We start from the raw sequence: 70,310 nt of genomic DNA on the forward strand, positions 1-70,310 counted from the left end.
TACACAAGTTTTTTGCGTAGCTTACGTAACTCCCGTCGACTGCTGCCAAATCCTGGAGGTAAGTGTAGACAGGGTCTCAGAGTGCACTGTAAACTTTGTCCAGACAGATGGGTGAAATAGAACTCAGAATTTCTGAAGTGGGGAATGATTTCAAAAAGAACAAATTACAAGTTTAGAAGAACTGTAATGATACCAGGACTATTAAGATCAAGCTAATTGATCTAGAAAGTGTCTCATGACAATATAACATAAAAATTATGAGTGTCCTTGAAGGAACAGAGAAAGGTTAAACCCTCCAAATGTGTCCCTAAAACTGCTAGGTTGTTGGATCTGCCTGTAGATTTTTGTTTTGATATAGAATGGGCACACCAGGCCCATGCCCTCAAACCAGCTGCAAGAGGTCAGCCTAAAACACTGATTGTGAAGTTCCTAAAGCTTACCACTAAGGAGTTTATACTGCTGAAATCCAGAGGAAAGAAGTTGCTGCTTTGGGGAGAACCAGCAATTAAAATGCTGCTCTTTCAAGATTATGCTTGCAATGTACGTGCAATGAGGGCAGCTTTTAACCAAGTGACACAATTACCTAGGAAGATGGACTTGAAGTATTTTATATATTATATAATACCAGCAATGTTCCACATGAATAATGGCGAAAAGATAGCATCATTCAGTTCCCCTCACGAGGCAGAAAAATTCCTCAAAAGTTTGCAGACTCCTTCCTCGCAAGAGGAGACATCTATGGAATGATCCAACCATATGGAATTTATTAATTGCTCTCTGAGAGCTGATATGGCTGTTCTAAGCAAGTTGATGGGCACTAGTTGATATTGATAGTTTAGTTCCTTTTCTTTTCTTATTTTCTCTCTCCTTTGGGTTGAGGGGTTAAAGAGTTATTATCAATTTATTTCCTATTGCCTTAACTCATAGGAAAGGAGCACCAATGTAAAATCTATCATTTGATTAGTAATATATCATTGCTTTATTAGATGGTGCTTCATTATGAATTAATGTATCAAGGTTCTATTGGTAATAGGTGATTACTATAGTTGTAATTTTTGGGGCCACAGGGACTATGAACATCCCCTAGTCTCATCTACTCTGGCTGCCCCTGCTGGGTGACAAGTGTTTATTTTTGGACTGTTTAAACAGATTCGTCTTTTTGATTGGTTGGTATCATTGGTACCATTGATTGATGGTACTATATTAATGTGCATTTCTCTCTCCACTATCTTTTCTATTTGGTTTTTCATTTATTTAATTCTTCTGCCTCCTTCCAGTTACCCTCCCATGCTGGGAATTTCCTTCCCACTCGTGTACAATATGTACTGGGAAGCGACACCTTACCCCTGGATTATATGGTTTAGTTATGCAAGAACTATATGCTGCTCAGGAAAATTTGCAATTTTTCATTTATTCACAAAGTGACTTAATATTTTATCTGATAATTAAATATGTCTCCTGGAATATAAAAGGTTTTAATAACACTATTAAAAGAAAAAAATATATATTTAAAAGAAATATATATATATATACTCAATGCTTAAAAAAGAAGAATGCTGACATTGCCATGCTCCAGAAGACACATCTGACAGAACTTGAAGCTTGTAAATTGAATAGAGATTGGGTAGGCCTCTCAATTTCTCGTTGTTTTAATGTAAAGTGAAGGACATTGCTATACTCATACATAAAAAGTTGAATGTTAATATTCTGAGCACAAGATCTGACAGTGAGGGCAGATTTACTATCAAGGCTGATATTGGCAATTCTATAATCACCTTTGCCAGTCTCTATGGGCCAAACCAGGATGATCCCGAATTTTTTCATGAGTTTTTTTATGAATATAAATGACATGGGCCACATGACATTATAGCTGGAGATTTTAATGAAACTCTAGACCCAGTTCATGATGAATCTTCTCCATCTCCATCTAAAAGCACTAATACTCATCAGGAACTTCATAAATATATGGTTAATTTAGTTTTACAAAATGTGGGTAATCCTACAACCAGAGACTATAATTTATTTCTGTAGCTTGTTCAACATATTCAGGATTGGACTAGTTCTTAGTGTCACAAGACTTGATCAATTCTGTCACTGATTGTGGCTTTGGTACTACTGTAATATCAGATCATGTTCTTATTACAGGAGTGGGTGGGTGAGATTCTGTGGTCTGCAATGTGCAGGAGATCAGACTAGATGTTTCTGATGGTCCCTTCTGACCTTAAAGTCTATGAATCTATACGTATGTCTTTTAGGTCTCCAGGGTATGAACTCCCAACTGAGACATGGAGATTAAATACCTCTCTGCTGATTGATACATCATTTGTTAATTCTATCCAACAGGAGTTAGAACTTTTCTAAAACAAATGCTCCCATCACTTCATCAGCTGCCACACTTTGAAAAGCCTTAAAGCCTTCATGAGAGGTTGTATCATCTCTTATGCCATCTTTAAAAAGAAACGGGGAGGATATAGAATTGCGACCCCTTAGAAGTAAATCAAGGCATTGAATATAGACTATGCTTCTGCCTCCTCCCCAGAGAAACTCAGAACCCTCATCAATCTAAGATATGAAATAAACAGACTCCTGTCCCAAAGGGCTGAGTTTGTTTTATTCTGTTTGAAACAAAACTACTGAGAATTTGGGGGGAGCTGGCAAGCTGTTGGGAAAAGGCTAGCTGAAATAAGATTGCTGTTATTCACAATAGTAGCAATAAATTATATACAGCACAGTCAGATATTAATGAACAATTTCAAGTTTTATTCACAACTATATTTAGCTGAAGAGGGAATCAGTAAAGACACCCTAGATAATTTTTAATGGATTGTCTCTGCCACTGATCTTTGACTCTCAGAAGGAACTTTTAGATTCTCCCCGTAAAAATCATAGAACAGATTCAGGCTATAAAAGATATGAAGGTCAGAAAGACTTCTGGTGCAGATGGGCTCCCAATTGAATTTTACAAAAAGGTCTTTGAAACTTTAACACCTAGATTATTGATTATGTTTAATGAGGCCAAGAAAGAGCAAATTCACTCACATACTCTAAGGCTTGGTCTACACTAGAGAGTTTCGTCAACAAAAGTCAGCTTTTGTTGACAAAACAGTCCTGGTATATACACTGCAATGAACCTTTTGTCAACAAAATTGCCCCATTTTGTTGACTGAATAAAACCACCTTGAGGAGAGGCATAGAGCTTTTTTTGTGCAACTTCTGTCACAAAAGTGTCAGTGTAGACACTGATGTATGTTTATGTTGCAGTAACCGGCCTCCGGAAATGTCCCACAATGCCAATCCTGACCACTCTGGACATCCGTTTGCACTCCGCTGCTCTGCAGCCACCCTCCGCTCCCCCTGTAAAGTCGCGGGAAGTTTTGAAATTTTTATTCCACTTCCTGCTTGGTCAGTGTGGAGAACTTGCATCTCATCTTCAAAGCTGACCACGGTGGCTCCACGCAGCAAACACTCTCACGCTTGGAGCACACCGTGGTTGCTGGACCTGATCAGTATTTGGGGAGAATCAACTGTGCAGTTCCAGCTCCACTCTAGCCAAAGGAACTTTGATACCTACGACCAGATTTCTCATGGCATGGCAGAGAAGGGCTATGAGTGGGACACGCTGCAGTGCTGAGCAAAAATCAAGGACCTGTGGCAGAGCTACCAGAAGGCCGGGGAGGCAAAATGTCACTCTGATGTGCAGCCAATGAGATGCCACTTCTACAAAGAGCTGGAAGCCATCCTCAGTGGCAACCCCACATCCACCCTCAAGATTCCTGTAGACATCTCTGCAGCCTCGGGGCCACCAGACACTGAACTCAACCACCGACGAAGAGGACATCGAAAAGGAAGTGGAGCTAGAGGATGACCCGGAGCCAAGGACCAGTTTGGTTGATGAGGTTGGGAGTCAGGAGCTGTTCTCAACACAGAAGGTTACAACCAGCCCCAGCCCCTCGGCTCAGGTGCTCAGGATGCAGGCAAGGGGAGCTCTGTTAAGTATTTGGAAGCTGATGCTGCCTGTGTACAGGGGGCATGGGGATCCTTAGCTTGGCTAATACACACAGGTAGTTGAAGGGATAGAAATGCACAGGAGTAGCTGTGTTTGCATGTGCTTTCCCACTCCCTTGAGCATCTAAGCAGTACCACTGAGAAGCACATTAATGCACGCTGAGATTTCGCGAGTATCCTCCAATATGACTTCAAGGAAACTTTCTTGGAGGTACTCTCTGATTCTTTGCCTCAGATTCCTCGGCAGAGCAGCTGTTTTTCTTCCCCTATTGTAGGACACTTTCCCGTGCCAATTGGCAATCACTTGAGCGGGGACCAAAGCAGCATACAGTTGTGCAGCATAAGGACCCGATTTGAAACTATTCACGTGGAGGAAATGCATCCTAGCATCTTTGCTAACTCTAAGGAGTGAGATATCAGCTTCTATGGCCCCTGCCTATGGGGAATGGTGGCACGATTTGAAAATTGTTTTCCCTATGCACCTGCATTTATCCCCCAAGCAAGCACCCACCCACTCAGAACCCAGAACCTCGACCTACTTGGATGATCTTGCCCTCCCCAACTCACCATTCCCTGGCTGATCAAGAAGCTGTACTCTGCACAGGGGGACAGTGAGAATGAGGTGTATTTCATAATTATTCATGTGTGCTGTTAGGGCACTCACAATAATGCTTCTGTTCATTGTTTCTTGTTCTTACACAGATGTGACCTTTGCAGCCAACACTCCTACGCCAGCAGACAGCCTCTAACTGATAGGGAAGAGACCCCAGAGAAGCAAGGAGGAGATGTTCCAGGAACTCCTCCTGTCCTCTGAGCTGTCCAAAAGAGAGAAAGGGGCATGAAGACAATAAATGTCCGAATCTCAAAAGATGGAGAGACTAGAATGGAAGGAGAAGCAGGGAAGAATTTTGCGTGGGCATGACCACATGATCAAGGCCATGGAAGGAGCAAACTGAACTGCTAAAGACAATAGTGTCATTGCAGACACAGTCCATGCAAGTTTCCCCCCCTCCCCCTCCCAATAGCCGCAATAGAACTTCTTTTCCTGCACTCCATCAATTCCCCCTACATATTCCTACCAAACCCATGGACTGTCTCACTACCCCCTTCATTCCACCCCTTCAGATAGCTATGAGAATGACAACTGAACTTACACACAACTGTCATAGCTGGCACTGCTCCCCATTATTTTCTCCCCTCCAGGATTATTTTGTGTTTTGCGTTTTGTGTTTAATAATAAAAGCAAGCTCTGAGAAAAATAAGCACTCTTTATTTCTGTGTTGCAATGATATTGTCACCTGCCACCAACACATATCTAAAGCTGGATATCAGCCATAGAATGTCACAGTGCGGTTAAAAAACCCCAACCTTTATGGACTCTCATTGTCAAAGTGTATCCTCAATGCTTCCCTTATCCATATGGCCCCCTCTTGAGCCCCTATAATACCCCTGGCATCTGGCTGATCATATGCAGATGCAAAGCGATCTGCCTCTGCGGTCCACAAAGGGGCAAACTTTTCATCCTTAGCTTCACATAAACTATGGAGCAAACAGCAGGCAGGAATATTGTCCTTATTTAAGTTCAGCCTGCCATAAGGGTATCTCCAGCGCACCTTTAACCTGCTAAAAGCACATTCACCAGTCATTCGGCACCTGATCAACCTGTTATTGAAGCGTTCCTTGAAGCTATCCAGGTTGCCTGTGTATGGCTTCATGAACCATAGCATTAGTGGGTAGGCTGGGTCTCCCAGGATCACTATGGGCATCTCAAAATGCCCTATTGGAATCTTTTGGTCTGGAAAAAAATTCCCTGCTTGTAGCTTCCAGTACAGTCCAGAGTTCCTGAAGATACAGGCATCATGCACCTATCCTGACTAACATGCACTGATGTCAGTAAAATGCCCATGGTGACTCATAAGCACCTGCAGTACCATAGAGAAGTATCCCTATCTATTGATATACTCAGTCACAAGATGGTACGGGGCCAAAATTGGGATATGCATGCCATCTATTGCCCTGCCATAGTTAGGGAATCCCATTGCTGCGAATCCATCCACTATTTCATGCACATTGCCCAGAGTCACAGTCCTTCGCAGCAGAATGCAATTAATGGCCCTGCACACTTGCAATAACACAGCTCCAACAATGGACTTGCCGACGCCAAACTGATTAGCAACGACTGGTAGCAGTCTGGAGTTGACAGCTTCCAGATGGCGATTGCCACACCCTTCTCCACTGGTGTCCTTGCGCCTTAGGGCAGGGGCGAGCTCTGCACAGAGTTCCATGAATGTGGATTTGCGCATTCGAAAGTTCTGTAGCCACTGATTGTCATCCCAGACCTGCATAATGATGTGATCTCACCACTCAGTACTGTCTCATGTGCCCAGTAGCGGCAGTTCACCGTGTGCAGATGTTCCATGAATGACAACAGTAATGCGGTGCTGTTTATCTGCATGTCACTCAGCATGTCAGGATCCTCAGATTCCTGTGCCAATTTGGAACTCATGATATACTGTGCGACCAGCTGCGATGTGTTCAGAACGCTGAAAGCAACAGTGGTGAGTAATGCGGGATCTGTCTTTTCAGATAGAGATGATGAGTGCGCAGGAAACGGCGGGAAGCCATTGAAAAAATGGCATGAGTCTTTGCCAGCAACTCAATGAATGCTGGTGTGGAAATGCAGTGCACCATGAGACACTGAGCCAGAACCCAGGCTGCTCCGCGCTCCTCTCCCCCATCCCACAGTTCCTAGCGGCAGAAGGTGCCGAGTTGCATGGTGGGATAACTGCCCACGATGCAGTGCTCTCACTGTTGATACCACAGCACCAAGTGTGGACGTGTTTTGGCAACAAAATGAGTGCTGTGTGGACGGGCATGAGTGTTATAATTGCAGCATTTTTTTATCACCGATTTAACTACTGTTGACAAAACTTTCTAGTGTAGACCAGGCCTCAGAGAAGCTGTAAATTCAGTTATTCCTAAACCTGGGAAAGACCTTGGACTAATTACAGGCCAATTTTGTTAATCAATTGTAATGCTAAGTTTTAGCTAAAGTTCTTGCTATGGAATTGGACAAAATTCTCTTACACGTTATACACATAAATCAGGTAGTCTTGCTTTATAATAGACATGGCTCAGATAATGTGCATCAATTGACTGATATTATTGACGCTTTGAGAGATTTTAAAGAACCCTTAACTGTCATTTCTTTAGATGATTCTGCTGACTGCATGGCCTGGGACTAACCCTAATCCTAACCCTGAGAGATTATTTTTTTGAGTATGTTAGCAAAATTTGGATTTAGTAACCAATTTATTGTTTGGATTAGCTTTTATACTCTAATCTGACTTCCAGGATAGTTACCAATGGTATTATTTCTGCCCCATTTCCATTACAGAAAGGTTTGAGGCAGAGCTTCCCTCCTTTCTCCTCTTCTGTTTAACTTAACTCTAGAACCTTTATCTATTGCCATCTGAGAAAATCAACATATTCATGGTATCAGGGAGAGCCAAACAGAGCACAAAATTATGCTCTGTGTGGATGATGCTCTTGTATTTGTATCTAAACCAGAGGTTACCATTCCTAACCTTCTAACCACTATTAATAAGTTGGGCTCCTCTCAGGATATACATTTTATTGGAGCAAGTCAGAAATCTTAGTCATTAACAAATATGACCACAAAAGCCTTTTCTCAAATTTGGACTGCCAATGGCAATCCTTTTCTGTGAAATCTTTAGGAATTCCCAAAAATATTCAAACCATTGCTAGATAAATATAGAACCAATTATTGCTCAAGTGCCTAACGATTTGGGGAGATGGAGTTCACTAACCCTCAGAATTTTGCATGTCCTGAGGAATCTCCCTATTTCTATTCCTCAAACTCACTTTAAGAAATTGAGTAATATTTTCAGAATGTTCCTTTGGGGTGCAGGTAAAAAACCCAAACTGAGTCTGAACAAATTACAGCTCCCCCTATCTCCGGGAGGATTTTGTTTTCCCAACTTGGAAAATTATCATATCTCCTTTTTGTTAAGCCAAGCATCGTTGTGGCTATTAGATATAACCACAAAGACCCCACCTTGGCTTCAGATTGAATGAAAATTGGTATACCCTCTCCCCCTTTCAGGCACTGTAGGGTAAAATTATTATAGATTTGATGACCCCAAATCTCCCATAATAATGGCTGTAAGACAAGCTTGGTCAAACTTGGCTAGAAAGTTCTGCTTCCATCCATTCTTCTATGCAGAGGCAGTCCCTTGGAGGAATCTTATCCTTAAAATTGGTGGCAAAATCTTGATGTGGAGGGATTGGATGGACATAGGAATTATGACTGTGTCGCAATTTATTGATAATGATAAATGTTAACCATTTGTAGATCTTCAGCAACAATTTATCTTGCCCTGCTCCAGAACATGGAAATATCTCCAGTTAAAGCAGTTACTTATAAATGTATTTGGACTGGATACTTTGGGAGCTCCAGGACCTCCAGCACTTTTATTATTTTGGAGGAAACTTCCTGGATTTACTCAGCCAGTAGTATTCTTTTACAATTTTTGACCCAAAAAACTCTGCCAAAAATTGATCATTTGAAAGTTGCTCAGAATAGAGCTTTGGATACACAACTATCTCCAACCCAGTGGAAAATAATTGTATCTACTGTTTAAAAAACAGCTATAGACTTGAGACTGTGTGTTATTCTCTAAAAGACAGTCTTTTGAATATACTGGTCCCCATTCAGGCTAATGGAACCAGGCCTCATAAATGCTGACCACTGTTGGAAATGTAACTCCCTTAGTGCTACATTAATTCATATGTTTTGGGAGTGTGCATATATCAAGAATTGCTGGTACGAGGTGGGCCAAAGGATCAATTTGATATTGGATACTAAGATGGAGCCTCTCCCCTAAGTTTTGTTCTTGGAAATATTCCTGATACCTGGAGATTACCTAGTGACAAGGTGGCATGGTTCCAATATACAGCTTTAGTCAACTAAAAATTAATCCTGGAAAAATGGAAAAGTTGATCCTCACCAAATATTGATGCCTACCTCAGTGATATGGCTAACCTCACAGCTAACAATGACTGGCATTCTGTGGACAGGGAATGACTGAAAAATGTGAAGCAATTTGGGCTGACTTTTTAGAGGTCTATGATTAACATAGACCCTTGAGATGGATATGTCACTTCCCCTCCCTCCCTTTATCTTATCTCTCTTTATTTACCATGTGTATTATGATGAATCTGGTATTTTTGTATACTTGTAGGTTTGGCAAAAATTAATAAAAAATTATAAATTTTAAAAAAAAGACATGAGTTGAGTGGTAAACAGTATTAATTGGCTACCATGCATTTCGTATTGAGGAAATTATGGAAACAGGCAGTAGTCTCTTCAAATGAGAAACAGATTGCTTTGTTTGTTGAGCTGCTAGAGAAAAAGTACTGATTCTGGCTTAGTCCTTCAAAACCTTACTTCTGCAAATTGTCCCCAGGAACTTAAATATCATGAATAAACCTCAATGGACTCAATGTCATATTGTAATGAATAATAGCTTATCAGGACGTTTTTTGAGATGTTACAGGGTTAGAAAATTGTGTTTGAAAGAAATTATATGCAATGAGGAGAAAAGAGAGAAACTCTGCTTTCAGAAAAATGATTCATTTATATTATCATAGGACATAGGAACCCCTCAGTCATGGCTCAGGACCCCATTATGCAAGGTGCTGTACAAACAGAACAAAATGAGAATCACTACCCCCAAAGACAACCTTACCCCCAAAGAGTTGCACGTTAACGAACTCTGAGAACTGATAGTTAAGGTCCCATGGGAAGAAAATCTAAGGAAAAAAGGAGTTCAGGAGAGCAGGAAGTTTTTCAAAGAGACAATATTAAACGTGCAAGAGCAAACTATCCTAATGAGAAGAAAAGGTAGGATGGCAAGAGGCTAATATAACTCCACCCGGAGTTCTTTAATGACCTGAAAATCAGAATGGAATACTACAAAAAATGGAAACAGACAAATTTCTTTGCAGGCCCACTGCCAGGGGAGGGTGGGGCAAAGGGGGGTAATTGCCCAGGGGCCTGGCAGTTTAAAAGGGCCCTGGCAGATCTGTCCTCTATGAGTTGTCAAAGATAATTGCTAATGGTTCCAAGATTGCTTCAGCTAGTCCCTTAATTATTATAAAGAGAATGTTGTCAGGCCCTTCCAACTTCAATACATCAAAATCATTCAAATATTTTTTAACCTGTTCTTTCCCTATTTTGGCTTGAGTTCCTTCCCCCTTGTTGCTAATTTTAATTTTTAAAACTGCAGCCAGGAGAAAGGAATGTAAGTCAAAATAGGGGAAATAAAGGAACCAAGAGGATCTGGGGAATTATAGACCAGTCTCCCTAAATTGAATCCCTGGAAAGATACTGGAAGAAATTCTTTAACAATCAGTTTGTAAGTACCTAGAGGATAATAGGGTGATAAGTAATGGCAATATGGATTTGTGAAGAAAAAATCATGCCAAACCAACCTAATTTTCTTCTTTGACAGGGTTACTGGACTAGTAGATAAGAGGGAAGCTGTAGACATGATGTATCTTGATTTTAGTAAGGCTTTTGATACAGTCTCACATGACATTCTCATAAGCAGACAAGGGAAATGTAGTCTAGATGAAATTACTAGAAGATGGTTGCAAAACTGGTTGAAAGAACATACTCATAAGAGGACTTATCTTGTGGTGTCCCAAAATGTATCTTTAACATGTCCTAGTATTATTATATATTTTCATTAATGACTTGGATAATGGAGTGGAAAGTATGCTTATAAAATTTGCAGATGACATCAAGCTGGGAGGGACTGCTAGCACTTTGAAAGGCAGGATTAGAATTCAAAATGTCATTGACAAATTGGAGAATTGGTCTGAATTCAACAAGATGAAATTCAATAAAGACAGTGCAAAGTACTACACTTTGATAGAAAATAATCAATTGCACAAATACAAACTGATTAGGCATGTAGTACTGTTGAAAAAGATCTGGAGGTTATAGTGGATCACAAATTGAATATGAGTCAACAATGTGATACAGCTGCGAAAAAAGGCTAATGTCATTCTGGGATGTATTAACAGGAGTATCATATGTAAGACATGAGAGCTAATTGTTTTACTCTTTTCAGCATTGGTGAGGCCTCAGGTGGAGTACTGTGTCCAATTCTGGGTGCCGTACTTTACGAAAGATATGGACAAACTGGAAAGAGTCCAGAGGAGAGAAACAAAAATAATAAATGGTTTAGAAAACTTGACCTATGAGAAAAGGTTAGAAAAAGTGAACATGTTTAGTCTTGAGAAAAGATTGAGAACAGTCTTCAAATATGTTAAGGGCTGTTATAAAGAAGATGATGACCTATTGATCTCCATGTCCACTGAAGGCAGGACAAGGAATAATGGGCTTAATCTGCAGCAAGGGAGATTTAGCTTAGATATTAGGAAAAACTTTCTAACTATAAAGATAGTTGAGCACTGGAATAGGTGTCCAAGGGAGGTAGTGGAATCCCCGTCACTGGAGGTTTTTAACAACTGGTTAGACAAACGCTTGTCCATGACGATCTAGGTATACTTGGGCCTGCCTCAGTGCAGGGGGATGGACTGTATGATTTCTCAAGGTTCTTCCTGTCCTACAGGTCTATGATTTCATGCAAAAATAGTTATATTGGGTGCATCTTTAAAAAGACCCAAGATATTGGGTGCAACTAATAAAGATCCTTTTGTGCTACACACATGCCTATGCTCTTCTAAAATACATTTTATCATTTTATTAAATGACATTAAATAAAACTAAACTCCACTTTTCCAAATAAGCTTCCTTGTTAAAGCCTGAAGCATACAATTTTTCCCCCTAAACTGGCTGGAATGCTGCAATGCTTCACCAATGGCACAATGAAGCCTCAATCATTCCACTACACAAACATCCGTTTGACAGAATGATTATATCTATCTTGATCATTTGAAATAGCAGAGATTCACTCACTTAAAGAGCAAACTATTACAAAATCAATAGTTTGCACTTTGAAAAATAAGTGTTTTGCGCTATCTAGTAGTAGAAGACTATTATCCTCTGACATTTTCTGTCCCATTAATGATGTTTCATAAATACACAGAAACAAAAAATCAGGACTATTACAGTAAGTAGGTATGTATATATCTATATCAGACAACATCAGATAATACAAAATGTATCTTTAACCTGTTTTTGTTTTCTGGATTTCTCCAGGAAATTATGTTAAATTATGTAAACATAGGACTAAGTTCTGATGTGTGCTGGAACAGGCACCAGGCATAATGGTCATCTAACGCTCCACTGATGCAGTGCTAGGCTGGGTGGTTGAGTGCATACTAATACACCCAGCAGTGCTCCTTAGTGCATAGGGCGCATGACCAGACATGCAGCTTGAAGCATGGCCAAGGGTCTTGGCCCCTGTGCACAACTGCCAGTGTCTGCAAGAAGAAACGAGGTGTAATGCACAATTCTTTTTTGGACAAATGCCACTGAGCATGCTGCAGGGAGAAAGACTCATGGTGCCTTCACTCAACTGATCCAGCTCCTCTATATCCCTTTCCCACACTGTGCCTCTAGCAACAAAAGCCAGAATCTAGCCCAAAGACAGACAAAAATTCACATTAGTATGAGATAGCTTCACACCCTGGCTTGCCATGATCAAAACATTTATGTAGACAAACCTTGAGTGTGTACTCCCAGCTCTGCCATTAAGCTGTTGCGTGACCCTGGGCAAATTACTTCACTTTTCGGTGCCTCTATTTCCTCTTTGGTGCAAGGGCTGTCTCTTGCTGTGTGATTGTACAGTGCCTAGCACAAATGGGGCCCTGATCTAGGTTGGGTTTCATTAAAACCAATTGTAATACTGCACTAATAGTAATAGTGTTGATCTCTGCTGGTGAGACTTCTGTGGTATCTCAACCACAAATTAAAGCTTCCCTCCCCCACCTCAGCACACAGAAGAGGGAATGTCATTGCTGTCTCAATTTGCTGTTCCCTGCAAAAGTGATGGCAAATTGTTACCCCACCCCCACTCAATCGGCCTCTAGAAATATCTAGCATTGTATCTGAGAATGAGAGTCCCTGGCTACCATTAAATCTTATGTGTTACATACTTGTCTGAGCATTTGCTTAGATTTTTATTTTGTGCTTGTGTTCTGCTCATGAATTCTAATTGATGGTACTGTGCTCTGGAAGGGTGCTTGCACTAAGAGAGCGCTATCAAATGAAGTGCCTGACTAATTGAAAGAGCTATTGGAAATAGTGAGTCATTGGGTGCTTTTTTCACCTCTCTCTCAAACTGATTTCTCCAAACCAGAGAAAAACCTTTACATATTAGAGACTGCAACTACTTCAAGATTTCCAACTGCACAAATTAGTCGCTAATACAGCAATGACACTTCAGGTTCCCCCCAGTCTGCCATCCCACAATCAGCCACATCAAAGGGAAAACTTTTGTCTGCTGGGAATGACCTAAGCTCTCAAATCCCTTTTCTAATTATTGTGTCTGTTCTTCCTGACCTAAGAAGTATTGCAGGGAACTGGCAGACAGTCTTTAAACTCAAGCAGAATCTACAAGTTGGCTGCCAGCTGTTAGAGTCACAGTGCCAGCTTTCTAGTTTGTTTCCTTTTCATTAGATTTGGTATTGGCCTTTTAGGTTTTTGAACATTTCAAGATTGAGAATTCTTAACCTGTGTTAGGCATGTGTGAAATAATTGTCTGAATAATGAATATCTCCACCTCCCACTGTGATGGTTTTCAATGACCAAAAAAAAAAAAATCCTTAGCCTCTTCAACTTGGTTTTGATTAGCGCTAGTGCACAACTTCAAGTGGTATTCTAACCAAAGAGAATGCCTTTGCCAAGAGTAACTTGATGAAATGGTATATACATATGAAAAGTTATGCATATGATATGTAATAATAATGTTGTGCATTTCCACATCACCTGTCATCTGAGGACCACAAAGCACTTTACTATCTACATAAATCAGATTGCTAAGTAGAAGCCTTCTCCCAAGGTAAGAACAATGCACCTGATTCTGCTCTGATACCAGTGTTATTCTTCACTTACCTCAGCGAAACTGAGCAGAATTAGGCCTTTCTGACTCAACCATGTTAAATTCACTCATGACAAATTGTATTCTCTCATATTATATACTGTGCATAAAGGTGATGGCACCCGAGTACTGATTAATTATTGTTAGTCCAAGTCTGGTGCAAGTAGCAGCTTAGCAGAAGCAAGTATTTACTGGAGTAACACAAATGCTGTTCGTCTATTTCAATGATCACCAAGAGGCATTGAATTCTTACAAAAAGAATTATAAAAAGTAATCATGTGAATATGAGACCAGTCATGCTTTTTATCATTGCATCTCCTCCCCCTGTGTTTCCCATACTCACTCTCTTACCCTTCAGACATAAATCCAGACACTTCACGACTCTCTTAACTCACTCAAGCAAAGACAAATATCATACTCATGCACCAGAGGCCATAATCCAACAGAAATTCCAGCTCAAAGAAAACCTAGACTACAAACATTTCATAAGGAGCCATAGGGGAAAAATGAGAAGAAGCCCTTTTGGTAATACATACCACTGTTTTTCTTCAAATTTGAGAGGATGATCTAAAAAAAATTAATTAAAAATTTGATCATTTCTATGATTAATATGCAAAGAAAATGATGTTCTTCTCCTTTAAATGTCAGTATTCTTTAGAGAACAGGGAACCTAACTATTTCTAATTACTGCTAGCACCCAGAAGATTACCTGAGCTGCTAAGCAATAATATTCAGCTCCAGCCTGGTCCCTTACAAACATTAATTGATCAAACCACACCATGCTTTTGTGATACAAGCATTAATAAAGCTGGTCACATTTTTTTCATTTGAAACTTTTTTCAACTACATGGCTTTTGGGAAACATTTAAAAATGTTTCAGCTTTTTTCTTTGTTGAAAAATCTGAAAATGTTTTAAATTTTCCATGATAAATTTTGTCATAACTAAAAAAGTTTCACAGAACATACTTACAATTTTTCATCAAGCCTAACAAGTATTATTATCCCCATTACACAGGTGGGAAAACTGGGACACAGAGAGGTTAAATGACTTGCACTTGCTTACACCTATTTGATAGAACACTCAAAGCTAAATAATTTGCTTGATATGGACTATGTAAGCTAGGAGTTAATATGACAATTCGGGACTATCCAAGGGGTACAGAGTGAATTGCTACAGCCTGCTTATAAAACAAAAGAGCCTTGTCTGCCCATCAGGGGAAACTCACCCAGAACTACTGGCTTCTGGCAACACAATCATCCCCACTTTGGGGTCCACAAACCATCTGCAGGCTAGCAATTTGCACACCCCAGAACTTAGGCCCGTAAGTGAGTCCTTGGGACAGAGCAAATACAACAACCTGTGGCTAAATTTCTGGACACAGCTAGCCCCAGAGTTCTGCTCTGGCCCTGAGGCACAGGTCCCGCCAACCTATCAGTACACCCCCCTTCATCACACTCAAGTGCCAGTCCCTCAACTTCTGGACACTCGCAATGCATACAGATTTGTTGCCTCCATGGAAGCCGGTTCACTGACATCACCTCTGTTCAACCTTAGCACATGGCACTTAGTCGTATCTATAGTAAAACCAAAGTGAAATTTATTGGACAAAAGCTTAAGATAAAGATTCAAATAGAAGCAAGAATAGGGATTAGACACATGAAGAAAAATGTAACAATAAAAATATTAAATGCAATCCAGAGCCTCTGCTTACTAAAAAGTTAATTTTCTGTCTAATCCCTTTCCTGTCTAATCTATTTCTTACCCATAGTCAGTCTGAACAGCACTTGTCCAGTCGACAGAGCTAGGATCCACTTTTCAGGAAACTCTCAAACTGGCAGAGTGTCCTCTCTGTAATAGATGCCATCTTGACCCTTCTTTTCCTGTTATACGGTTCCGGACCTTTTGTCTCTTTTCATACCCAGGGCATTTGGTTAACTTCAGTTCATCCCTGCTGGTTCCCCATTCACGATCTTTTCCCTGGGATCTTTTGTACTTTGGGAAGGCACAAGCCTGCAACTTGTAGAGCTTGTCAACATTTGGCTGGGTGGGGTCAATAGATGTCAATTATTCTGACTTTTCAGTGAGTTAGCTCTGAGAACCACACTGCTCCAGGAGACCAGTTCAACTTCCAGCCGCTTTGGAACACAGCAATACACATATTACATAACTCTTAAAATATTTTCTGTGCATACATCCTGCAATAACCATAACAACCAGCAAGTTCTTAGCTTTTGGCAGTGGCCATACATGCCCCCCTTTGGTGGAATATCATGAAGATGGTGATCACAGGGGAAACATGCCACCAGACCACGTCCAGGCAAGTCCCTGTATGTAGACTTATGTGTATCCCTGGTCTGTGACTAAGACGGGGCACCTGGTTCACAGTTAGCATGAAGAAAATAATGCATTTTAGTGCCCTAGGTACCAGAGAAGAGTACACTCAGAATCGATGCGCACTGAATGAGCAAACTATATCTTTGTGTTCCATTGAAGTTCATTGTCGTATAGTGCAGGAAGAGATAATACCTCCTGTTCCTAAATTGTACACATTGTGCCAGGGCTCAGGTGCTTCTAGTATCCAGTTCAATAGCTCCCATTAATGATTGTGGACCAGACTTTTCCTGGCTGTAGCATAGGTGAGCTAAGGTGAGGCCTCCTTGCACATGGGCCCGGGATCACAGCACTTGGGAAACTACTCCTTCTGTAGCTCCTGAGGGGTATCAATCACCCAAAGAGATAGGTAAGGAGCAGGGCCAGAATCTTTCACGCACATACACACACACACACACACATACCCTTCTTCAGCCCATGGAGCTAGCTGGACATCTAGAGGGAAGCACCATTCCAAAGAAGACTATGTGCACACAGAAGAAGGGAATAAGAGATCTATGTGCCTGTCCTTGGTGCATGGTAAGGCACAGAGACACATTTCAATGTGCTTGAATAGAGGTTACTATGCAACCCTGAGTGTTCTATAATAATACAGCAGGAATAAGTGGAAAAGGACAAGATCTGAAGGGAAAGTGACATGGTTTTTTTCATAAAATATAAAGCAAAGATCTGGGGAGGGGTGAGCTGAGGTACTCCCCACTTAAACGCCATATCATCTGTCAAATCTTAACTCTACAAGATGGAGGGAATGTGAAACAAAACAAGGTTGCTTTATTTTTCTAGAAGACTTTAGCAAATGGTAAATATAAACCTTTGGCCAGATTCAGCAGTACAGGCCTACATTGCTCTAATGATGCACAAGCAGCCATAAACCCAGCTTAGCTGGCAGGTTAAGATGTGTTTACAGCTACTTTGCATCAACTAGAATGGCACAGAGCAGCCAAAGCATAGCAGTGAATCTAGGCATTTGTCTTAGTGTTGGACTTATTTTTTCAAATGCGTCTCTTCACTACTATAAAGTGAATGAGACAAGATGTAAGAGAGAAAAAGCGGGGGGGGGGGGGGGGTGGAGGGGTGCAAAAAAAAAAAAGACTTTGTGACTGAGATTGTGGTTTGACCTTTATTTTTTAAATTTAAGATGTATTGAACTTTATTGTGTCCTCATGACCCATTTGATTGTACTTCAAACAAATCACACAGAGTGTAGGTTTAACACTCTTCACTAGTATCCAGTGGTGTTGCTTTTGTTTGATTATACCTAGTCTATGCTAGCAGCAAGAGTAGTGTAGTCCATTCCTGGCTGAAGCCTCCTTCCTGGTGCTCATTCCTCACATGGGTTGGATCCTGGGCTCTTTATTTCAGCATCTGGTGCCTCCAACCAATGTGACGCCTCTCTATGCCTGGGACCCAATGGGTGCTGACCCTGGGGAAAATAACTAATACCACTCCCTGTTCACATGGAATATAACTCACCACATGAACAAAAAAATACAATATCCCACGAGTGAAATGCCACACACAGATAGAACAATATAACACAGGGGTCTTGATTGGAGACAGGAAACAGAGGCTCTGGGCAAGGAAAGGATTAAGATGACTAAAATACTAAATCAACAATATAACAAATTCCCCCACCTCCCTGCATTCCCCACTGCACACAACCCCCCAATCTCTCCTTACTACCTTTGGCAGCTGAGACACTGGGGATAGATCCAGTGATGAGTGCTGCAGCACTGTGAATGTTGGGCATCATTAACAAAATAAAAAGAGCTTCCCTTATAATGTCGTTATCTCTAAGTGAGACAGTTTTCCCTCCTGGATCCCTGGTCTGGATCCTGTGGAGGACTTGGCTGGCTCTAGCTAGTCAGTAGCAGGTTGGTTCTCTGACCCCCCGATTGCTGATTTTTGCAGAGCTGGCACAACCTGACCACATAATAAATCCCACAATAGTTCAAAGTCTCCTTTTGTCTGAGGAGTGGGAGTTGAGTAGAGACTCTCTAGGTGGTGCTGCACCTCTCTCTGCTCCATAGAGTCACAGATTCCAAGGCCAGAAGGTACCATTGTGATCATCTAGTCTAACCTCCTCTATAACACAGGCCACAGGACTCCCAAAAATTATTTCCTAGAGCACATCCTTTAGAAAAACATCCAATTTTGATTAAAAATTGCCAGTGATGGAGAATTCACCATGACCCCTGAGAAAGGATTCCAATGGTTAATTACTCTCGCTGTTAACAATTTGCACCTTATTTCCAGTCTGAATTTGTCTAGCTTCAGTTCATCTTATACAATTTTATGCTAAATTAAAGAGCCCATTATTAGATACTTGTTCTCCACGTAGATTACAATCAAGTCAACCCCTAGCCTGCTTTTTGTTATGCTAAATAAATTGAGCTCTTTCATGTTTTCCTTTCCTTTAATCATTCCTGTGGATCTTCTCTGAACTCTCTCCAATTTATCAACAGCCTTCTTAAATTGTAGGCACCAGAACTGGACACAGTATTCTAGCAGCAGTCACACCAGTGCAAAATATGGAGGTAAAATAATACTTTTATTTCTACTTGAGATTCCCGTTTATGCATCCCAGGATTGCATTAATCCTTTTGGCCACAGCATTACAATGGGAGTTCATGATCAGCTGATTATGCACCACAACCCCCAAATCTTGTTCAGTGTCATTGCTTCTCAGGATAGAGTCCTCCATCCTGTAAGTATGGCCTATGTTCTTTGTTTCTAGATGTATACAGTTATGCTAGCATATTAAAACACATGTTGTTTGTTTGTGCCCGGTTTACCAACTGATCTATATCATTCTGAATCAGTGACCTGTCCTCTTCATCATTTACCACTCCCCTAATTTTTACGTCATCTGCAAACTTTGTCAGTGAGGATTTCATGTTTTCTTCCAGGTCATTGATAAAATGTTAAAGAGCATCCGACCAAGAACCCCTGGGGTTCAGAGAAGTGGCCAGTTCCTCTTTATTTGTTAGGATAAAGTCTAATAAAGAATTCCCCTGTTTTGGCTGCAACACTTTTTGAGTTACGAAATTGTTGTCTATAAGGTTTAGAAATTTCAAGGATAGTTTCGTATTCCAAACTCAAAGAGCCCAAAAGTGAAATCAAGGTTAGCCCCTTTGTCTCTGAAGAAGCCTGAATCCCTCCCTTCCCCATTCCCCTGAGACTGTGCAGCCCTAGCTGGTCACTGGCCTAGCAACCTGTCTATATAAATCACTCCATCTGAAGCTCCCCATTGGCTTCTGTAGGAGTTTCTAATCTATTCTGTCCCCACCCAAGATCCTAAGTCTTGGGAGATGGTGTTCTGAGGCTATGGAGCCACTGTTATTGTAATCCTGAAGGTAGCATCTCAGTGGCTCAGTTCAGTATTCCAGGAGCTAGAAAACGCCTGTCTACACCACAAGCACTACAGTGACAGTTGCAGCACGGCAGCTATGCCACTTTAGCATAGACACTAGGGTTTTTTTTCATTGCTGTAGTAAATCCATCCACAGTAAGATGCACTACCTATCTTTCCATCAACCTAGCTGCATCTACAGAGGGTGGGGAGTGGCTAGGTTGACCTAACTACATCGCACAGGACGCAACATTTTTCACAGCCTTGACTCAATGTAGCAAGGCCAATCTCACTTTCAGGTGTAGACCAGGCCTCCAAAGGGAGTTACAGAAGTATGAAATGAGAATCTTCAGAATGTTCTCTCTGGAAGGCATACGTCAACAGTAGACCATTCTCTGGGTTTTGTTTCATCTTTAGCATTGCCTCCATCTTCTGGCCTCCCTCTGTAAAATGCAAGATAAATGGACACACAGAAAATGGGAAGTCTTCCAAATTCATTTTGTGAAAAGCAAGGCACATTGCCTGCAATAAGGACTCTCTATCTGTCTCCCTCTCTCTTTCTCTCTCTCACACACACACACACACAAATGCTACAAGGAGACACTGAATTTGCACTCTGAGTACTTATTGTAATGGCAGGCAAATCAAGTAGAAAACAATTACTGCCAAGAGCTGGCCAATCCAATAAAGAACCTCCTCTTGTACTAATTGGCCTAGATGTTCATCTCCCAGGATAAAGGAAAACTGAATTCACCTTGACAACACTGCTCAATCTGGAAAGATGAGAAAAAGTCCATGCAATACATATGCTTCATTGCACCCACTTGTCCTTATTATTGCTACCTGCTGTAGCTATTATTATGGGTCATTGCTTTTTCAGTCTATTAGAAATTCTGAAATTATTGCCATAAACTAAAACAGGTCCTGATAAATAAGGTGCCCTGTAGTTCATCTGTATCTGTACCACATGACTGGAGGACAGTTAATGTAACCCCAAATTTTAAAAAAAGAGGCTCCAGTGTTGATCATGGCGATTATAGACTGGTAAGCCTAACTTTAGTACCAAGCAAATTCATTGAAACTATACTAAATAGAATTATCAGACACATATGTGAACACAATATTTTGGGGATGAGTCAACATGGATTTTGTAAAGGGAAATAATGCCTCACCAATCTCTTAGAATTCTTTGAGGGTGTCAACAAGCATATGGACAAGGGTGATCCAGTGAATATAGTGTGCCTGGACTTTCACAAAGACTTTCACAAGTTCCCTCACCAAAGGTTCTTAAGCAAAACCAGTCATGGGATAATAGGGAAGATCCTCTCATGGTTCAGTAACTGGTCAAAAAGGGTCAGTTTTCACAGTGAAAGGGGTAAATAGAGCCCCCCTCACCTCCCTCCAAGGATCTGTACTGAGACCTGTGCTGTTCAACATATTTATAAATGATCTGGAAAAGGGGTAAACAGTGGGGGGACAAATTCTGCAAATGATACAAAATTACTCAAGATAATTAAGTCCAAAGCTGATGGTGACGAGTTACAAAGGGATCTCACAAAACTCCATGACTAGGCAAGAAAATGGGAGATGAAATTCACTGTTGATACATGCAAAGCAATGAACATTAGAAAACATAATCCCAATTATACACACAAAATGATGTGGTCCAAATTAGCTATTACCGCTCAAGAAAGATCTTGGAGTCATTGTGGGTGGTTCTCTCAATGTGCAGCAGCAGTCAAAAAACTAACAATGTTAGGAACCATTAGGAAAGGGACAGAAAATAAGACAGTAAATATCATAATGCCGTTATATAAAACCATGATACTCCTGCTTCTTGAATACTGCATGCAGTTCTGGTCACCCATCTCAAAAAATATATATTAGAATGGAAATAGTACAGAGAAAGGTATAAAAACAATGAGGGGTATGAAACAGCTTCCATTTAAGCAGAGATTAAAAAGACTGGGACTGTTCAGCTTAGAAAAGTGACAAGTAAGTGGGCGATATGATAGAGATCTATAAAATCATGAATGGTGTGGAGAAAGTGAATAAGGAAGTATTATTTATCCCTTCACATAAGACAAGAACCAGCGATTACCCACTGAAATTAACAGGCAGCAGGTTTAAAACAAAACATAAGGAAGTACTCCTTCACACAACGCACAGTCAACCTGTGGAACTCATTGCCAGGGAATGTTGTGAAGGAAAAAAGTATAACTGGGTTCAAAAAAGAATTGGATAAGTTCATGGATGATAGGTCCATTAGTAGCTATTAGCCAAGATGGTTAGGGATGCAACTCCATGCTCTGGGTGTCCCTAAATGTCTGACTGCCAGAAGCTGGGACTGGAGAACAGGGGATGGATAAGTCGATAATTATCCTGTTCTGTTCATTCCCTCTGAAGCATCCTGCACCAACCACTGTTGGACGACAGGATACTGAGCTAGCTGGATCATTGGTCTGACCCAGTACAGCCATTTTTTTATGTTCTTATGCATATGGAAGAAGGGTGAGATAAGAAGATTAGGGGAGGCATATTGAATTCTTTTACAGGAACATCTATCTACTGTTCCTTAGCTGAACTTCCTGAGAGCATAATTGAGTTCTGCCTTGTAGAGCTAAGAGTATGTTAACTGCATTGCTTCTAAATCCACATTTCAGACATTTTATTGATTGAATTCTGACTAAAGCTGGATAAATAAAGAAAATGTTTTCATAAAAGATTCCTTGATGAAATCCTGCCAACCCCCTCTATGAATATTAACAACAAGCTTGGGGGATGACCCACTGACCTGGGCTCAGTCCTAACTCATTAGACACAAGTAGGACAATGCAAAGCAATAACAGCAACAGGACTTAAATTAGGCCTCTTTCTCTGACAGAAAAAAACAAACTATCTTCTAAGAGAGTTCTAAAGCTATGTCCCTTCTATGCTTTATACATTAAATAGGGCTCAGTGATTTGAAGACTACTTATAGATAATAAAATAAAATAATAATAATAATAAGGCAATTAGTTTTTATTAGATTTTGCACCTTTACACTGGGTTGGACATAATGAGCGTCACTGCACCCAAGTGAGCACAAAAGCCATGGACGGCATTTGCTTCTGCAAAGGGGACAGGGAGCATGGGTCATCCTCTACCCTGCCTTTTTGAAGCACAATCCATGCCAGGGCTCCCACTGGAACAGTGCACGTCCCACTTCCCCCAGCAAGGTGCTTCTGTTGCTTCCTGGGCATACCCAGGATTCTGAGGCTTCTCGCTACCATCTGCCCTTTGTATGAGGAAGCCTTGTCCGTGCCTGCTATGGGTCAGCTCCTCAGGACCACCAGCCTCTGGCAACACTGGCTGTGTCCTCCAGGCCACCACCTCTTTACACATTAACAATAGGGACACTCCAACCCCCGAGAAGTCCCTGGAATGCCCAGCCCCTGTTCCACTGCACACTCTCAGAATTCACTGATTTTCTATTCCCAATGTAATAGGACACCCCGGCTTACCAGTTACACCTCAAGGTCACCACTCTGCTCAGCACACAGCATTAGATATGTTTATAGTACAAACAAGAAGAAGAAGAAGAAGAGACTTGAGATGAAGCAAGTGGAATAAATGGAAACAGAGGGTTACGTTTCAAATAAAATCATAACATACTTTCTAGAGCCTAAACTTAAATAACAAGACATTCCTCTGTCTCATAAAGGTTACACACCAAAAGTTTCTCTCCCTGCATCAAATAGCCAGATGGGCTGTGATCCTCTGATAAACAGACAAGCCAGCAGACAGCTTGTCCCCGTGATGAAGGATAGCTGGGTGTACCTTAGCAGCCCCCAGTACCGTTCCAATGATATATTGTCTTCACTTGTAAAAAGGGTAACCTCTCACAGCTTATGTTTTCATAGAATCATAGAAGACTAGGGTTGGAAGGGACCTCAGGAGGTCATCTAGTCCATCTAGTTTTTCTGCTTAGGTGCTCTCCTGGAGACTTTGCAATCACTTGATTAGCATTGTGCTCAGCCTGTAAATATGCGTTCAATGTGAAGTTATACAGTACTCAATCTGTATATAGTCAGAAGGTATATGTGTCTCCTGCCTTAAAGACACTTGTTTAACATTTTCTGGTGTCCTGCCCCAAGACACAGGCTTTCAGAACATAAATTTCCATACTTATACACATATAACACCTAACATATTATTCATACAGACTTTTCACAATGAATATGATGATCAGTGCAACAGAGGTTGTCATTAGAGAATTTACATGACATTCTTTGGTGAATTAGTATGTGGGTAATCAGACCCAGGGGATCCCTGTAACTATTATTCACTCCATGCCCTCTGCCAGTTGGACAGGGTAGCCAAACCCCCACCAGGTAGGTTAGGATCTCTTAGGTCCTCTCTCTTTTGATTAGAAATGCATCATGCTTGTTCTGAGTCCAGATGAACATTTTGGGGAGAAAGTCTGAAAAAATTCTGTTTGGCCATTTTTTAATCATAGCCAAATATGTATTTTTCAGCATTCACTTTGCACTCTGTCAGTTCAGAATGGCTGTTTTTCTAAACTGAAATCTTTGCTTGTATGTTATCATCCCTGCAATTTGAAGAAATTTAATCTAGGTACACTGAGGTTATAAATTGTAACTCTCCTGGCCCACACTATCCTTAACTTTCAAAGATATGCCAAAGTGCTGTCTTCCAGATAAATGCATGTTTGTTTCTATTGTTGCACATTGATTTCAAGGCATCAACATTTACTTCAATGTTTGATCCTTTCATCGATTCATACAAAAAGTTTAAATATATGCCATGAACATATGGGACTGGACCTTCACATAAATTTGAATCAAATGCTCCTTCTTCCAGAAATTGCACACTGATGGGACACATGAGCAAACACCACAGGAGTGCCACTGAGGACCCAGGTACCAAGCTACGTGGACTATTCCCTGAAGTAACTCAAGGACTTTTTTAAGGACCTTCCTTACTCATTCCTGCAAGAAATGCCTTAGGTGCCTAAGCCATTTTACTGCCGATAGTGGGTTCCCATTCATGGATGACTTGCAGCCAGACCAGAGAGAGGAGTGGAGCTCAGGGCCCCGCCCTCTGGTTAGCTTCTCCTAGTGGCTAGTTTAGGTGGCGTCCCCACCTAGCATGCTGGCTTTTGTGGATAGCATCCTTAGGCACTTCTTCCTCCCCATTCATCATATAGAGTACCTAGGTGCCTAACTCAGCTTTGTGTATCTCAGTGTTGTTCCTGGATTTTCTGACTGCTGCGAAACTCAGCATTGCAATTCCTTTGTACGTTTAGTGGATCCCATCCCCCATGCCTCAGTTCCTCATCCTATAGCTTGTGTTATGCTGGCAGTCAGATCATAAAGGTCCCTTCTGACCTATTTCTTTGTAAATTCCTAGGAAAATTCATTCTGTACGTTTGGGGTGGATGCACTATATTATTTGTACATGATAAAGAGATATGAGGATCTCATTGCCCACTGCCTTTGACTTTATATAGTTATTTACACCTGTAGTATTCTGTTCTGGTAACATTTTACATCCACTTTGCACAGGTGTAAATTACAATGTGCAAAAGCATTGGAAATATAGACAGGCTGGATGAAATCCTGGTCCATTTGTGTAGTGGGGCTAGGAGTTCACCTATTATCCCTATTATAAGTGGAAATATCACAGGTAACCCTCACATTTGGGGATTTTTTTTTTTTTTTTTTTTTTTTTTTTTGAGAATGACATTCTCCATAGGTTCTCTGGGATGCGCAACCTAAAAGCCATGCCTCTCCCTCCTGTGTGTACCAGCAATCCCTTCTCACATGACTCAGAAACTTTGCAAGTGTATACTCAGCAGAACTTTGATTATCCAGGCCTCAATTATCCTAAATCCTGTTATCAAAAAGATGCATTAATCATATTAAAAATCCACTCATTGAAACAGATTTATTCAGTGTCTCCCAGGCCATTTGAGTAATAAAGTTTGTACTGTGTGTGTAAAATGCTGTGTTTAACCAGTTTTTGTTTTCTTTTACTTATCTTTCAAATTTCACCTAATAAGGCTTGCTCTTAATGGGACTAACCTCTAGGGCTTCTTGCCAGTCTCAGTGCAGTCAAGGTTTTTCGCCTGTCAAAAGGTCGATTTCATGTGACGTGTTAATGTTTCTGTCTCATGTAATAGAGATTATTATGCACTACCACATTTAACTAGGAATCAATAAATCATTTTTAAGATGTCAAAGGTCCTTCTAATGACCAGTCTGGTGAGTCATTGAGCTTCATTAAAATCAAAGACCAAACCAGGCAAGAAGAGATTGTGATAATTAAGAGACAAGAAGGGATGTGAAGAACAAGCTCTCCGGGCAGCATTAGCTTCTGCCTGGCACCTTCTTATTCCAAGAAGGGTGCCGGGCCCAGGCACATCAGAAGGGTTAATGACAACATGGCTCCAGTCCTGAGTTAAGCTGTCTGATAGCTTTGGTGGGGGCTGAACGAGCAATAAGGTGAGGCGGCTCCACTGCGCACTGTGCTCCAGGATTCATTGCATAGAGAGTGGCCCAATTTCAAGACCTTGTCAGCTACCCATTCTGTATGCCAGGAAGTCTCTTTTCCCCTGAAGAGAGAATGAGGCATCAATTTTAAAAAGATGAAATCCCTGAGTTGTTGCTATCCTTTCCCCCCCCTTCCGTAGCTTTTCACACTGAAGGGGGATGATATAGTTCCTAATCTAAAGCACCATTTTAAAATATGATTCTAAATGGCTATGTCCCATCCACACAGGCCATAGGGCTTTTGAAAATAATCACCATCTGGGTGTAGAAAAGTGCATGCTGATAATCACCGGTTTGCACACAGCAGCGAGTTATTTGACCTTTTTCCATTTCCCTTACAACTCCAATACCCCCTGATGATAAATCACTTTAGAAAAAGGAAGAATATTCCCAATTATCCAGACTTATATACCTCAAATGATTATTTTCCAACTGTAAAGTCCTATGGCATCTCTTCATGAGATACTTCATCAGAATTTGCTGTTCCCTCTCCTGTAGTAACTGCTATAACCTCTGCTAGGAATGCAAATGTAGCACCTGTGTGGGACACATTGTTCTTGGTATGGAGAGAAAATAACTCCCAAACCTCAAAATGGATGCTATTCAGCCTCCTTACCTTTCCAGGATGTACTGCAACTAGATTTTGGGGCCTTACACACTCCTATGCAATTCTGACACACCTAGGGTGACCAGATGTCCTGATATTAGGAGCTTTGTCTTATTTAGGACCCTATTACCCCCCCCCCCCACACACACACACACACCCTGATTTCACTTGCTATCTGGTCACCCAAGACACACCGACTTTCCCCTGCTCTGCAGGAGGTGTATTGACACTGAGCAGTGGAAGAGCTAGGCCTGAGAAAAGTAATGCAGCATTCAGAGTAGTCACTGCTGGCTATGTTCCCTGCTTGTTCACTGGGCATTTTCTCTCTGGCTTACAGTGGAGTCCATTTAACTTCAGGGATGTGACAGCAAGAAAAATTTGATCCCAGAAATGTTGAGCAGGGCAGGCTGCTCCTAGAAATGCACAGGAGTTTCTCTGTGCACCTTTGAAATTAATTTTCCACTTAAAATGCCAACCTTTCCAAACAAGCAATGTACAAATAAAAAGAGATGCCCACAGCCTTCTAATATGGAGCCTTTTGGGCCGTTCCTTTTAATGTTATTAAATCTTGTAAAATCTCCACATCTTAATAACATGAGCAGTAAATTGATAAAGCAGAAATTTCTCTGGTCACAATCCTTAGGCTTCATGCAAAGCAAATAATTTTCAGAACACAAATCTGTTTGCCAATCAGTTCACAACCTGTTGCCATGTGATTAACCACATTTTATTACTAGATACAGCAAACTCTCACTGAAGCTATATAATAAGAGGGCAACCCCCACCCCCTTTAAAACCCCCGACTCATTATGTTAATCAATTGCATTTTAAACACTTTATAATCTCAGCCTGTTGAATCCCTAGCTTCAGGTCACATTCTCTTTAGCGATGCTGGCACTTTCTTGTGCTTCAAGATCTCAGAGAAGCAAGTGCCAGCTCTTGGGGAAGGGAAGATTTGAAATGACTTTATTGTAAATGCCATTGCTGCCCGTCCAAAATAAAGTACTGACTATTGGAAAGATGTGTTTTGCCCTAGTAAATGCCCTTCTGTCCCGCTTTCCCTTCAGAGACCAAGAAGGGGGTGAGCAGAACAAAGCTGGAGGTATAATGAGGGCAAAAAGGATTGAAAAGAGGGGAATTCAGCCTTCCCCTCTTTTTCCTCTGTTCCAGGAGCTGTAAACTAAGGTGGGCAGGGGTTCAGTGGAGTTGGTATTTACCCCATCTTGGGAGACTGGGACAGAGCAGCTGGGTCACGTGTCGTTGTATAAGTCCGGCTAAAAAGAGCAGACACCGGGAGAGAAAATGCAACTCGTATGTCCCTCCCCGTCTCCTTCCCCACAGCCACAGGCTCCGCCTCTCCACGCTGGTCCACCCAACACACACATGTGCAGCACCTCCAGCTGTGGGAGCGCACGTGAGCGTGCGCGCATCTGGCGAGCCAGCCAGCGACCCCCTTGTAATTCCTTCGCTCCGGCTCCCTCTCTCCCCCAGCCGCCCACTCCCCGCCGCCCTCTCTCATTCCCCGCCGCTCCTCGGCAGGCGCTTCCCGCAGCAAGCCGACGGTGTCAGCTGCTTGAGAGGCGAGGTCTGCCCGGGCCACTTCGCCGGGGGCTTGGAGCCGGCTGCGGGGCTCTCTCCCACCCACCCCGCCTGCAACGCGGGACGCCCCGGATCCCACCTGTCTGCCCTGTCCGCGGCTTGTACCTGCTGCTCGGGGAACGGGTCCCCCCCGCTCTGCTGGCCGGCACCATGGACAGCTCCTTCTTCCCCAACTCCAGCGCCTGCGGCCCCTTCGCGCCTCCCGCCGCCGGCTGCCCTCCACTGCCGCCGGGCGTCTGGGGCAACCTGTCCGGGCGCGCCGAGGAGCCAGGCTGGAACCAGTCCGACCCCTGCAGCGGCACCAACAGCAGCCAAGCGGGAGGCCGGGGCATCCCGTGCCCGGCGGCCGGGGTCAGCCCCTCCATGATCACCGCCATCACCATCATGGCTCTCTACTCCGTCGTGTGCGTGGTGGGGCTCTTCGGCAACTTCTTGGTCATGTATGTCATCATCAGGTAAGGGGCTCGGCCAGGGGGAGCGGAGACAGGCAGGCCCGGGGCTGGCGGGGGGGATGTAAGGCGGGCGGGAGGGGCAGAGACCCAGGGCGGCTATAAAGTAGCCAACACTTTTTTCTTAGTCACTTTCCTGGATGGTGATCGCCACCCGGCAGCAGCGACATTGCGCCCGACAGTGCGAGCGCTTGACACCCGGGGGAGGGGAGGGGGGGGACAGGACGTGGAGGTTTCAAGAGGCTGGCTTGAAGATGCTCCACTGGAGGGAGGGTTGGATGGGTTGTTTTTTTTTTTTTTAAATAACTCTAAGTGGCTCGGGTGAAATACTTTCCACGTCCAGGTCTGCCTCCTCCGCTCCAGTTGCGCTGGGCACCTGGCTAGGGTCTGAGGTTCTTGCAGGTTTCCTCTTACTGCTTAAGGGACAGGGCGAGGGGAGTCGGTTGGACAGATCTCGCGGGTTTCCTCTGTCTGCTTGGGGGCTGATCGCAGAAGCCATGAATGTATTGCTAAAATACCCGAGAGGAGGCATGGCGCACCAGCAAGGGGTACAGTGAAAAGGTGCTGGGGGAAAGTTGCAGTCTAGGTCGGGGGTGAGAGCAAATATTTCACACAAAAAAATCAGACCAGAGGAAGGCAACGGACCTTTCTGCCTGATGAAGGAAACTTCAAACAGACTCAGGGATGAGCTGCCAAAAGGAATAATAAATAACACATTAGCGGGGGGGTAGCACAATGCGTCACAGAGGCAAAAGTGACCCGCATTTGTTCAGGGGGCAATTTCTAATCCTCATGGAGGTGATTTATAATCTGTTAAACAGTACCTGAGGGTCCAAAACAAATAGCTGGAGAGAAATGCACTTGCTCAGAACAATTGGGATGTGCTTCCACGCGAAACCCGAGCAAACTAGCTAAGGAGACAGAAGGGTTAAAACAATGATCCTTTAACACTAGACTTTCGTTCGCCCCCTAGACACACACTCACACACTCTGTAATGGGAATATTATAACACCTATCCTTTTTAACCCACACCCACTTCCTGGGGCTCGATAAACAAAATTCCTACTGACCTCTACTAAGGAAAGGATCGGACCCATTAAAACTAATTAATGTTGTTGCAATCTTTCTTAGCTTTCTCACAGATAATCTCACGTCCAGATAAATATATTTACTAGTGGGACAACAGTTATTCTAAGGAGCCATTTAAGATTCAGCTGGGTTGTTTTTTTAAATTAGTTTCAGTTGTTTCATGGGTGAGCCTTCTACATCTGTAAATCGGATTTCTTTAACACAGGGCAATAATAAGAGAGAAATGAAATTTGCTCCTCACATTTGTATAACATTTGGGAGAAATCAGGTTACGATCACTTTCTATGAGAAAACAGCACCACCTACTGACAGCGAAGATCACAAGTGAAATTGCTGTAGGAGGAGATGGGGGTTTAATTTACAACTCACATTCTAGGGAGAAATAACACCGTTCTTTCTTGCATTACCTCTTTACGGAGCTGTTTCAAGTGTCCATGATGCGATGATAAAAGGAAAGAGAAGCAATTCTATACATTAAAGCAAGGCGGTATGTTGTTGATCTGTGTGGTCACATCTGAAGTCACAAACCGTTCGTGTTTTAATAAACGGTGCCGTACCAAAGACAAAACCAGATGAGCAGTTATTCTCTCAAATCCTTACGGTGTTCACTGATCTAACTCTGCTGTTTTACAATACATTTGTATTTTTCGGGGAATACAAGCCGAAGGGAACTTTTTAATGTCGGATTCAACCGGGGACTAATTTGGCAGGTTGGTGCAGCAGGGCACGATTAGCAGGAATGGCATGGAAACTAGTTGCTGGCGATGCGAGCCTTGTGGCAACTGAAAGGATGGAGAAAAGGGAGTTAGTCCCAAAGCATCTGCCTGCACTGTAGCAGCAACCGCAGAAACTTCCCAGTGGGCATATTGCCCAACATTGGACATCTTAACTGCAAAAAGACGGGATCTGAGAGATTGATCGGAGCAGAAATTGTCTCACTCACAGTATATATTTAAGAGCAGTAGTATCATGCTAATGAATTTATGGCACACCATGAGTGAGCCAACGTGGCTGACAGAGTTAATGGAAATGGAGATTGAATAATATGCATCAGTGGTTCAGACTGGAGTAGTCCTATCTCTGGCCAGGGAGCTGTTGTTTCAAATTACACTTTAGGAGCTGGGTTTTCAATTTAAATAGCTGGAAAGGTTCTATACCACTCTGTGGTTCCATCCAATCAGCAAGACATGCCATTTCCTGGCAACAGTCCAGCTGTGCAAATACTTATAAATGGCATAAGGACCACACTTGTTTGATGCATGTATTGAATGTATTCCACTGGGGAAATTCAGATGCATAAAGTAACACAGTAAGGATACTTCTAAGCAATTAAGTATTGGTTTGGGGTTGTTTAGTTATGCCAGCTTGAGCCAGTTCAATATCTTATAATTCCTAGTACCATTTTAACAATCTTTGCATTTATTATTTGCATTACAGCCACATCAAGGAGCCTCATTCTGCTAGCCATGGTACGGAGTCCTTTTCAGGGACAGTTCCCCCCCCCCCCCCCCCAAAAAAAAAAAAAGAAAAAAAGAGCTTACTCCCTAAATAGACAAGACAAAGAGTGGGAGAAAGGAAGTATCATTACTTTCATTTTACAGATGGGGAGATGAGGCACCAAGAGGTTAAGGAATCCACAAAGATACTTAGGCAAGTTACAGTTTTAGGCACTGCTGAGATCCACAAAAGTCCCACTTGGCTGCCATGTGACCTTATAAGTGGTTAAAGTCACCACTTGAAAAGCAGCTATGTTTTTGCAGTAAAAGTTCCCTAGGTGCCTATGTCTCGGGACATGTGCACTGCTGCCTTGTTCTAGGTGTCTGGGCACCTATCTCCCGCCTAAGCCTCAGAGCAATTCACAAACCAGGGGAAGATAGGCTTTTGGCTGCCTAAGTTGGGGGATGGGGTGGGACTCGATGCAGTAGGCATGCTCAAAGGCTGCTTACCAGAGTGGGCTCCTCAGGTGAGTTCACACAAAACAATGAAGGGGGAAAAAAGCACCCTTATACCCTTTAGCCCAGTGGTTAAGGTACACACATAGAATACCACAGACCCTTGGTTTGAAGCCCCCCTCAGCGTGATGAATAAAAGGGATCTGCCACCTTGCAGGTGAGTGCTTTAACTGTTAGGCATTAGAATCATTCTAACTATCTTGACTCAATATTTAATGATTCAATTATTTAATTAAAATGGAACAACTTCAATTGGAGAGATTTAGAATTGGGGAGATACCGGAATATGCTATTATTCCCCTGGGAGTTAGGCACCTAAATACCTTTGAGGATTAGGCCCAACAAGAACACTAATCTTCAGAGGTGTTGAACTTCAATAACTCCCAATAAGCGTGGATCCTTTGGAAATGGGGTCGAAAGCACAGAGTTGCCCCATAGTTCAGGGTAAAGCTCCATTAGAAGTATTCAAACATCTACCCCCTAACTCATCCAAAAAGAAAAAATTTTCTGAAATTTTGCACCAGATGTCTCATCCCTGGGTACATTACCTCTCCGGGAAGTTTGATGAGGTTAGGAAAAGGAGGTTTAAAATTATGATTTTAGGGCCTTAATCATGCAAGGCCTTCCATAATGCTCAGGCCTAGCTGTACTCCTCCATATTATAACTTGAGTCACATGTGCAGTTGCTCCCTTATTCTCCTGAGTGATGCGTTAAAAGGGGACCACGGAAAAACATAGGCTTAAATGTGATTCTCAGTTTGCAGTTTAGGCGCTTTGCTTATTTGTTTGCTCTTTTCCTTGATCAGATTTTTGCCACTAGAGAGGAGTGACACAGCAACTACTCAGTACCATTCTCATTGATGCAGGAGCAGGTTCGCCTGCACTCTCTGACTTGCTCATCATTTTTTACCTTGAATTTATATGTATACCACTCTATGGTTGCACCTTTCAAATTAAGTCCCATGTAGCCAACTCTAAGTTGTTTCTATCGGTGACACTCAAGCAGCACCTCTGCTGTGTTTCTAAATGATATAATAGAACTCAAGTTTAATCACCCTCCCTCGATTTTTTTGCTTATTGTGGTGCTGCATTAGCTATTTTCTTTATATATTCCATATAAATATTAATTCTGAAATGAAGAGGGTGCTGTAATGCTTTTCAAAAGACATGAAGGAGAGTTATAACTTTCTTCTTAAATTAACATATTAGTAGATAAATGTTAGGCAACAACAAATGTGACTTCTAGCTATTGAGTGGCATTTAGCTACAGCATGCTATTAGTAACACAGCGTGAATCCAATTACCAAAGCACTCTATGGGTGTTGTCTTGTTCCCATTCAAGTCAGTGGGAGCTTTGTCATGGACGTGCATGGGAGGAGGATTGTGGTGTAAGGCCCAGATCCTCAAAAGGTATTTAGGTGCCTAACTCTCACTTATTTCACTGGGAGGTTGGGTGCCTACATACCTTTGAGGATCTGGGACTAAGACTTTAGCACACCAAGTGTTAGAAAGATACTAGAAATGTAGCCTACCATCCTTGACATTACACTGATGTCTGGAAAGATGGACTATTTACCTGGGGGCCCAATCCTGCAAGGTGCTGAGCTCCTTCTCAGGGGAGCTTAGTGCCCTTAATGTCCAATAAAGTCAATGGGAACTGAAGGCACACCGCACTTCTCAGGATTGGAGCCTTAACTGCATTTCTCGTAAATGAAGAAGATTGAGGTATACTTGGTGATGTGTTCTTTACCACAAGAAATGCCTTGTATCATGATGGTAAATGCTTTGTCTAGTAACACTAATTTGAAACTACAACATAAGAACCACCATACTGGGTCAGACCAATGGTCCATCTAGCCCAGCATTCCTTCTTCAGACAGCTGCCAATGCCAGATGCTGTAGAGGGAATGAACAGAATGGGGCAACTACTGAGTGATTATCCTGTCATCCACTCCCAATTTCTGGCAGTTAGAAGCTTAGGACACCCAGATGAAAAGAGTCTTTGTCAAATGATAGAAAACAAAATTTCTCTCTTCAGATTTCTCAGGACATTTGTTGACTAACGATGTAAAGGAAAGAGAAGCTGTGTCTATGCCCAGTGAAATCAATGGGAGTCTTTCAGTTGACTTCCATGGGTTTTGGATCAGGCCCTATAGAAGCAAAGAATAACATTATTTTGCTTTTTATCACAAAATATGCTTTATATATTCAAACAACTGACCATTGTATTTTGTTATTACGATCCAGACATGGCGGTTAGAGTCCAACCTATTGCCAGGGCATATTTCAGAGCCATCTCTTTGTGACCAAATGGAGAAGGGGAGCAGCAGGCAACAGTCGGTCCAGCCTGAACATGGCTGATCAATGTGTGTTAGTTACAGCTAAAATAGGTCAAACTTTTTCAAAAGTTTGGAATTATTGAGAAAACGGCCTTTTTCAAAACCAGACATTTCACACCAAACTGAAAAGTTCCAGAGGGGTAGCCATGTTAGTCTGTATACAGCAAAAACAACGAGAGTTCTGTAGCGCTTTAAAGACTAACACATTTAATTTCTGCAGGCATAAGCTTTTGTGGGCTGTAACCCACTTCGTCAGATGTAAGGAATAGAAATCCGAGAGGAGGTATATATATACGTCTAAGGATAAGGAACAACAATGGGGAAGTCAGTTATAAGCAAAGTCCATTCAGTTAGAGTAGTTGAGGCCTATTCACAACTATTGATTAGATGGTGAGAATGTGTGAACAGTGACGATTACTTCTTGTAATGAGAGAACCATTCCAAGTTCATATTTAGACCCAGTTTGATTGTGTCAAGTTTGCATATGAGTTCCAGCTCTGCAGTTTCTCTTTGAAGTCTGTTTTTGAAGTTTTTTTGTAGAAGTATAGCAACTTTCAAGTCAGCTACAGAGTGTCGTGGGAGATTGAAGTGCTCTCCAGCTGGTTTTATGGATGTTACCATTTTTTATGTCTGATTTGTGTCCATTTTGCGTAGAGACAGTCCGGTTTGGCCAATGTACATGGCAGAAGGGCGTTGCTGGCACATGATGGCATATATTACATTAGTAGATGTGCAGGTGAATGAGCTCCTTATGGTGTGGCTGATGTGTGTTATGGTGTGTGTTATGTGTGTTATGGTGTGTGTTATGGTGTGGCTGATGTGTGTTATGGTGTGGCTGTGATGGTGTCACTAGAGTCAATGTGTGGGCAGAGCTGGCAACGGGATTTGTTGCAGGGGTCTGTTCCTGGATTAGTGTTCTTGTTGTATGGTGTACAGTTGCTGTTGAGTATTTGCTTCAGGTTGGGGGGCTGTCTGTAAGCAAGGATAGGCCTGCTTCCCACAACTTGAGCGAGTGAAGGATCATCTGCTAGGATAGGTTGTAGATCCTTAATGATGTGTTGGAGAGATTTTAGTTGGGGGCTGTAGGTGATAGCCAGTGGTGTTCTGTTGTTTTCTTTGTTGGGTCTGTCCTATAGTAGGTGACTTCTGGGTACCTGTCTGGCTCTGTCAATTTGTTTCTTCACTGCTCCAGGTAGGTATTGTAGTTTTAAGAATGTTTTATGGAGATCCTGTAGGTTTCGCTTTCCATGACATTTTTCACATTTATCCCACTTTTTAGCAACCCTATTATCAACATCTTCCATGTGAAAGCTGGAAATTATGATTCAGCCGTGGGTTGGCATCTAGCAATGTAAGCACCCATGCCCCTCGCTAGGTCATCCTGTGTAAGCAAGGGGGCAGGAGAAAAGGAGGAAGAAGAGTCCTCAAGGATCAGAGGCAGGAGGCAAAAGGAAAGCTGCTCGGGATTTGGCTGAGGAGCAGTAGAGGCAGGAGATGGTCTTAGAGTGATCATAAGGGGCAGTGAAGGAGGAGAAAGGGCCCTCAGGGTCATGATGGCAGGCAAAGAGAAGGTTCAGGGCCAAATTAAGCCAAGCCAGGACACTAAGCACACCACAACTTTAGGAATCGGCCTAATGCTTTGGCACCCCTTTGGTAGCAGCCAAGATGATCTCTTTCATCTGAAGAGGTAGGGTGGCAGCACTGGGGGCTCCCCAGTACTTAGCTCAGCAACTGAGGTGCATCTGCTTGGGTGAGTTGGTCAGACACACTGCACTCTTTAGCTCCTTCCACCCATAAAGTGCTTTGCTAGATTGGTGTTGGTAAGGTGCCTCAGAGAAGGGGTTTGGAAATTAACATCCCATTCAGATGCATTGTGAGGTTCAACCTTCTCAGAGTGTACCTTCAAGGTCTCTGCACACTCAGATTAATACTTCTGCTTCAGTTGCACTGAGGGCACATTTTCAAGCTTCTCTTCAAAACCAAGCAGAGTAGAAACATTTTTTTTAAATGAAAGACAAGTTTCTCATGTAATCACAGGACTCCAGGAGCTGGGGCCCAAGCCATGAGCACATAGTGCCTATGCCTCAATCCAGTCTCAGGCCTGCCAGTGAAATTCGATGGCAGTTGACAGGAGTTACGCAAGCTACACAGAGTAGATTGCGTAACTCCTGTCAACTTCATAACTTCCTTTTAGTGCGCCATCTCCACTGCTCTGTGCTGACAGGAAATGCGTACCTGTTGACACAGTGCTATGCTTTTTGGGGCAGTGGTTTTACTAAATCGACTTCCGGATCGTTTGAGCGGGTCTTCACTTCTGCTCAATCGATCCAGATAAATCGATCTGATGGCAGTGGATTTGCCACTGTCAGTGTAGACATACACTCAGAGTGAGGGACAGAAGGGATGGAAAATGTTGACGCTGGTGTGTATTTTGTAGAAGGCAGCTTTTAGAAGACCACTGAGAGTGGTTTTTTTCATACGTAATGTGTTGATGTTGTGGGGGTAATTTTTTCTTTGCATATTTTACATGGAAAATATTGCTGATTTCCTCAAATTCTCTCTGCTTTTGACATGTGGCACGTGTGTTTTTCTTTGCTAATGGCAATGGTGGGTTTATCTTGCTTGGTTATCTTAGTTGCTTTTTTGAGTGGTGGAACAGTGTTTTTGGAAGTGTTTATAAGTTGGTTTTTTTTGGGGGGAAAGGGGTTAGAATTGAGTGTGTGTTATTTGGAATTTTGTATATTAGAAGCTCATTAACTGGTATTAATGACTAAGAGACCCACTGCTGAACTATAGAAATTGGCAAATGGCCTGATCCAAAGCCCAGTGAAATCAATCAAAGTCTTTAAGTTGATGTCAGTGGGTTTTGGATCAGGTCCAGTAGGAACAAACAGTAAAAAAGCAAAAGGTATCACAAAATATGCTTTATATATTCAAACACTTGAAAACTGTATGTAGTTACTAATTACTGGATAATATTCTGTGCTATACTATCATAGCATAATTTGTAAAATGAATGAATTCTGGGCCGTATGTGACCTCACTGTAACTGTGTCTGATAAATAGGCATTTACTGAGTAAAAGAAAGAAACTGCATTTTTGTGCAAATTATGGATTAGCAAATTCTACTACGGGTTTGGGGGGGATGTTGTATGTTTGTGTATGCTTCTGCAGTGCAGAGATTTTGTTCTAATAATGATGTTATCAGCAATGGAATTTTGTCAGAAATCCATTTCAACAACCCATTTTATGAAATTATTCCTAATGATCACTAAAAGCGCAGAGCACTATACCAAAATCCCACCATGCATCTTTTTTTGCAATAGTGCTGCACTTTGAACTTTCTTCAAACTTGGATAGAAACTGTGGTATAGTGTCTGGGGTGCTAACATCTTTTTTTCCCATGTAGAGTATTATTTGTTAGTATTAGTAGTCATACAAAGGGTACTGAAAACTCCTTTCTTGAACCACAGGTTTGTCCTTTATGACTATTGTCATATTTTATGAGAGCTGTTTGGAGGACAACAGTTCTGGTTTGTGGCCACTTTAAAGGTTTCAAACTGTGGTTTTGTTCCACACTAGCACAAAACCAAAACCTTTTGAATGTCTTCATGAAAAACAGAACTGTGTTGAAATATCTTTTCAGATTGAAACATGAGCTTTTCTGATCAGGAAGGTTTTCTGAGTTCAGGGCTCACTGGTTACTTCAGACCACATTATCATGCGCTATAGCCTGGTGGGTAGAGCACTGTCTGGGATGGGGGACATCCTGCTTCCAGTGCCTTGACTCAGAGTGATCTGGGGTGGCAAACTCTTCTGCGAATCAAGGACTTGAACCTGGGTCTCTCGCAAACCAGTGATCAGCAGGATATAGAGTATGAGAAAGTCTCTCTTTCTCTCAAGTGTTTCAGCTTTGACAAAGTGAAACTAATTCAAAAATGTTTCTTCCAGCTCTAATTTTTACTTGCTCACTTTCTTGAAGCTGCACAAGGATTGAGTGCTGCGGACAGGTTGTACTGTGTGCCAGGATAGCATGTCAGTGCTGCTGATTTGGTATGAATTACCCATTGTTTCATACCACTGTATATCTTTTCATTCCTTTATGTGGGATGGGATGACTGGATCCTCGAAGAGTAGTTTTAGACTGAATTCTGACACAGATAGGAGGCCAGTGAAGGTGATGGAGGATGCTGTGTGTGATGAAAGAATCGGCTGTGTGTGATGAAAGAATCGACGACTCTTTCTCTGATAAATGTAAAGCTATAGTTATAATTCACAGGGAGGAATAGGGGCCGAAAATGACAGACGGCAAGGGATTACGGATTAAGGCATTCTTAAAACAGGAACTGTTTGGACCAGGCACAGGTTCAATAACCAGACAAAATTTATAATAAAGGAAATGTTATCAATATTCATGGGATGGTTGGAAATATTTTAGATGCAAATTATTTTTAAGTTTGTATACACATCGGGGTATAAGAGGTTGGCATAACATGATCTGTACCGCATATTTACCTTTGTATTATTATTCTCTCTGGCCTCTAATTTTCCCCCTCCTTACTTTGTCATTAATTTTCTTTGTAACCCTTCTTATTTAGGTCCAGAAACTGCCATACTTGTTCATATTGTCCCCAAAGTATTCAAAATAAGCAAATGTAATAGAATGTAAGACCTTAAATTGTAAACTCTTTGGGTCAGTGATCATGGCGTTTCTTTGTGTTTAGAGAAGCTGAGCACACATGGGAGGCTAGATAAATGCTAAATAGCAATTAACGTGGTACACTTTCAGTATCTGATTGTGGGTCATTTTTGTTTCTATCAAAAATAGGTTAACTGAGACGAAAATACTGCATATTTTTAAGTGCTCAAACCATCACGATTCTTGATTAGCAATTAGCCCAGTGGTGATTTGAAAAGTGCACCGCAGTTATATGTTGCATTAAAGTCCCTATGGCTAGCATTATTACTGTGAAGTTCTTTAACATTTATGAGAAAATGCCACCTGGTATTTCACAGTAAATAACCTGAACACTCTGGTACATATCAGTGTACCTATCCATGTCCTTTACATTTACAGAAAGACAGGTGTCTGTGTTTGCATACCATCTGTGGTTGAAATTTTGCCTGTGTAATCTCTACAGCTTGGTAAATGTTTGACTATCAAGCCATTTCCCCTCTGAGATCAAGGGAACCAAACTGATGAAAAGCATTTATATCTTTGTATTTATTTTATTAGCCCTTGAACAAAGGATGAACATGACTCACATTTTCTCTTTTCTCTGCCTTTATTCAGCCTCATTAACAAAACCTATATTAACATTTTTTACATTGAAATACCACATTTAGGCTCATTTGGGTGCCGCAGGGTAATGGGCCGTGTAAACTTTCATCTTATTTAAATCTAATCCAGGCTGCCACTGACCGAGAGTTGTTACCATTTAGAGATCAGTCCTGTGAGGTTAGCTGACACCTCTGCTACACTCCTGGATAATTTGGTGCAATGCATGTTACAATATCATACCTGGAAGCAAATACCGGGTGGACAGAAAGTTGCGTCTCATAAAAGGAGTGTTACACAAATTACTACCGCCAGGCAACACGGGAATCCTGGGAAGAACTGTGGTCCTGAGGCATGTCCCTGAAGCACAATGCCCCCCCAGCCCAGCCTCAGGACAATACATCTATGCACCATGTCTGACTTTGGGCTGCGCCTAATTAAGCTTTGTAATTAGGTACAACTGTGTAAAAATCCTGCAACTCTATGTTAATGATCACCATTGTGGTCAGATAAAAGCGACAGGATGAGATCAGCATTGACCATCTAAAGTTATTTGTCTTGCAAATGTTAAAATAAGCGATTTAAGGTATTCATAATCACTTTCCAGAAAGCTCAGCGCGATGAGTTTGCTGATTTTCCTTAAAAACTAAGGACCGAATTATATCCCTGAAGCAGCATGCACATCTGATGACCAGTTTTGGTCCATATATTAAGCCAAAGCTAAAGTCACTCCTCTTTGCTACTTGTTCTCAACTAATAAATTATTATTTATTAATAATATTATTATTGAGTTATTATTGAGCCAAATTCTGCCCTTACCTCCACTAATGGAAATCTGTGGTAAATCAATTTGCTCCAGAAGGATTACTCAAAATTTACACTGGTGAGACTAAGGACAGGATTTAGCCCAGGACACCATTAAGGATACGATTCAGTCATGGAGGTCACAGATTCCATGACTTTCCAGGCCTCCGCAACATCTTCTAGGTCAGACGTGGAGCAGCTGTCAGCTCTGAGGCTACCAAAGCAGTGGCTGCTCCAAAGAGCTGTCCGGCAACGGCCCCCAACCCAACTGACCAGCAGCCAGCCGGGCCACCATCAATCAGCTGTTCAGCTGTCAGCCCCAGGGCATCTCCAAACAGCTGGCCAGCCAGCCAGAGCAGCAGCCAGGTTGGGTCAGCCCCTGGGGGGCTGGAGCAGCCACCATTGGCTCCTGCCGCAGTAACAGTGGCAGGACTGGAGCATCCGCAAGCCTGAGCTCTGTTTGCTCCCCCCGCCTCAAGGTATTTTTAGTAAAAGTCAGAGACAGATCAAGGCGTCCATGAATTTTTGTTTGTTGTCTGCAAGGCTGTGACTTGTCCCTGACCTTTACTAAAAATACCCATGACAGCGTCTTAACCTTAGACATGATGAAATAATTCCATGATAGATGTGGAATGATTCTATTTTTATGAACCATGATTTATATGGAAATTTCCATATGAGATCAAACCAATAATTCATCTAGCCCAGTGTGCTGTCTGATCATGGCTGTGACATTTCGGGTTCTCACCCCCCTCCCCCAGGAGAGAACCCAAAAATGAGCAGATAAACCAATTGATTGCATACTGTATTATTGTAGTATTTTATAAAGCCTTTTATAAAAGCTTATAATGCTTGGAACTTGATGGTCATTAGGAATTATGTATTATAGACTATGATTATGAATCTGTAGAAAAATTGCTCATAACCAGTACTACAACATCAGCTACACCTCACAACAGGGAGGGGCATCTCCCAAGCCAGTTGTTTACACAAAACCAGTTTCAAGCACCCACCCATTGTCCAGCCCAGGAAAAGACAGTGGTGAACCATTAGAGTTAATGGGAAGACATTGAGACATCCTAGCTATCAAATGCAGAGGATTATTTCCCCTTCTCTTTGAATAGCCATGAGTCACCATACTAGGCAAGAAAGGGAAAAAAGCCTTTTGAAAAGAAGGCTTGAAATAGTTTTTCATCCAGAAACTGAAGGGCAGCCTCGAAGTGGGAAGCTGTGTGTGAAATGCTGGATCCTTCCTTGGGCCAGAAGGTTCACTAAGAAACTGTTAAAAGACAATAGGTGACTTGTATTAGAAAAGGGAATTTATCTGGAGTCTGGACTGGTAAGGAATCCTAAAGCCTGAGGTTGCATCTTTATGTTTATTTTCTATGTAACTTGTATGTGTTTGCTTTCCCTTTCTAGTTCATCTTTGAATCTGTGACTTTGCTATTAAATAAATTTTGTTTCTTTTTACCCCAAGCAGGTCTCTGTTGTACAAACTATGTGAACAGTGCATGTGCCAAAGTGAGTTGATAACTGGGTGGGCTCGTTTCATGCCTTCGGTGGTGACAAACTAGAGGAGAAAGTTCAGTAGTTAGGAACTCGGGATTTGAGGAGACTCTGGACTGGAAGAGCTTCTGCTGCCACCCTGCAAGCAGTAACTGGGGTGGTGGAAGCCAGGGTGAGACCTTGGGCCTGTGGGCAGAGTACTGGTGTCAGGGATATGAGCCATAGCAGCACAGCATTAAGGTACCCCAAGACAACAGGGAAGTGAGTGATAGATCTGAGTGATCCCCAAAATGTCACAATGGCCAGTACAAGAGGATTTAGATGAAGAAACCCTGTAGTTAATTCTGAACGAAGTAGAGCTGGACAAATAATGGGTTTTTTTGGTGTGATGGCTATTCCACAAAATAAATACATATAAGCTTGCCAAAAATTAAAAATAAAATTTCAATTTGAGCCAAATTGCAAAGTCAAAAAAATTGTTTTGGGGCGAACAAATGGATTTTTTAGACAAAAGGGAAGTGTTTTGTTTTGAACCATGTTTTTGATTAATAGTATTTTAAACACCAAAATAAATTTTGAATTGAAAAGTTTCCAAGCAGCCATGGAGCACTGCTTGGGTGCACAAAGGCCCTGCTGAGTGTTCCTGGAAATGTTGTATTTGTTGTCTTAGATGCAACCAATGATTCTTCTCAAAAAAAAAAAAAAAAAAAAGTTTCACTGGAGGCATCGGGGGGAAAGGTGAGTAGATGAAGTTGAAAGCGTTCTTTTTAGTGGCTTTCTGGCAAAATAAAGTATACCTTATAAAGGCCCACTCCTGGATAACAAGGATATACAACCTGTATTAGCCACCATCTTTTCTCAGGGCGGTGTCACACAGCACATGTGGGAGCAACAGTTAAACGACTGGAAACTCCATGTGTCATAATACCTGTTCGTAATGGGACTGAGTTAAAGGTGGTTTGCCAATCAAACGTCCTTTGACTGCAGGGAAGGTTGACAGTCTAAACACTGCAGAGTTTTACCCATTTGCACTCAAACTGAGTTTGACCCCACATGTTCTTACTGTTTATTGGTTTGTGTATCAGAGCATTCAATTTACAGTAATTGTTTTTTAAAATGAAATTGCTCTTCACTGCAAGTCTAGGAAAGAGGAGGATTAAAACAATAAGAATATTTTTGCATTGAAACAGAAAGCCAAAGAATTTTTTTCCTGGCAGTTCTCTCTTTTCAAGACACATTGTAATAAAGAAATACCACATCAAATTAATTTTATTTAGTGCAGGCTTTTGCCATGGCTCTTTTAATCTATATGCAATAAAAAAGAGGAAATAAAATCATGAGCTAAAAACAGTTGTAAAATAATTACATTATATAAGCTCTGCAGCTATTTCACATTCTAGCTAGAATAATCTCCGTACTCCCTGATTGCTAGTCTTTGCAGTCAAAGCAAAAAAATGTTACCTCAACTGGCAGACAAGATGGCCTCTCTGAATGGAGCTAAATGGCCGTTCTTTGAGAAGGAAGAAGCGTTTTTGTTCCAGCTGGGGGAGGAGTAATACTATTAAATAATTCATAATAAAGCATGGACAAAATGTGAGACATCCCTCCGTTGGGAGAAAGTGATGGGGGGAAGGGCGGGGGGAGAGGATCCATTAAAAAGCAACAAGAGAATTAATGGGCAGCTGGAGCCCGAGGCCCAACACATTAAAAACAATTAAATTAAAAACCGGAATGAGTCAGACACCCTCAGTGAGATGCACAAACGGGTGCCACATTGTTTCCCACCAGATCAGCGGCAGGTGGCTAAAAATAACTGAGCCCAGCAGTTACCTCAGCTTTCTTGCCCCCCCTCCCCCTTTCAGAAGCTGGGTCCCAGCTGAAGCTGCTAATTGGCCCTGAATGCACGAGAAAGGGCACTGAACACACAGGCTCCTCCAAAGGAATGTTCAGGCTTTTGAAGCTACTTCCTTCTTCTACCCTGCAGGTGTTCTGTGAACACAAGGTGGGGGTAAGTGTTTCTCTCGTCTCCTGGAGGTGCTTCTCCTTCTCTCATGGCAGCCACTGGTAGGGAAGGAGAGTAGCTCGGAGGGCTGAGATCTTGGAGGAAGGAAGAAAATTTATAGAAGGAGACACCTTGGGGAAGGGGAATAAAGTCCAGGGAAAAGAATGAGGTGAAGAAAGGACCTCGTGGGGAGGGAAATCCACAGAATAAGAGATCAAGAGAATGGGAGGGAGCAGCTGAGTGGACAAAGACTGGTCTGACCTAACCTAACCAGCTGACATACACCAATATAGTAACTATGTTCTGGGCCAGTACATTCTACATTCCAATCCACTGTCTATCATTTCAAATCCCTCTGCAGAATTTCCTTTGGGAAGCTGCACATCATATAGCAGTTATGTGGGGAGCGGAGGGGGTTGTCTCCAGCAGTAAATCCAGACCTTGGATTATTTACTGGCATTATTGCATTCCACACTGAGCACAGCAAGAACTGGAACTGTTCATTGTGATCTCAGTTCTGGTATGCCCTCCCATCATTCTGCTGCATGCTATGCCTCGGCAACTGTTTCCTTTCTGTGACACTCCCGGCTCATGGCTGAATTACAGGTAGTGGAAAGAAAATAAATTCCACATTTCCAAAGAAGCCATTCTGACTGCATTATACATACTGTGCAGATATCTAAAAATCAGTGCAGTTTTCCTGACGTCCCTACAGCATTTAGCATCACTCTTTTGTAAGTACTCAGTAGAAACAAACTCTTTTCCCTGCATTTGCATGTGCATCCTAGACTATGGCTAGCAAACAAATGAAGTCTTGTCAACTTGGCCTGGGTCATGAGGATTGCATGGTCCATTTTCTTAGAATAGGGGGTTAGCCCAACATCCTTTTCAAAATGTATCCTTCTCCTAACTGTCATGGTCCAGCTAATTGCTTCCTTCCATCCCAGAAGTGGTTACATATCTATTCAACTTTTGCAGAACAAACATTTGTGTCTCCCTTTTAAATTTGTCCTGTTTCCGCCTCCCTCTTCCCCATTTCTTTCGATTCCTCCAACTAAACAACTACAGACACCACAAACCTAGAGCTTCGTTCCCCTCTCTCTCTCTCTCTCACACACACACACCAATTGTTAACTCAATTAGACACACAGATATTCCTTCAACATCATAATATAACTGGATTGGATCAAGATAAGTTGATGAAACCGCTCATGTATCAGCAACGTCCATTTTCAGCTTTTGTCAAAATGCTGTTTCTACCAGCTCTGCCCAATTCATCAGCTCTGTTCTGTACATACCCCTGGTGAGACAGGGAAGCACTCATGGCACCTGGGGATATGGCAAGAGCTCTTGAGGGAGTTGGGGAGGGGTTTAGCTGGGAGCTAGAGATAAGAAGCATTTGTGCAGAGGCAATGTCTGTGTAAGAGGCCCACAGCGAGGAAGCCCAGTGTCTCTTTGCCAAGATAGTGGTACTTGAAGGGCTTCCCCAGTGCTTCTGCCTCACCTCCTCAGAGCCTAAAAGCCGCAGTGCTGTACAAAGCCCATCACACACCAATCCAGACATTGAACTCCTTCTAAACTGTTGCTTCAGCAGGCCAATACACCCAGGCAGCCAGGATGTAGAGAGCACTTGTCATTCCTTTTCCTTGGCACAGAGACACTGTGTTCCCTCATGTCCCAGCCCTCTATAGCCAAAACCTTTTTCTTCCACTTGCTTCTGAGTCTGGAGACAAACATCCCCATACGCTACCCATCTCCCAACGTACCCAGTCACCTACTGGCCCCACAAAGAGGATTTCTGCTCTCTCAGATCTTTCCATTGCCATTTAACTTTGCTTCTGAGATGCTGCTAGCCAAGTAGCACAGAAACCACTCAAATAGTTTGTTTTAATTAGCACTTAGAGTCTCCATGCTTGAAGTTTATAAACAGCTACTTTGACTTTACTCTCACCCTCTTGAGTATGCATTTTTAGGATGAAAACTTTCCCTTTCAATAGGCTCTTAATGACACTACTTCCTGGACAGGAGGGCTTCGGGGGAGAGAGGGAGGAACAGGTGCTTGCAAAAATATTTCTGAGCACTACGTAGATGTGTTGTTTTATGATCAGCTGCAAGGATGGAAACAGACTCCAAGATCTGCAGCCATGCCTCATGCCCCTGCAAATAAATCTTGCTCACCAACTATATGTTGGATGTCGAAACTTTATTGCAGACAATACTGTTGCATAGCATAACTTTAGCTATGATTGAGACAAAACTCAAGTATATAATTGAATATATCATGGTGGATGCAGGTCTGGTGTTCTGTCAAGTGGTACATATGCACAGAAAGGGAGTAGAGATATACCTATAATGCGATGATGTAGTCACCACTTGTTTATATGCATCAGGGATCATATGGTTCTCTACTGCACACAGCTAAGTGTGGAACACAATTTTGACTGCACACATGCTCATTTTTTCCTCTATCTTGGCATATACAGGAAATGCTTAAGGGGATGCTCAGGCCGGTACTAAATGTGAAGTGGATGTCGCGCTGAGAATTAAAGGCCCAGTAAGAATTGAGAACTTTTGGTAGCCGAAGACTCACACCATACAGAACTGGGCCCTGAGCCCTTTATAGGCCACAAATACTGTGCTTAGTGTATGGTTTTGGAACCTGTAGCACATATCCTCATGCAATCAGGTACAAAACTAGGCTCACAGACATAGGACCTGTCTGGCCCTATGACCTGGAGAAGTATTTATTTCCTGATCCAGCTGTTTAACAGTAGAACACAGAGCACGTCTGCCACCACATCATTGTGCCTTAAGGTTTGTCGTACTTGTCAATATAAAAAGCAGATGCGCATGAAGGCTCATCTAATATCACTGAACAGAACGATTCCTTGCAGTTCCTTTCAGTAAGGAAAGGAACAGCAACTTCTGTAAATTGCACCATTTGTCTTAAAGTGCATGAATTAACAATGGTAAAAGCCCCAGAAGAAAACATGTCCTTGCTAATTATTCTTTTATTAGGGAGAATACATTATCTAGTCATGTATACAAGATTAATCAGAGCAGCCATGAAAATAAGTGCTAATTTAAAAATAGTTCAGCTTAGTGTATTTCATGCATTTTAGTCTTCTGAAGCCCAGTCAAGGAGACCTCAACTACATAAACTAGTTTAATGCATGCATCCATCTGAACATAATAAGTCTTAATTTGTTTTAACAAGTCATTTGTGCACAGAGGGTGTTAGTTTGGGAAGATAATTTAATGTCCCTGAGCACAGCAGAGAGAGATTTGTAGGAATTATGTTAGTTATTCGTACACAGCTCTTTCCTGCACATTTCCTAGTGGCTGGTTTGTCTGCTCCCTGGTTTCAGTAAGCAAAACAGAAACCTAACAGTTTCATAAAAGTCTTCTTCCTGCAAAGAAACTCCTAGAATACACAGCAGCCAATTTCTCATTTATTTTCCATTGACCCTAAATACATCATTATGGATTAGATTAAGCAGAATTTCAGTCTACAAGTTAGCACAGGACTGGAAAGCCATTGTGTTGCTGAAAGAGGCAATTGCTAATCTCCTATATACCAGCCCTCCTGCCCCTGAAAGCATATTGATAGACGAGCTGACAGCAGCAGCCTGATTCTCTTCTGCCTTACACATTCATCAACACCTGTCGAGTGTTCATTCTGATTGGTTAGGGTTTTACACCTCCTGTGTTCTCACCGGACCAGGTCTTGGTCCCTTTGCACCAGTCAGGTGGCACGAAGGCCAGAAAGTTGCTCTAATAAGACAGCGAAGGATTTCTCCGGCTTGGAGCTCCAGCAGCTCTTACTACCCCTCTCTGATGTAAAGGACTTACCTCAGGAACATTAAGTACAAAGTTGGGTGGGTGGGAGTAGTATTTAAAAGGCAAAATTCAAAATGAGTGAGGCCTGGAAAAGTCACAAGATTATCGTGATTTTGAAGCTACCTTTTAAATGTCATAAATTTGAGGTTCTTTTTATTTGCCTTCTGACTTTAAAATTTTCATCTTTCTAGGGTTTACATTTTCAAGCATTTCTCTGCAACCACGAGGATGAGAAACCTAATGTGTATTTTAATGAAAGCTGCGATTCTCACACTTTTCTTTCTTGCCTCCAACTGCATTGGGAGGTTATCTAGGTAGGGCATCTTAGGATCTGGCCCATTTTGCACAGATATAAACATTATACAAGATGCAGGGCATTGGAGAAGCAAACCTGTTACATATAAGAAACTTCAACACTTGCAACCTATAGTTTCAATAAAAAAGATGAATGCATTTCTCTCCTGTAGAAACTTGGATCCATTTGCTAGGGGTACCCAGGAGAATATTAGCAAATTGATAACCAAACAGAAAACATAATAGCTATGATGAAGTCTTTGGAGATTCTTGTTTTAGGGAATGATTGTTATATTTGTACAATGTTAAAAGTCTTTTAAACCAATTACTTCAGTAATCTATTTGCACACAGACATGATGCTAGAGTTATGAATAATCCTTTGATTTGGACAAATAACTACATTAAATGCAATGTATCTATGAGAAATAAGCCATTTATATAATCTTTGAATATGCAGTACAGATAGATGTTTAGGATCTGATCAGGCCTATGAGAGGCAAGTACTTTTGGTAAGCATGAAGGCTCTGCTTCCTTTATATTTAAGAACAGATCAGTTAGATATTTGAAGGTTACATAGTGCATCAAGCAACATCCTCCATCAGCGGTTTATATAGTCCATGAAATGAAATAATTCACAGTTTAAGAATTTTTAAAGCCCTACTGTCAATGAATAACGCAAAGACAGCAAGAATGGAAGTATCTGAGGCCTGGTCTGCACTAGGAAATGAGGTCAGTATAACTACATTGCTCAGAGTTGTGAAAAGCCCCATCAACCTAGCTACGGCCTCTCAGGGAGGTGGATTACCTACACGAGAATCCCTCCCACTGGCATAGGTGATGTCTTCACTGGAGCACTACAGCGGTGCAGCTGCAGCATTTTAAGTGTAGACAAGTCCTGACTTTTATATGGTGTGGCAGGTTGCTGTCCAACATGTCTCCTTTGGGGACAGAGGAGGCATTGCAGCAATGATGCCTAAGTTCCTCTCCCTCCACCCTTTGGGATACTCTGTCTGTAGAAGTGCCTTCACCCTCCAGCCAGGCCACTTTGCAGAGCCCCGTCCCAGCCAGGGCCACAGAGTCCCTTACCAAAATCCAACAAATATAAAGAAAACCAAGCCTTTAACTCATTTGGGCTCAGCCAGCTACCTCTTCCTCACAAGTACCCTTCATCTGCTGTAGTTTGTCCCTATGTCGAATGTCAGGCTTCTGTTCCTTCAACAATCCCACTGTCCAGGGGCTGGCACACTCCTCCCCTCACTCAGGGGTTCATGGAGACTACAGCTTCTCAGGACCCCTCTCCAACACACCCCTGGAAGTAGTTTGTCTGCTCTCCTTCCTCCTCCTCAGCCTTCTTTGAGGCTGCTTTTGAGAGTGAGTGTGAGTGTGTGAGAGAAAAAGCAAGGGAAGCGCACAAGTGAGCACACATGTTCACTTCCCACATCCACTCCTCTGGGTCTTTTTCCTTCAGCTAGGTTCACTCACTTTTGTATGGCAACAAGCCTCCCTCTCCCGCAGCTGGGATTTATTTCTAATTAGGCCTGATGCAAACAGGCTGGGCAACTGGCTCACAGGCCCATATTAACCCTTTCCCTCCAGCAAACCACCACCTACCAGTCAATTTTTTCTTCCTCCTCCCGATCCATCGTTTTGATAGGTCTGACTTCTCCTGAATCTCTCCCACATGAAATCTCCCCCAACAGTATCTCTTAGGATCCCAGAAGCTTCTTTTAAATACCTTCCCACAGGAAAGAAGTATGGGTGCTCACGGAATCTACATCTGTCTCTGATTGCATTTATGTTTGTTGAGTAACCAAAGTGATCACCCTTCTGTCCTGGCAGAGTGGGGAGTGCCAGGAGAAAGAGCATCCTGGGTACTTTTTGGTTTCAAAATGTATTCTATGCCTAGGTTTATAATTTAGGTACGTAACTCCCAAAATATTAATATGAGTGTGCTACCAACAGCTTGCTGTTTTAGTTTTAAACTATTAGACAATTATTTGAAAAATAAACATTATATTAAAGTTGCTTATGACTATACATGCACAGTGCCATAAAATGAGAAAATTAAGAGGCTAGTAGCTGCTTCAGATATTCAGCTAGATTAGAAGTTTTCAACAAAGAGTTGAGATTTCTTGAGACCACATGCAGGTTGTACAAATCTGCCTTCACTATTAATGGTGGATGCCAATTCCTTACAACCAGCTGCTGTTCAGTAAAAAAATCTCACCAGAGCAAGGCAAGAGAAAGAAATATAGAATAATTTCCTTTGATTTCTGTCCTAAAAAGACCTTTAGTAGTCCGTTCCTTTTATAAATCAGTCCTTAAAACGTAAAGACATTTTCAGTTTGGTAAGGTGCTTTAGATATTATTTTGTGGGATCACAAAGGAATTTAATAAAAAAAAAAGGAAATCATCTGACCCACTGAGAACAGGACAACCAACATGCTTAGCAACCTAGGAAGCAATCCGAATTCCAGAGCAGAATGGCCAGAAACTTACTCTGAGAGAGAAAAATTACTGCTGCAAACCCCTTAAACTCGATGACCTCATGCAGTACTCAAATGGCTTACTGCATGCTAAACTGAAGGATGTTCACAAAGGTTAATGAAACAAAAAGGAAATTACTGCACCACTCAGAGCAGTATTAAGGGTCTACCTATACTACAAGCACTACAAGTGTAGTAGACACTTACTTCAGTGACAGGAGTTTTAGATACCAGTGGTATATCCAACCAATCGGGAGACTATAGCTAGGTGGACAGAAGGATTCTTTCATCGGCCTAAGTGTATCTAAGGATTAGGTCAGTCTAGCTATGTCACATAGGGCACAAAATTTTTCACAGCCATAAGCAATATAGCTAGGTCAACCTAAGTTTGAGGTGCAGAGTAGGCCTAACTCAAATTAGGATACAAAAAACACTACCTGTTCAGCTGTGATTGAAAGGTGCTTGGTAGATTTAAAACTAACTGAGTGTTAAAGCCTGTTATTAAGTGTACACTTCTAAAAAGTTAGTCATATTAACAGCATCTCTCTTCTCATTCAATTTTTCCTAATTATGTAAGTCACTCGGACCAACATACCAGTTCAAGATATGAAATCATCTTACATTTTCCACTGTTGCAACATAATTACAGTAAATTTGATATTTAATCATGTACATTTTAAATATAATTGTCTAAAATTACTAGCAAGCCAAAAACTCTTAAAATAAACTTGGATTTTTAGACATAATGGACATTTCTCTTTGTTTACCTATTCCCCAAGAATCTGTACCATTGCAATGCCACAATATATATGAATTAGGTCTCCATTTTTATATACCACAATTCGAATACTTAGCATTAGATACAGCAGTTCTTTTCATTTACTATGGTGTCCTGTGGATACTAAAAATATTGGTTGGATCAGTTTTTGTCTCAATTCTGTTGCAGCCAGAATGATTCTTCTGCAAATTTTCTCCTAGTTTGCATTAGAGCACTTTTTGCACTCATTAGAGCAGTACTTCTTTTTTGTTTTACAAACATTCATGGAGGTGTGTAAAAATATTGCATTTGAAGCCTGGGCATTAGACAGTTGCTTGCATGATTACATAAAATGAATTCTAAAAAGTGTGTCTCTGAAAATCTCAATGCCAATACTGTTGTTTCACAGATGCTTTTTACAGGTAAGTCACTGGTATTGATTTTATTTAACACTGATAGTTGTGTTCATTCACCCACTTTGCTGATTTTTCTAGGTACACCAAAATGAAGACTGCCACCAATATCTATATTTTCAACCTTGCCCTGGCAGATGCCCTAGCAACAAGTACTCTGCCATTCCAGAGTGTGAATTACTTGATGGGAACATGGCCATTTGGTACAATCCTTTGTAAGATCGTTATATCCATAGACTATTACAATATGTTCACAAGTATCTTTACGCTCTGTACCATGAGTGTGGATCGCTACATAGCTGTTTGCCACCCAGTCAAGGCTCTTGATTTTCGTACTCCCAGAAATGCCAAAATTGTCAATGTCTGCAACTGGATTCTTTCTTCAGCCATAGGTCTACCAGTTATGTTCATGGCAACCACAAAATACAGGCACGGTGAGTCTGACTTTCATAACCGTGGTTGAGTTGAACTGAATGTTTAAATTCTCACTTTCTTTCTCAAGACATAAGCACCGTCTCTCTTTATTTCAGAGATTGGGGGCTCAATTCTGACCTCACATCTGTACAAATCAGGAGAAATTATTGGTACGAAATTAGTAGAAATGAAAACAAAATCAGGCCCTTTCAACAAGTTTAAAGTAATTCCTGTCACAAATGCAGTAACGTTATAGAAGGGTTTTCTATATAAAGTATAGTTTGGTATTTTAAACCTATGACGACTGTCATATCAGAGGGGAAACGAAATGAGATTTGTGGTTTGGCTGACAAAAGAAATAGTATATGTAAGCAGCAGTGTATTCACTAAAGCTGATGAGGGAAATAAGGGGAACTGTGAAATTTTGGGAGGGTAATATTTTCAAAATTCAAAATCTTTTGAATTTCAAAATATAGTTTCAACCACCTCTATAGTTAGTCAGAAATGGTGAAGGTGTGGGGGCAGGGCAATTCCTTGAAAATTATCTAAATTTTTCCTGTTTAGGGTTCGAATTTGTCAAAATTTAAAAAAAAAAAAAAAAGTTGGCTAGCTTTAGTATTTACTGTAACCTGTCAATGTTGACGGACTCTATTGTAACTGAGTAAGTCCTTTGGAGCCAGTAGGGTTTCATGAGGACAATATTTGTTTCTAGGGTTTTAAGTCTTATCCTCCACATCTACTCCACTCCTCCAAAAAAGAACAATCTATATATTATACACCAAGTACTGCAGATGAACACATATGTAGATGGAGCTTGTCATGTCATGAGATGTCCACAAACTATAGTGGACTAGTAAGAAACATACTTTCAAGGGCTTTTGTTTCTTAAAATATGCTTCCAGTTTTCATGTAATCAAAATTATTATTGATCTATTAAGAGCATGATCCAAAGCCCAAGGAAAATCAGTGGAAAGACCCCCCATTGCCTAGGACCTGATCCTGTGCGAACTGAAACCAGTAACAAAGTTCCCATTGATTTGAAAGATGCAGGATAGAGCTTTAATGGGCACAAGATCAAATCCTAAGTATCCAAATGCGTGCGGGGCACCAATAGTATAAACCAAAGACATGATCACTGTCCCAAAGCATTTACCATCTAATCCTGCAAACAGATTTGCTAGCACTGACTTTACTGGAACTCCTCATGGGTTCAGGAGTCCCAGATAGCAGATCAAGCTCTAAGTAAAAATATGACAGAGGAATTAAAAATAGAGGAAGGATGATGGAAGAATAAGATTACAAAAACAAGAGCATGAGCTAGCTTAGTGATACTGCACACAATCTCAAGATATGGTAGTTTATGTTAGCAATTACCATAATGCAAGTTATGTGCACCATTTGTGTGGTGTGTGTATTATATATAGAAGGGATTGTATGTCGCTTCCTATCTTTAAATATTTGAGAACTTTGGCTTAGATTGCTAAAGAGCTTTGTTCTCTCTGTATGTATGTGTACACACACACACACACACACTGTATGCACACAAATGTTGTAAATAAAGTTGTGTCATGGGAGAAAGCATTTATAATACAACCCAGACTTTGCCTACTCTTCCCTTATGAGAATATTCAATTATTACAGAACCTTTTTTTGTAACCAGGGCACATCCACCTGTTGATTTACAGTCACTACAATATAAAACATATTTCCCTTTTATGCCAGAATATAACAACATATTAGCACTTCAGAATTTCTTTTTAATGAGTGCATTAATAAGAAATATTACCCGGAACACCACCAGCGCCATGTAGAAAACTTATTTGCATAATAATCCTAGAAAATGGAGCAGTAGAGCCAGGACTAAAAAAAGAAAAACCAGCAAGATACAAGAGCTGAGATGTTGATGCTGTGGAGCAGAACTATCTTTCATGGCTTGACATTTGGGAGTTGTTGGATTACCATCCAATGAGGAAACAAAAGAAAGGAAGAGCACATTGGAACAAAAGTAGCCAGCCAGAATACCGCCATTATTATCACAATTTAGTCCTAAACACTTTTTCTTATTGGGTGTTGACTAACATCTGAAGATATATCCCTCTTCATATATTCCTGTTTCATTCCATAGTGCGTCCATTGGAAGGTCACAGGTATCTGTTTGTGAGCTGAAATTAAAAGGGTTATCAAAATATATGAAACACAAAAGTCTAAAGGTAAAATATGTACAGCTAAAATGAGTTCATCATATTTGAAATGCATACCAGTAAAACAAAATAATGAGTTGGCATGGCTAAGATAAACACACATGTACCAATGTAGATTAAGTTAAGAACTCCACGTACAGTAATAACACAAATGAGAACGAAATCTGCAAAATCCGCAGGTGTGGACAATCATTTTATGGTTTGAAGGTACTGTGGAAAATCTTTGTAGATAACAGAAGAACTGCCTGTCCAGTACATTTCATATGTGTTAAATACCTATAATGGCACAGAAAATTCTCTAAAAATATTTACAGGAATCTGTTGAGTGCTACCATTTTGGATTACATATAAACACACAAGATCTCCTTCACTCCCAACATTCAGTGGAAATATTTATCACATTTAATCTGATTTTACCCAAACATTTCAGCCAGTGAGTTATGTTTTTGAATGTGTGCATTATCATCCATGTTTAATAAGACTGGAGTAACCACCTCCTCTGCAGCCTCCTGGGCTCTTGCCTCCCTTCTCTTCTAACAATCAGCAGCTACATTAATCTTCCTTTCCCTCCCTCAAGTATGCCATGCACTCTTTAAGGCCTCAATCCTGCAAGATGCTGCCCCTGATTCAAAACAGCTCTTAAGCATAAATTTACATGCTGTAGTGTCTAGGGATGGACTGAAGCACATGCTTACTGTCAGCATATAGGTGGTTCTGAGAACTAGCAGCTGACCCAGCACTCTGGTCACTAAGGGTACGTTTTCACATGGATAAAGAACTGGCAGCTGGCCTGTAGGCACGGGCTCTGGGCTGAAAAATTGCTGTGTAGACGCTTGGGCTCAGGCTCCAGGGTTCCACAGTCCAGCATCTACACAGCAATTTTTCAACCCAAAGCCCGAATCAGCCGATCTGGGCCAGTCGCAGGTTTTTTTTCTTCCCTGCATAGACATACTCATAGGGCTTCTCTGGAGGAACTAGTTAGTGTCTGATTGAGGAGCAGAAGACTGTGGGCAGATGAACTAAGGAGCTCACTAACCCATCAGCTGGTAAGATAGTTAAAAAGCAAAAGAAAGAAGTGGAAAGGGAGGAGAGAGGGTTAGCAGAGGCCAGGGGAAGCCTGGTTTCAGGCTGGTGAGATTGCTTTCTCTTCTCCTTCTCCCATGAGAAAGAGCTGAGGATTGAAGGACACTGGAGGTGGAAGTGCTACACAGGGATTCTGGTGATGGCTTGGTGGAGGGAACAAATAAAATCAGAGGTGTTGACAATAAAGAGGCATCCTAGATTGTTTGCAAGGGACCCCAGGGAGGGAGAGAAGCCTGCCCTGTTACAATGGTCCAATTCATTTCAGTGTGCTTAAGCATGTGGCTGTATGTTTTTCTGGTTCAGGTATAACACGCAAGCCAGCACCTTGCAGGACTGAGCCCCAAATCCCTCCACTACTGTCTTGTCTCATTTTACATAAAATTCAGACTTCTCCTGACTTTTAAGGCACCCGCCTGCAACTCCTCTCCTGTCACTCCCTCCCTCACACCCTCTGCTTCTCCCACTTATCTTGTTGCTTCCCTTGGTCTCCTCCTCCTGTTCTTGCTTGGGTGTCTTTTTCATGCTGCTTTCTAGAGATGGAAAATCCATTCCTCTTCCTCATTGTCCTTTTAACCCCCAAGCCTCAAAACAAAACTCTTTCGTCAGGTTTCAGACTGAAAGTGAAAATTGGCCCAAGTTTCTTTGCAAACCCTTAGTGAATCTTTTGACAAACACAAAAACAAAAGAAGATTCCTTTGGTTTTGGCTTTCTAAGCAACACTTCATACATCTCGAGCAATAACACTAGTCTTCCGAAGATGTACAGACCTGTGGTAAAGTATCTGCATGGGTTTAAACAAACATACATCAGCCATTCAAAGCTGTTTTGTTTTAGCTACTTATTTTATCAAATTGAATCAAATTGCTGTACAGTGTTGTGGGGGAGGGGGTGAACACTAAAGCAAAGCATTAAAAACTGAACTGTTCACTCTTCTCTGTAATTTTGTTTTACTTTAGGCTCCATTGACTGCACACTTACGTTCTCTCACCCAGCTTGGTACTGGGAGAACCTACTGAAAATCTGTGTATTCATCTTTGCCTTCATCATGCCAGTCCTGATCATTACCGTGTGCTATGGGTTGATGATTTTACGCCTGAAGAGTGTCCGCATGCTGTCTGGCTCCAAAGAGAAGGACAGGAACCTGAGGAGAATCACAAGAATGGTCCTTGTAGTGGTGGCGGTGTTCATTGTCTGCTGGACTCCCATCCACATTTATGTCATCATTAAAGCCTTGATCAATATTCCAGAAACTACATTCCAAACAGTCTCCTGGCACTTCTGTATCGCTTTAGGGTACACAAATAGCTGCCTTAATCCAGTCCTTTATGCATTTCTAGATGAAAACTTCAAAAGATGTTTCAGAGAATTCTGCATTCCCACTTCCTCAACTATTGAGCAGCAAAACTCCACTCGAATCCGCCAAAACACTCGTGAGCATGCCTCCACTGCCAATACTGTGGATAGGACTAACCATCAGGTATGACTAGCAGTGGAGATGTCATCTCTGGATTCAGATCTCCCTGCTGGAGATGACATGTATTCTGAAGTAACAGTCTTTACTGATTTATAGCTATCAGGAGATAGCTTGTTTTACCTTTACAGCTGGGGAACACGTACACAGAACCCAATCCTGTGGGAAGCTAAGTGTACTCAACTCCAATTAAAGTTTGGAAGTAGGGGGCTCTCAGAAGTACCTTGAATGATGAGGGCGTGTATGTATGTGTGTGTGAGTGTGCACGCATGTGCACACACACAGTACACCACAGAAAGGAGCCTAAGGGTCTTACTTACAGTATGTTTCCAACTACTGAACATTCTGTAACTGACTGATGAATGATCATAGACTTTTCATTCACACCATGAGTGCATGGTGGTAAGTCAAATAGATGTCCCTATCCTCCTCCCATTTTAAAAGTGACTTGCAAAGGGGGAAAATATGTGTTTACACCATTTTTGCTTCTGTATGGTTTATGAAAAAGGTCTGAAAAGTCCTTTTTTTCTTGGAAGACCATGCAAGCCCAGGCCCAGTCTACACACGGTTTTTGTACCAGTATAACTATATTGGTTAGAGGTACGTTGTTGTTTTTTAACCAAATATAGTTATACTAACTCAACCCTCAATGTGGGCACAGTTATGCCAATATAAAGAAGCATTGTAACCCCTTCCCATATAGGAATAAGTTATTACAATACAAGCCAAATTGATACCAGAATAACTGCATCCCCGCTAATTGGGGAGGTCTGTGTCACAGCTATATTGGTATTTTAAAGCTGTACAGCTTGTGTGCAGACAGGCCTTAGAGAACTAGTAGGTTTATGGCATCCCAGATACCAAGGAAATCAAAGCTGATTTATTGAGAGGCGAAGAGACTTTTATTCCAGCTATTTAAAAGGCTGGGGTTTGTTTTGGCTTTTAAAAAAAAATTATTTATTTATTAACACTTATTTAAAACAATTGTCAAACTGCTGGAAGAGACATTCTTTTGTTTGTGATTTAACACCCAGGCCCCTTTAATTAGGTCTGAGAGGTTCTATTCTACACCCGAGTCTTCCCAGTGAAACAACGACCTAAACAGGGAAAGAAAAACTTAAGCGTTCCTGCTACTAAAGGAAATGAATCAGAGAAATAAACCTTTATAAAGATCTTATGAGTCTTATTTACAATTCACATTAAAAAGAAAAAGGACATAAAACCTACTACTGCTGGGTAGAGTCACACCCCAACTTGCTGCAGACTAAGTGTTTGTGTAGACTGACCCTTAATCAGCGAAAGCATTCTTTTTACAGTATAAGCGGCTTCTATACTAGGACAGTTTGACTGAACAACTACCGCTATAACTATACTGATAAACCTTTCTAGACAAGGCCTTAGAGGGGACTTGGTATGAGTTCTAATTCCTGAGGCCGTGTCTACACTAGCACTTATGCCGGCAAAACTTTTGTCGCTCAGGGGTGTGAAAAAACACTCCCTGAGCGACATAAGTTTTACCGGCATAAGCACTTGTGTAGCCACATTATGTCGATGGGCGAGAGCTCTCCCACCGACATAATAAAACCACCTAAATAAGCGGCAGTAGCGATGCTGGCAGGAGAGCAACTCCCGCCGACATAGTACGGTCCACGCAAGCCACAAAACCTGTGTGTTTTTTTCACACCTCTGAGCGACAGAAGTTTTGCCAGCCATAAGTGCTAGTGTAGAGAAGGCCTTAGACTATTCATCACAATTCATATAATTTTCAGTGGAACAGACAAAGGGCCCTGACAAAGTGCTGACTGAATGCTCTCAACTCCCACTAAAGCTAATGAGAACTGAAGGCACTCAGAACCTCAGCAAGATTAAGCCCAAAGTGCTTGAAACTAGAGCTGCTCTGGAATATGACAAAGGAGTTTTGTGTCAGAAAGTGACGATTCATTGACTGCATCTCACTTGTGCTCAATGAAGTCAATGCTCAGATACTGTGGTGATGACTTAGTGGATTAGCTAGAAATGAATTCATCAAAATGAATTGGACTTTTCATAATTTAGCAATCATCATCAGCACAATTCATTAACAGCTTATCTTTGTTAAGATAATCAGCAGCAAGCAAAAAGGAATAGTTAAAAAGGTTTTTTTCCAGTAACAATAGGATCACTAGTATCCTCAGTGCAGAAAAACATTCCAGCAGATTTTAACCTAGGAACAGAATCCTGCAGACAGTGTTCATCTGCCTGGGGTAAAAAGTCCTTTTAAAATTTTTGGGCCAGATTCCTAGCTAATATTAACCAGAACAGGTCCATCAAATTCAGCAAAATGCCACTATGTCAGTTAGACCAGCTGAATATCTGATCCTTCACTTATACTCCATACCTATACTGGCTCACTCATAGAAGAGTCCAAAGTATTTTAACATTAAGCCGTTTTATTTTGGGAAAGGGGCTTGTTAAGGATCCCTCCATTCCTTCTTCACTTTTTATTCCTCCCTCACTTGCACATCAGTGTAAGTGCATTTATACTTTTACATACAGCCCCATATGCAAAAGAAATTGAGGTGTGCCACGCTTTCCTTAACCAAGGAGATTTTGCCAAGTACTCACTTCAGAACCCATCAGTTCTAACCCTTCAGTCAGCCAGGGAAATTCACTGAAGAGTGACACAGTTGCTTCCTTTGCCAGGAGCTGAACATGCCACCTTTGCATTACTCCCGGTGTTTGCAAGCTAGAGTAGCCACTATCTTTTTTCCCCCTGTTATATTTTGCACCATCTCAGAACTACTGCTTAAAACTATGCTGTGGATCAAATGCTGCTCTGTATATCTGAAGGGAGAACCGAGCCATATGTTATTAAAGAATGGGCATATTCACAGTGTAAATAATAGCATACTTCAATTATTCTAAAGCATTGTTTTTTCTAATGGAATACTCTAAAATAACCTCATCGGCAGAAAAGTCATTTTTGCAAAAGTTTATGGCTAAATTCTGCAGATCCTTAGAACTGGGCCCTATTCTGTAGCCTTGTAGCTGTTGTATATGGAGTGGCTCTAGAAATGGGCCCATTGCTTTTTCTCTAATATATGTGATTCTCAATCTGTTGGCATGCTACTCGTGAAGAAAATCAAGAATAAATGACACTAGGAGAACTGGAACAAACTAACTAATAGAAATGCATCCAATTGCTGCAGCTATTTTTTAAAAGTGTGAACTGAAGTAAATGATCAGGAAACGTATGTTCATTAGTACATGAAAAATGGAACGTATTTCCTGTTTCTCTCATCTGTGAAAGTTAGAGCTAGCCCTAATACATGAGGATATTCAGATGTGAGGATTATGGTCCATTTTTAACTAAGTGGCTGCTAGTGGAATTTCCATCACAGACAATTGTTGCCACCTTACCTTACTGAAAAAGGTTTTAAGTGGAAGAACTATGCTTAGTTTGAAATCAGAGTTGAATAAATTAAGAATGTATGTATTTGTCTTTAAAGATCTTATCATATATAGTCTTGAAGCTAAAACCACTATTCTTGTGGTAATTTCCTCTGCCTTCATGATGTGAACTGAAAGGATATTCTTGCCTTCAGCTTTGTACAGTGAGATAGCAGCAGCAAATGCTGGGTAAATTCACCCAAAAAATGTTTGCAAAAAACAGGTGGGAGGGGAAAGCAGTGAAATGCTCATGGTATTTACAATTTCTTTCCTTTCAGTTGGAACTTCTGGAAGCTGAAACCACACCACTGCCGTGACAGGGTCTCCTGCTGCATAGCCCTCAAAGCAATCACAAACCAGTGCCACAGTGTGTCTGTGCAGTTTGCTGTGGGGAATGTGTAGGAGACACTTTTTCCCCTGGAGGAAAGTGCCTGCTTTTAAGATCCATCAGTTATTTGCCTCTATGGCGATTCTGCATTGCACATTACAGAAGCATGAAACCTAATAGCAGGCACAGTCAGATGAAATGGGGGCTTACCATGTTCTCTAGTGTACAAAAATATACATATTCATGAAGAATAAATACATTTTCTAAAAAGGAGGCTACTGGACATTAGTGGGGACAAATGGCCCCAAGTTTTGCTCTGAATGGTTACAGTAGCATTAGACAGGTTGGAAGCAAAAATTCAAGGGATGGACAAATACAGGCTGTTTACTGGAGGTGATTTTCTAATAAACAGAAACAGAACTGCATTCAGTACATCTAGGGATATTTTGAAACCGTTCCAAGTTAGAAATATGCTTGAGAAGGGTGGTTTCTTGTAGAGGTTTTTCATATGAAAAATCATCACTAAGTCAGCTACAGTAACAAAGGAAATCAAAGCTACCTGAGCAAAGAACTTACTTTTTTTGAGAATTGCCCTTTATAGCATTTTAATGGAAAAAAATCACTCACTTTTTTCAATGCTGCCTACAAAAATCAAAACCTTAACCTCCTCTTCCACGTACAAAAATATTTTACCAATATAAATAATACATCATCACTTATTCAGAAAGAGGCAGGCGGGAATAACAGCTGGAAAGGTTTGATGGCCTCCATGTTGTTGTTGCTGGTTAAATGGATTGATAAAGGAACTGTAGCTATTTTTGTAAATTCCATTGTGAATATTTGTACATTGTTAATCCTTTCAGAGCTGATATAGGGTGTTTATATCTTCTCTTTAAACTAGTTTCTCCAGTTTCAACTGTGCAATCAGCAACATCTCAGACTCATCCAAGTACTCATTTTTTGTATAGCACTCTGGGATCCTTCAGGATGAAAAGAGCTATATAAAATGTAAATCACTATTATTATATCTGTGAAAAGCTTAAGCAAATAGGAAACACACTTAACTGTTTTTCTTTTTAAGACGACCTAAAGTTACATTTTGCAAGTAAATTAATTTTTTAAAAAGCAAGTCCAATACATTTATGCTTTTCTAACCAATGTAACAAAATTAGTCTGTATTTCCATTTTGTATTGGCTGCTAAAGCACTTTAAAATGTACAAAAGAAACAGTGTACAGAAGCAATTGCCATGTAACCTACTCTCTGGTATAAAAGACAAATATCCATGTACATAATTTGTGGTAATATGGTATTTTCTAGCCACTGTTTGGTATTTGCTGTATAATAATTAAATGGTCAAGTTATCCATGAGACAAAAAGTACTTAGATGAAATTATGTGCTTTGTAAAATAAAACCTTACCAAATACTTGTATTTCTTTATTTCTGCTACTGCATTTCATTTCTCCCTCTGGTCATTAAAATGCATATAAAATACTCATCTTTTAGTGTGAACATGTTTGTTTCTGTCATGAATACTGTAATGCAGATTGAGAGCCAATCCCCATCTGGTATAAATTGGGGTAGAGCTACTGAAATCAATGACACTACATCAATTTATTCCAGCTGAGTATCTGACCCTATGCATCACTAGAATACATAAAATGGAACCAATAGAAGTGTCTTAACTTTTTCTCTCTGTTGAAAGCTGCCTCATAGCAGGGTTGCCAACCGTCTGTAAATTTATGGGCAGTCAGTAAAAAAATGTACAATTTTAGCATTGTCTGTAAACCCGTAAATAAATGAAAATGTCCAGGAAATGGGGTAGAAATAAAATATATTGTATTTTGACATTGATCGTCGTCGTTCAGAATCACTTCTTGTATCATAAACTACACTGACCGTGACTTTATCAATTTCCTGTTTTCTATTATTGCATATGACTAAAGAACCCGATTGATCAATTAACTGCAGCTAAAACAATTGCGTAACTCTGAATTCCTATGTACAGAATATCACGAGTGAGTATACACTTTTTTATAACATTATTGTATTGTTTATGGTATTTTTAGTGATGTCAGTAAAAAGTTTACTGCATTAGTAAAAACAAAAAACAAAAAAATTCAGATCTTCATGTCAGTAAATACTAAAATGCAAGGTTGGCAACCCGATGCTGTCACAGAATTTAATTCAGGTAAGCCACTTCTTAGTTTTGTGTTATTGTATCAACCTATCATGGGTCATCATTTCAAGGAGTAAATCCTTGATCTGGTTGCTATGATAGGTGAGCCAATAGAGTGGAACCTGATGCGCACTTTGCTAGAAATAGAAGCAACTCACACAGTATCTGTATCAGGAAGGAAAAGTGAATAGTCCTTAACCTGCTTGGTTACGGACCAATACTAATAATGTCACTATTCTGCTATAGTCCAATTAATGGAGCTTAAGAAACTCTAAGTGAAATAGAACGATCAACAACTTTTTAAAACTCTTAGTGGTAAGCCTGAAGAGCAACACGTTAATTAAAAACAGAAGTCATGGCTTCCTGCATTCATTAGTTTTCCACTGAAAGTGCTTAATTATTTAAAACCACAATTTCTTTTAGACAAGGAGTGGAATAATGTTCAAAAGTCTCTTCGTGGTTAGTCAAATATTTTTAAAACATGGCTTGCCACAGTTCAATAATTAGCTTTAGTGCATTATTCATCATTATTCACTGTGAGTACTTATTAGCAGACCATGTAGTGAAGCATTAGCCAAAATGAAGGAAATGCACTTTTCTAAGGAGGCATGAATGTTAATTGGTAATGATTTAAGATAAGTTGCAAATTATTATGTGTCTTTTTGTTGTAATGCATTACTAAAAAATAGTTGTGCTTTTCTTTCATGAACAATGTACTGTATTCAAAATGGCATCCATTTAGTAAAAACATCTAAACAGCTTGTCTCAATGTCCAAGCCTTTAGCTTGCTTATGAAACAAGGGTAAGGTCCAGTCTACACTATCAAACTGGAACCATTTTATAATCTTGTTAGGGGGCAAGCATGGTGTAATCAAGTTCCTTGATATTTGTGTGTGGACATGCCTTTTCAGACACAAATGTCATACTTCTGACACCCTAGGATCCTGTCACAAATCCTCGATGCACTTTATCAGAGAGTCGTAAAAATGAGTGCCTAAAGTTGGCTCCCGAATGAATATTTGGATATGTAAATAAGTGACCTGATTTTCAGAAGTGCTGAGCACCCATCAGCCCCCCCCCGCCGCCAGGAGTGAAGGATCATATCCTTAACTACCCAGCTACCTAGGCTCCATGTCTAGCTGGCAGCCGGTCACAAGCGGAGTGACCCAGGGGTCAGTCCTGGGGCCAATTTTGTTCAAAATCTTCATCAATGATCTGGAGGATGCGGTAGATTGCACCCTCAGCAGGTTTGAAGATGACACTAAGATAGGGGGAGTGGAAGGTAGGGATGGGATACAGAAGGACCTGGACGGACTGGAGGATTGGGCCAAAAGAAATCTGATGAGGACAAGTGCAGAGTCCTGCACCTAGGACGGAAGAATCCCATGCACAGCTATAGACTGGGGACCGACAAGCTAGGCAGCAATTCTGCAGAAAAGGACCTGGGGGTAACAGTGGATAAGAAGCTGGATATGAGTCAGCAGTGTGCCCTGGTTGCCAAGAAGGCTAATAGCATATTGGGCTGCATTAGTAAGAGCATTGCCAGCAGATCACGGGAAGTGATCATTCCCCTCTATTCGGCATTGGTGAGGCCACATTTGGAGTATTGTGTCCAGTTTTGGGCCCCCCACTACAACAGGGATGTGGAGAAGTTGGAGAGAGTCCAGAGAAGGGCAACAAAAATGATTAGGGGGCTAGAGCACAAGACTTATGAGGAGAGGCTGAAGGAACTAGGCTTGTTCAGTCTACAGAAGAGAAGAACGAGGGGGGATTTGATAGCAGCCTTTAACTACCTGAAAGGGGGTTCCAGGGAGGATGGAGCTAGGCTGTTCTCAGTGGTGGCAGATGACAGAACAAGGAGCAATCGTCTCAAGTTGCAGGGGGGGAGGTCTAGGTTGGACATTAGGAAAAAGTTTTTCACTAGGAGGGTGGTAAAGCACTGGAATGGGTTACCTAGGGAGATGGTGGAATCTCCATCTTTAGAGGTTTTTAAGCTGCGGCTTGACAAAACCCTCACTGGGATTATTTAGCTGAGGTTAGTCCTGCCCTCAGCAGGGAGTTGGACTAGATGACTTCCTGAGGTCCCTTCCAACTCTATGATTCTACCTTTGAAGAGAATCAATATTCTTTGTATAAAAAATGGAAAATCCCTTTGTTTTATTATACAAGCAAAATATATAGGCCAAACTCTGCCTTGACTTGCACCCCCTGCAACCATGCTGAAATTAAGTGTTACACATACTATTGTGTTAAAATAGAATAAGATCCCAGTCCAAGTCAGGCAATAAACAAGTTAGGAAAACTTTACACATATCAAGTATAACAAATTCCAAATAATGTAAATTATACCTCATTATTTGCTACTTACACAAGCTGATTCCATGCATTTCTCCCCTCTCTTTAAAAGTAATATCCTCCCACTTGGAAGAATTCTAAGAGGCTTTTGGTCATGTGTAGTACCCAGATAATATAATTACTGTAATACTGTACTTCTGTCCATTCATAGGATTCTTAATAAACAATCCACATTGCATTTGCACTGGAATTGCACTGTAATCATGAATTTTGCATCCAAACATGCAGGTCTCAACACCTGACCAGAGGTCAAATTCTGCATTTCTACTTGGAGACAGAGGTTAGGGCCAGACGAGACCACCAGGTCATCTAGTCTGACCTCCTATATATCACAGGCCAGCAACACCACCCACTACCCACATACTAAACAACAACCAAAAGTTAGACCAAAGTATTCCAGCCCCCAGTAGACTAAACTATGATGTGCCACTGACAGAGAACAAAAAGGCCTGAGGTGCACCATTGCCTGTGGCCCCCACAAAGACAAGGAAATTATTAAATGAGATATACCCGGATATTCCCGGAAAATGACCTGCACTCATACACTGCAGATGAAGCCCAAAAAAACTCCAAGGTCACTGCCAATCTGACCGGGGGAAAATTCCTTCCTGACCTCACATATGGTGATTAGTTAGACCCTGAGCAGGTGAGCAACAACCAGCTTGCTAAACACCTGAGAGAAAGAATGCTTGGTGCCACCTCAGAGCCCTTGTCTTCCCCACCCAATGTCCCACCTCCAGCCATGGCCATCCCTGATGCTTCAGGAGGAAGGAGATTTAAAAAAAAGGTCAGCAAATAAGAAAAGCAGAAGTTGGTTTGAGACCTGACTTCAAAGCAACTGCTAACACATTAGGCCAATTCTCAGACCATTTACACCTCTATAAGAGCAGGGTAAGCCCTAAGAAGCCACGGAAATGGAGTTTGTCCAGGGCAACCTGGTCCTAGAGATTTTCTGGCCCAATGCATATCAGCACCTTCTCCAAACAAACTCAAAAGAATTAGGTGCTGAGCTGCTCAAGAGATGGGGGAAGCTCATGCAGACAAGCAGCTGTCCTCAGACCTTGGTCTACCTGTAGCCCCAAACTGGAGAGAAGAAAAAAAAAGTGAGTTTACCAGCTGTTGTGGAGGAAGGCAGAGTTAGAGAGACCAGAGCAGGATCACTCAAAGATATAGTTGAATGCAGAGGAGAAACCGGGGATTGCAACTCAGTCCAGTAAGCCCTGGCGTGTGGTCTTGGCTAACAGCTTTGTAAGCCAGAACCATGTCACGGGATAGCCCTATTTGGGCTGTCAATCAGCCATGGAGTAACCCAAGTCTGTAGAGAGCACGGGAGACATTATATGTGCTTACTGCTTCCTTGGTGGATCAACCACTGCCTGCATGAGGCACACTGACAAACCCTGCTTCTCAGCATAGGGAAAGCCTGGGAGGCTGCATGGGAGCTACATGGCTATTCTGGAGCAATGCCTCTGGATTCCAGAGATGCAGCACAGCTCTGACAAGGCAACAGAGCCGAGGACTGGGCTCAGCCACAGTGTTGTTCATTGTTGTCAGCAGGTGGCGACCCTAGCAACCAGTTACAGAATACTAGGTTGTCTGTTAAGGGTCAGCCTCGGGATGAACAAAAGAATGATAGGTAAGTCCGCGTTCTGCTCTCTGTGCCATTGCAGAGCGTCACAGGCTCACTACTCACCCCCGGGACACCTTCTCCTGGCTCATCTGGGGATTAGTTCTCGACCTGCCTGACATCCCTCCCGCAGTTGCTTACCCTGTGGTCTCTCTCTCTCTTCCGACTCAGGGTGCTCCTTCTTGATGACTCAGCTCTCCAGCCAGGTGACTATAGCCCTCCCTTTCTGGACTACTAAAATCCCACTGGACAAACTGTCTCCAACCATCTTCTGTTCCACCACCCAGTCTATGCCATTTTCCCAGTGGCCAGTAGGGGAATCCAGGCTCACCCACTACTCCAGGTTCCAGCCCAGGGAACCTATAACCAGCAACCATGGCATGAGCAAGCTCTGACCTTGTTACTGTTTCCCTGGGTTCTTGCCTATTTTTTTCCCTATTTTTTGGTGCACTGGGTTACCAGGGGAGCTTTCTCTGCTCCCTGGGGCTACTGCACCCCCTCTTGAGTTCCTGCCAGTCTATAGGCCAAGGCAGGATTCCCAAGGCACACTATCTGCTAAGACCTCCTCCTTGTACCTAGCTGAATCCTCTGCTATCTTGACAATGACTGCTGACACCTCCCTGCAGCAGTCTCTTTTTCTGTAATTTTATGATGCCTTAGCATGTGAGACTATGACTGCTACCTTCCACAGTTTTTGCATAACCAAAAAATAAAAAAAAAAATCTATGTCCCCTCACCCAGTTCTGTATCCTTAAAAAAGTGAAATAATGCTTTTTTTTAATGCTACCCTACTTTCCTGGTTCTCTCACCAGTATTTTCAGGCTATATTCTTTCACCTTGAGGTGTCTCCGTGCTTCATAAAGAAGCTTCCTTTCTTTCTTTGTAACACTTTGGAGTTTGTCACATCCAGTTACTTCTTGTCTACTTAATTCCCAACCATCCTTGTATATTAGTTTAGTATTCTTATCTTCACTATTTCCATTGACCTTAGCCTAAAAGGTTAAATCTAATCATTTCATCCCTAAATTTATAGCCATGTCTCCAATTGCTAAACTGCAGCACACATCCGTGTCATAATATTCGCACCATATGTGATTCACAGAGCTTGATCTTGGATTGGCTCTAATTTTTTTAGTGTTGATTTAGAAGCTGAATTGAAGGCATGGCAAGTGCCTCCATCATTGGTTCTCTTCACAGCTATTTTAAGTCTTCTATGTTTGGTCCATAAAACACAATCATCTGCAAATAGAGTAATACCTATTTCCACCCATACATTCTCCAGAAGATCATTAATCATGATGATAAACAGGGTTGGGCTGCTAAACTTACTAATGGCATTCCATTGTGAAGTTTTATAAATATTCAACAAAGCCGCCCCCACCCTGACTTGTATAGTTCTGTCACTTGAGAAGTCTCTTTTCCACCAGAATGTTCTTCCTCTTAAACTGTGGATAGTTTACACAGCGTGCCTTCCCTCCACACAGCATTTTCCAGTGTCCAAAAAGACAGCTATCAAACTCCCTGTTCCTCGTGGATTTTTGTATTTCTATTTCTAATCCCACAATATGATCAACTGTGCATCTTCCTTTTCTGAAACCACTGTGTGTACAGTTCGAAATTTCATTCCCCTCCCACCCCCCGAGTATGCTAATGATCATTTACCATTCTTGTTCATAATTTGCCAGGTTTTCCTATCGGCATAACCACTGCTTGCTTCCATTCTGCCAGTAGTATCCCTTTTCCCCATATAGTTTATAATTTCAATAAAACTCAAACTCCCTCCTGGTAGGTAGGTGCATATGTATCACATTACATATGCTATCTTTACCAGGGGCTGTATTTTTACTTTAGTCTATAGCTTTTTTGAAATACAGCATGATGAAATTTTCATTCAGTACTTCTTCGTTATAGTCTATCCAGCCATGTAAGAGTTCAATTTTCTTTAGCAAACATTCTTTTTTGTTCACAAAACTTTATTTTGATTTGTATCACTAGGAACTTTTTTGGAACTCTTTTCATAAAATGTCTGCTTTTGCTAAATTAGAACTTTCAACATTTTTAATTTACTGTAAGACCAAGTATAAATTTCTTTTTATTCCATATCCTATTCATTCTGTTATCTTGTTTATATATATCTGAAAACTTGAATTCTTTGTTCATTTTCCCATAATACTTTCTCCAACTCTCTCTTTGCCTTTTTAATCAATCATTTTTTGTGTCACTGCTTTTCATCTTTAATGGTTCATTAAGTCCTTGCTATTCATTGTATTTTTTGCTTGTTTGTATGCCTTCTTTCTTTCTTTAATTGCGGCTTTGCAATCTTCATTCAACCAGGCAATTGGATTTTGGAGTTTGTGGTAATTTGATGTCTTATATAGGTAGGTTGGCTACTGCTACAACTCCCTTTATTATATCATTGAAATTCCTCTGGCTTTTTACTTATACATTTGCATTTCTAAGGCTTCAGGTAGAAACTCCTTCGGTGTTTTCAACAATATCCTGGCCTTCCCCTTCCCTTTATATATTTCCCAGATACATTTACTTGCTATATTGCTTGTTGCACTTCCCATCTCTAAACATGAAAATGTTCCAGCCACTGATTTAAACCACATTTCTTTGTGAGCCTGAGTGCCATGCACCCTTTGTATGCTGCACTGTGCTTATCCCCACCATTGCTGCATTTTAGTTCTGTTCCTTCAACACAATTCTCATACAAATGTTCTCCTCCACATTTACCGCACCTTGTTTTCCCCTTACAGACAGCCACCATGTGCCAAAACCTTTGACATTTATAACAGCCCAAAGGGATAGACATATGGTTTAACCCAGAACAGTAGCTATCTTATATTAAACCTATTGGATAACACTGCATCTTGAAATGTTACTGAGATAGGTGTGGATGGTTTGTTCTCCCCCCTTGCTAATAAGTCACTTAATAAACAGCACTTGGCCATCACCCTTTTAATTTCATCCTCAGTCATGCCTAGTGAATCCCTAACCTTACTACACTTGCATCTATTAGAAATTTAAGTGGCTACAAAATACTTTTATTTTCCCTAAAATTGTAGTTTTAAGAAGTTTCTCAGTCCATTTGTATATGCACATTCCTTTAAAGTCTCCACTCTGCATTCTTTTAGCTTCTAATAGATCTGCAATACTTCACCTAATCCATTCTGCTGTTTCTAAGGGATTAACATCTATCTTTACATCTTCAGTTTGTGATTTGATGATTAAGATCTTGATCCTGTTCCTTAATTTTTTTCCATTCCTTGCCCAATCCCTGTTCTTTAGACAAAGATATTTCTATTCCCCTACTGCTAAATCTGAACCATGTTTCATCCCTTACTTCTTCTCCCTCATTTTCCAACAAAGCTTCCAGCCTCCCCCTCCCCTGTATTTCCTGCTC

General features: G+C 41.4%; 1 protein-coding gene across 1 annotated transcript; it reads left to right on the forward strand.

Moving 5' to 3' along the window:
• The first annotated feature begins 28,756 nt into the window (after positions 1-28,756).
• Positions 28,757-60,732, forward strand: OPRM1 (opioid receptor mu 1). Its single transcript, XM_067542222.1, has 4 exons — positions 28,757-29,061; positions 51,899-52,251; positions 56,472-56,992; positions 60,694-60,732. Exons 1-4 carry the CDS (start codon positions 28,757-28,759, stop codon positions 60,730-60,732), a joined length of 1,218 nt encoding a protein of 405 aa, XP_067398323.1.
• Positions 60,733-70,310: the final 9,578 nt, after the last annotated feature.

Source organism: Emydura macquarii, unplaced genomic scaffold (genome assembly GCF_026122565.2).
Source record: "Emydura macquarii macquarii isolate MOO-44397 ecotype Brisbane River unplaced genomic scaffold, CSIRO-AGI_Emac_v2 contig_705, whole genome shotgun sequence".
Taxonomy (NCBI): Eukaryota; Metazoa; Chordata; order Testudines; family Chelidae; genus Emydura; species Emydura macquarii.

Coding starts and splice junctions, on each gene's coding strand:
- OPRM1 (XM_067542222.1), top strand. CDS start 28,757: ATGGACAGCTCCTTCTTCCCCAACTCCAGCGCCTGCGGCCCCTTCGCG. Junction 52,252..56,471: donor AACCACAAAATACAGGCACG/GTGAGTCTGACT, acceptor GTTTTACTTTAG/GCTCCATTGACTGCACACTT. Junction 56,993..60,693: donor TGGATAGGACTAACCATCAG/GTATGACTAGCA, acceptor CTTTCCTTTCAG/TTGGAACTTCTGGAAGCTGA.